Below are 70,020 nucleotides of genomic sequence, written 5' to 3'. Positions count from 1 at the left end.
TGGATGAATGGACTATAAGGTGGATAGAAAGCTGGCTAGATCGTCGGGCTCAATGGGTAGTGATCAACGGCTCCATGTCTAGTTGGCAGCTGGTATCAAGCAGAGTGCCCCAAGGGTCAGTCCTGGGGCCGGTTTTGTTCTATATCTTCATTAATGATCTGGAGGATGCCGTGGACTGCACTCTCAGCAAGTTTGCAGATGATACTAAACTGGGAGGAGTGGTAGATATGCTGGAGGGTAGGGACAGAATACAGAGGGACCTAGACAAATTAGAGGACTGGGCCAAAAGAAATCTGATGAGGTTCAACAAGGACAAGTGCAGAGTCCTGCACTTAGGACGGAAGAGTCCCATTCACTGCTACAGACTAGGGTCCAAATGGCTAGGAAGCAGTTCTGCAGAAAAGGACCTAGGGGTTACAGTGGACGAGAAGCTGGATATGAGTCAACAGTGTGCCCTTGTTGCCAAGAAGACTAACGGCATTTTGGGCTGTATAAGTAGGGGCATTGCCAGCAGATCGAGGGACGTGATCATTCCCCTCTATTCGGCATTGGTGAGGTCTCATCTCGAGTACTGTGTCCAGTTTTGGGCCCCACACTACAAGAAGGATGTGGAAAAATTGGAAAGAGTCCAGCGGAGGGCAACAAAAATGATTAGGGGGCTGGAGCACATGACTTATGAGGAGAGGCTGAGGGAACTGGGATTGTTTAGTCTGCAGAAGAGAAGAATGAGGGGGGATTTGCTCGCTGCTTTCAACTACCTGAAAGGGGGTTCCAAAGAGGATGGATCTAGACTGTTCTCAGTGTACCAGATGACAGAACAAGGAGTAATGGTCTCAAGTTGCAGTGGGGGAGGTCTAGGTTGGATATTAGGAAAAACTTTTTCACTAGGAGGGTGGTGAAGCACTGGAATGGGTTACCTAGGGAGGTGGTGGAATCTCCTTCCTTAGAGGTTTTTACGGTCAGGCCTTACAAAGACCAGGCTGGGATGATTTAGTTGGGGATTGGTCCTGCTTTGAGCAGGGGGTTGGACTAGATGACCTCCTGAGGTCCCTTCCAACCCTGATATTCTATGATTCTATGATTCTATGAAATGGAACCTCAATTATGGGGAGTGGCTGGAGAGGGGCCTTGACCTGGTCTTGGGGTTTTCCCACCCTCTGGCACACCTCACAAGTCCGGACACAGGTAGAAATGTCCTTGCCCATTCCCTCCCAGTGGAATGACTTTCCCAAACCGTCTTTGGTCCTATTTACCCCAGCATGGCCAGTAGGGTGATCGTGGGCTAAGCTCAAGAGCGTTTTCCTATACTTAGTTGGAACTACCAACTGTCTCTGAGGATGCCAGTCCCCCTTGTGCCCACCTGAAAGGATTACTTTGTATAAGAGTCCTCCTTCTACAACAACCCTGGACCTATCGGAAGAGCTGAGAGGCAGTGGGTCGCTCTGTGCCACCGTCCAAGCTCCCTTGAGGCTGTCATCTGCTTCCTGCTCTGCCTTGAACTGCTCCCTTGATGCTGGAGACATTAGTTCCTCGCTGGGTTGTGGACTTGGGCTTGGTCCCACTGGAAGCGATGCAGGTGATGTGGTTGTCTCTGTCGACTGTGAACCGCTCTCCGCTGGTGCACTAGGTTGTATTTCAGGCTCCGGTTTTGCTTCTTGCGCCGGTTTAGCTGCCGCTGCCGGTGCAGGCCCTGTGGCGCCCTTTGGTGCTGGCTCCCCTGACTCTGGTGGGGTTGCAGGCACAGGCTCTGGTGCTGACTGATCCACCAGTTCCGATCCTTGGGCTGGTTCTGGCTGGGTCCCAGGAACTGGATCTACAACCACTGCCATAGACTCTGGTCTGGGGTCTGGTTCCACCACCTCTGGCTGGGTCCCCGGGCCTGTGGTATCAGGGGACACAGAGCGGGTCCTTGTAAGAGGCTCAGGAATGGGGTTATGTGTGGAGGCCTGTTTAGCCTGGCTGCGGGAGACCATCCCCACCCTTTTCGTTAGCCTTGCGTGGTTGGCTAAGTCTTCTCCCAGCAGCATGGGAATGGGATAATCGTCAGACTGCAAAAGTCCATATTCCTGACCAGTTCTTGTACTGGACAGGCAACTTGACTGTAGGCAAGTTAAAAGAGTTGGCCTTGAAGGGTTGCACTGTCACGTGGGCCTCTGGGTTGATGAATTTGGGTCCACCAGGGACTGGTGGATAGCTGACACCTGTGCTCCAGTGTCTCTCCACGCTGTAATCTTCCTCCCGCCCACACTCACAGTTTCCCTTCCCTCTGGGGGTATTTGCGAGGCTCTCGGTGGGTGATGAGTTGCAGTCGGCTGGTGCTCTTGGGGCAGTTGGTCTTCACATGCCCCAGCTCATTACATTTAAAGCATCGCCCAGCTGACTGTGGGCTGGGGTGAGGTGGGTGGTTGGAGAGTAGGGTGGTGGGACGAGACGGCATCTGGGGTCTCCCTGGTTGTGTGGAAGGCTCCTCCTTGTAAGGTGTGGCCTTGGGCTGACCCCAATGGTGCGGTGTCGTCTCGGGTTGCCCCTTCTAGTATCCATACCAACTGCTACTAGCTTTCTTCTTCTCTGCCACTTCCATCCATTTGGCTCCTATTACAGTTCTGGGCTTCCCATCTAGGATGTACCTTTCTATTTCCTCAGGAACACCCTCTAAGAACTGCTCCATTTGCATTAGGAGAGACAGATCTTCCAGGGACTTAACATTTGCTCCTTATATCCAGGCATCCCAATTTTTTACAATGTGATAGGCGTGTCGGGAAAATGCCACATCTGGCTTCCACCTTAGGGCTCTGAACCGCCGACGGGCATGCTCGGGTGTTAGCCCCATCCTAATTCTGGTCTTTTGTTTAAAAAGTTCGTACTTGTTCATGTGTTCTTTAGGCATTTCAGCTGCCACCTCTGCTAAAGGTCCACTGAGTTGTGGCCCCAGCTCCACCATATATTGGTCTGGAGGGAGGTTGTATCCAAGGCAGGATCTTTCAAAATTTTCTAAGAAGGCTTCTGTATCATCGCCTACCTTGTATGTGGTGAATTTCTTGGAATGGGGAGCGGTACCTGGAGGAGGACTGTTAGGGCTACCTGGCTGACCCAGTGTAGTAGTAGGATTTTATGTTTGTATTTTGTATGATTTAAAATAAAAAATAATGAGATAATAATGTAGCATGTGTTAAATGTATTGGTGTATAATTTGATCATATCCTGCCAGCCACCATTTTTGAATAGCAAAAAGGAATGGCCTAATGGGCCATTTATTAAAGATGCGTCAGCTGGAATCTGTGTCTGGGCTGATTTCAAGGCAGTAACAGACGTTTTAGGGTCACTATTTTGTTGTAGGTTTAGCATTTTAAAATAAGTTTAAAAATGCCATGATTGTTTTCTTTTGCATTGCAACTTGATGTTCCTGTTCAAAATGTTCTGTGCAAATTAATTCTGTTTTGTGTGTGAATGAGGAATGTGTGTGTAAAGAGATAAGTGTGAAGGCCATCGCTGAGCCAGACGTACAAGGGAGGAACCAGAAACAGACGCAAGGGTGCCAGGAGGCTGCAACACAACCCTACTGAAATGTCAAAGGAGGGCAAATAAAAATAAAACAGGCACCAATCAATGGGAATAAAATAGCTGTGATAAAGAATGAGGACAATTTAAAAAAACAAGCACTTGTCATTCTCAAACAACAATTGATTACAGCATAACGGTGCAAAATTCATTGGTCCCAATGAAGGAAAATCACTGTATAAACAGGGGGCCTTGCCATGAAACTTTGGGTTCGTCCTGCCAAGACTTCCCTGGAGCATCAAGTGGTGACCGACGGAACCCGGCTCCTCCCTACCTGTGTGTGACGAAGTGGGACTGTTCTTAATGTGGTCTTTGAATACTGAGTGGGGAGTGTTGGCCGGGGAAGGTTGCAGGGGAGTTTTGCTAGGACTGTCTGCATGGGGGATGAGAGACTCTCCTTGAGGGACGATACCTGAGCATGTAACATGAGAACCCAGGAGGGGGTTGGAGGCCAGGTGACACCTCTGCCTGGGAAACTGGACAAAGGCTGGGGGAGGAGCAGGGGGGAGGCTGAGTGAGACAGCTGGAGGGAGTTTCAGTTTGGAGCTGGCTGGGGAAATGGAGGGGAGCCCAGATGGGGCTCTGGCCTCCCAACGGGGCTCTGGCCTCCCTGCCCCACCCCCCCAAGATGGACCTGACTGAGGGGGTCCTGTTGTCTGTACCTGCCAGAGCTGTCTTGGACTGTGTTCCTGTCATCTAAATAAACCTTCTGCTTTACTGGCTGGCAAAGAGTCCTGGTGAATCGCAGGAAGCCGGGGGTGCAGGGCCTTGTCTCTCCCCCACACTCTGTGACACTGTGATCAACCGAGCTGGCCACTAGATTGATCCGGACTCTGGCCTGGTAACTATAACATCGACTGGCAGGACAGTGTATGTGTGTGTGTGGTGTAATTGAATGTAGATGCTAATTGTTGTATCTTCAATAAATGCGGCGTATTGCCTTTTCCCCTGAAAGAGATCCTGTGTGCTTCTTATAAGCATAACATTTTTGGTGGAGAATAATACCAGCTTAGCCCTTTCCAACTCTAAGCGCTTCACCTCCATTTCCGCTTCCAAGCGCTTCGCCTCTCTCCTCTCCTCCCCCTCCAAGCGCTTCTCCTCCGCTTCCGCCTCCAAGCGCTTCATCTGTAGGAAGAAATTCCTGTCTTCCGCAGTTAGAACTCGGCCTGGGTTAAGGGCATCCCTCCATCCTGGCACCTGGATCTTGGGTTGGGGCTGACCCTTCCCTGTGGGGAAATCTCCGGTCCCCGATCCCCTCCCTGCATTTCTGTCATGGAGCTGGATGTCTGGGCATGATCTGGGTCTGATAGCTCCACCCTTAAGCTGGGGGCGGAGGCTTTAGATGTGAGCAGACTTATGCCCGCCCACCCCCAGCACTTCAATAGGTGTCATGACTAAGGCTAAGTTTTTGTCATGGCAGGGTCCCTTTGACACCCGGGCCCCCAGCTGCCACCCACGACTGGGCAGCTGTGGGGAGTCCATGACTTCCGTGATCTCCGTGACATAATCGTAGCCTGAGCCTCCGACCGAGCCGCTCACTCACTCAGCGCTCACGGGGCTGCAGCCTGTCCCTGGGCAGACAGTCCTGATGGCTGCCAGGCTCAGGTATTTCCACACCCCACCTGAGCTGCAGGTCAGTCTGTGCAACAGGCCGACCCGGCCAGGAGCCTCCTGCTGCCTCGTGGTTCCAGGTTCCCTAGGCTGCCAGCCTGCCCTCGATCCAGTTCCTGTCTCTGCTCCAGCCTTGTCCGTGCCCAGCCTCCGACCTTCAGCCTGCATCCGGACTCTGGCTTGTCTACGGGCTCTGCTCTCGGTTCTGACCCCGGCCTGCCCCTGGACCCTGGTTCCAGCTCTGCCCTCGGCCCGGTCCTGACCCTATGTCCAGCTCCGACCTCTGCTCCAACCACCAGGCCTGACTACCTGGGACCAGCACTCAACACCTCCTGTCACCACATGATCCCGCCTTGTCCTCCGCCCACTGCTGTACCCCTTGGCCCCACTCTGCCCTGTCTCCCCCACATAGACACACACTCCTAGCCTCCTGCCCTCTGCTCTTGGCCCTGTGCCCAGTACCTGCTCATGATCCACCCACCCTGCCCCCCTTCCTATCCTCCTCCATTCCTGAGCATCTCCCACACCTCCCTCTTCCCCTCCCCCTCTCTCTGCCTCCTGCTCCTAGTCCCCTCTTGCCCCAGGCAGCTGTTCCTCCTGTTCCTTGAGCTCCTGCCGCACGGCTCTTCCCCACCCCTCTGCATTAGAGTCTGGCAGATTCCTCCTTCCCTGCCATGCTGCCTGGGGGCAGCAGGGGTAGGGGCATGGAGGGCACAGAACAGCCTCCCCGGTCTCAGCTCCAGTGCCCAGGCCCCGAGCACCAACTGCAGAGAAAGCCCTGCTCAGCCCTTGCATCTCTGGGCTGGAGCATGCTCAGTCGCTCTGTGATCTCTCCTCCACATGATCCCCCATTGTCCCTCCTCCTCCAGCCCATTCACAGCGGGTCCCAGTGGGAGCTCGGGGGGGGGGCGGAGCATGCCCAGTGCGGATGGAACCTTCAGAGACTTTGGCTGCCCAACTCTAACATGGCTCTACTGAGCATGTGCAAACTGAGATTATTCAGAGGTTTAGGACTTGTCCAGATTTGAGCACGTTTTCACAAGAAATTTATCATGACAAGCCCCTTACAAATGTCAGGGTCCTGCCCCAAAGCATGGGGGCGCTAGAGCTTCTCAACAAAATTGATAATTTTTTTTTAACATAGCCAAAAACAATTTATTGTTCCTGAATTTCATTGTCAGAAATGGCTGAACTGTTTGAGCTGAAACTTTCCAGAAAAATTCAGCCCGAGGCAAACACCCAGCATAGGAAATTTCAGCCCAAATGATTTATGTTTGGCACCTGAAAATTGGGTTCTTATAATGGGAAATATCAGCCCACATTAACTGCAGACATCGTTACCTGTGCTGCGTATAATATATAATATATAAATGAGTGTCACCTGGTTCAACTACTACCTACCACTCATCCAGTGCTTCCACTTCAACATGCTTAATGAACAGCAGCTAATTAACGACTTCATTAGCTGAGACTTAACTAATGCTCGAAGATGCACCACAGGGCAGACTCCTGCCCTGGCCTGAGGCAGGTGAACAGATGAATCTTTTCCATCTCTAATCTCGATGGGCCTCAAGCTTTTTCTCATTTCTTTGGCTTAGATCCCAGTGTAGGATCAGTTTAATATCCATTGCCTTTTCCTTCTGGGGCAGTGACAGGGGCTGTGAGCAGTGTTACCTTAGGGGGTGGTGACATGTTGTCATTTTTGTGTTGGGAATATAATTGTCTAGTTATACATGCGTTATTACTGTCAGAGGTGGCATCCGGTGAGCTGTTGTGTGTGACCTGAGAGACGCCAGGGCCACGTGCTTACACAGAGCTCTCACAAATGACCTCCGATCTGGAAATCCTGGGTTTTATTAAGTCCCTCCTAGAACATATCCTGGTCCACTCTAGTCACTGGAGGACAAAGAACTTTACAGGTTCAACTAATCTCACGCTTGTTGGCCCAAAGGTGCTTCTAAGGCCCGTTCCCTCAGCATTTCGTGTCACCAACCCCAAAAGTTCAAAAATCACAAATCAGGCCTCCAAAAATCACGAGTCTGGCTTAAAAATCACGAGATTGTTCAATTTTAGGTTCTTTTAATTCACCTGCTGGTTTTTGACCCTGTGGGGCTCTCGTGTTCAAGCTTTTCACTGCAACCCTCAGAGCTAGAAACACATGAGTCAAACAAATGCAGAGATTCTCCGGTAATCACCAGCCTCCATGAGCTGAGGCTTTAAGGAAAAAAACTACCAACTATCAGGAGATTCTCTAGGAAGTCAGGAGAGTTGGCAACACTGCCGTGAGGGCCCCAATCCTGCAGACTCATGCTTGCTTCACACGTGAGGAGTTTTGAGGACTGCAGCGACAGTGCTGACGTGTAGAGTTATGGACGTGGCAAGGGTTTGCAGGATTGGGGGCTATTAGGAAAGAACCGTGTTTAAAAGGACATTGTCAACTTACAAATCATACCTGATGTCAGTGCCCTGCATTGAGCACCTCTGACTGACAGAGATGAGAGATACAAACGTTTCTTGGGTTTCTGTTTGCTCACTGAGAACGCGTTGTGCACAATCACTCTCGTTGTTCGCCCTGTGAAAGCATTTATCAAGCACTCTCCCTTGTCGCGGTTATTTTTATTACAGGCCAGCAGAGAACAGGCCCCACTGTGCCGGGCACTGCACAGAGTTATAGACAGGCCCTGCCCTGGAGCGCTTCCTGGTGAAATTAACCAGACTGACCCCCAGGAAGCAGGAGGGATGTAATTGATGAACAGAGTGATGGTTGCAAATGTCACGTTAGTGCTGGGAGTTTTTTGGGTGAGGAGTTGAAACAGTTCAGGCCAACTGCACCTGAATTCCTCTTCGTGGGCACCCACCCAAGGCTCCCGGCTTCTCAGTCATCACCTCTCCTGGGTGCAGACCTGCGTCTCTCTCTCCTTCCCTCCAGACCAGGGTTGTTCCAGGCTGCACAGTTCCCTGCCTACACTGTGAGTTCCCCAGCAAGCCAGACGGCCTGACCTGGCCAGTGTCTGCACTTTGCTCACTCCCTTCAGGGGCGATAAACAAAGGAACTGCCCAGAGTGATAAGCTACCACCCAGCTCTTTCTAAGGGCATGTCTACACTACGAGGGTAGTTCGATTTCACTTAAATCGAATATGTGGAATCGATATTGCAAAGTCGAACGTGTGTGTCCACACTAAGGACAGTAATTCGACTTTGTGAGTCCACACTAACGGGGCAAGCGTCGACATTGGAAGCGGTGCACTGTGGGCAGCTATCCCACAGTTCCCGCAGTCCTCGCTGCCCATTGGAATTCTGGGTTGAGCCGCCAATGCCTTCTGGGTAAAAAAATGTGTCGAGGGTGCTTTTGGGTAACTGTCGTCATCCGTCCGTCACTACCGCCCTCCCTCCCTCCCTGAAAGCGCCGGCGGGAAATCAGTTCGCGCACTTTTCTGGTCAGTGACAGTGCGGACGCCACAGCACTGCGAGCATGGATCCCGCTGCGACCATCGCTGCAGTTGTGGCCGTTGTCAACGCCTCGCAGCTTCTCATCCACCTTTCCCAGAGGCAGATACAGAGAAATCAGGCGAGGAGGCTACGGCACCGCGGTGAGGGCCTGAAGTATGAGAGTAGCACAGAGCTGTCAGAAACCACGAGACCCAGCGCCGAGGACATCACGGTGGCAATGGGTCATGTGGATATTGTGGAACGGCGATTCTGGGCCCGGGAAACAAGCACGGACTGGTGGGACCGCATAGTGCTGCAGGTCTGGGATGAATCCCAGTGGCTGCGAAACTTTTGCATGCGGAAGGGGACTTTCCTCGAACTTTGTGAGTTGCTGTCCCCTGCCCTGAAGCGCAATGACACCTGGATGCGAGCAGCCCTGACTGTCCAGAAGCGAGTAGCCATAGCCCTCTGGAAGCTTGCAATGCCGGACAGCTACCGGTCAGTCGCGAACCACTTTGGTGTGGGCAAATCTACCGTGGGGGTTGTTGTGATGCAAGTAGCCAACGCAATCGTTAAGGTACTGCTCTCAAAGGTAGTGACCCTGGGAAACGTGCAGGCCATCATAGATGGCTTCGCCGCGATGGGATTCCCAAACTGCGGTGGGGCTATAGATGGAACTCACATCCCTATCCTGGGACCGGACCACCGGCCAGCCAGTACATTAACAGACAGGGCTACTTTTCAATGGTGCTGCAAGCACTGGTGGACCATAGGGGACGTTTTACCAACATCAACGTCGGATGGCCGGGCAAGGTTCATGACGCTCGCGTGTTCAGGAACTCTGGTCTGTTTAGACGGCTGCAGGAAGGTATTTACTTCCCGGACCACAAAATAAGTCTTGGGGATGTGGAGATGCCTACAGTGATCCTCGGGGACCCAGCCTACCCGCTAATGCCCTGGCTCATGAAGCCCTATACTGGCGCCCTGGACACAGAAAAAGAACTGTTCAACTACCGGCTGAGCAAGTGCAGAATGGTGGTGGAGTGTGCTTTTGGCCGTCTCAAGGGGAGATGGAGAAGCTTACTGACTCGCTGTGATCTCAGCGAAACCAATATCCCCATTGTTATAGCAGCTTGCTGTGTGCTCCACAATCTCTGTGAGAGCAAGGGGGAGACCTTTATGGCGGGGTGGGAGGTTGAGGCAAATACCCTGGCTTCAGATTACGCCCAGCCAGACAGCCGGGCGATTAGAAGAGCCCAGCGGGATACGCTGTGCATCCGGGAGGCTTTGAAAGCTAGGTTCCTCAGTGAGCAGGGTAACCAGTGACTGTTAAGTTTGTGGACACAGAAGCTGAACCTGCCCCCGTTTCTTTACCCAGTTTATGTTGACTATCCTCTCCAGCTACATACCCCCTTCACCCCCTTCCCAAAAAATAAAATCAGTTCTATTTTCTTAATGAACACCGTTGTCTTTATTACTGTTTTCGCGGGAATGTTTTAAACCTGGGACGCAGACTGTGGTGGGGGGCGGGTGTAGTGTAGTGATGCAAATGATGCCTCTAAACTCCAGGAATGACAGGCTCCGCAGTGGTGGACTGGTTGTTTCAACGGAGCCTGCCAGCCGTCCTGGGCGGGACTGCGTGTATGTGTCGGCTGTGTGACTTTCTGGCAGGGGGAGGAGGGTTACAGATCCCCTGCTGTGTGGCTCTGTGATCCAGGATAAGGACCGCTGCATAAGATCTGTAACTGCCCTCCCCCGCCACAAAGTCACAGAGCAAACCCCCCCCCACAGAACATGAAAACCACCTCCCAGACTGACCAGGGTAACTAGTAACTGCACTGTGTATGTGCCCTGCTGCTGGACCTGCCCCCGCCTCTGTACCCTGCTAAAGGTGACTGTCCTGTCCAATTACCAACCACCTTCCCCCCCTTCAGACAGACTCTCCTCCAAAAGAAAATGATGGAAACAGTAATTAACAGAAACGTATATTTTATTAGTAACTACACATGAAACAGGGGGGTTGAAACTTGGACGGGGGCTTGTGTGAGGTGGGTAGGAAAGGACTTTTCAAAGTTTGGGGAATGAGAGCCTTCTAGTGCTAGAGCAGTCTGCAGGGGTGGAGTGAAACTTTTCACGGCCCCTGCCGCCCCTCCTTCTTTGGACTTTGGGTGAGGGGGGTATGGGACTTGGTGGCGGGTGAGGGCGGTTACAGATAGACTGCAGCGGGGCTCTCTCCTCCTGCCTCCGGTCCTGCAGAACATCCACAAGGCGCCGGAGCGTGTCCATTTGCTCCCTCATCAGTCCAAGCAGCGTTTGAGTCGCCTGCTGGTCTTCCTGACGCCACCTCTCCTCCGGCTCCATGTTTGCTCTGTGCATTTGGGACAAGTTCTCCCTCCACTGTGTCTGCTGGGCTGCCTGGGCTCGGGAGCAGCACATTAGTTCTGAGAACATGTCCTCCTGTGTCTTCTTCTTCCTCCGCCTAATCTGCGCTAGCCTCTGGGAGTGTGATGCCAGGCTGGGTTGGGAGACAGTCGCAGATGTGGCTGTGGGAATGGGAAAAAGGGAGTAAATTCCTCAGAAAGATAAATGTAGTTGTGAACAAAGAACATAGTCTTTCTCTGAGAACAAGACCATGCACTGCACCTATCACATGCGCACTCAGGACAAGGTCGAATTTTCGGCCCTCGCCTTCAGTGCCTGTGGTCTTGCAGTGGCGATCTGAGAAGCGGGGCAGGACACCGGAATTTGTGTAGCGGGCAAACATGGTAAGCCATAGACTTGTGGCTGCTTAAAACTTTAATAGTAGCACTGGCCTCCTTTCACATTGAAAGCAATGCCAGTTTCTGCTGCCAGCAATCAGGCAAGCATGAACTCTGCCCCTGTCCCACCCCCTCGCGGCTGTCCCAGGGAAAGATCCCTGTATGCTGCCCCTCTCCCGCCTCCACCGCGTGGCTGTAAAGCAGTCCCAATACTAACATTCCCCTACCTAATTCAAAGCAGGGCATCATGAGCGACATCACCCTGATGAGGATCTCGGACAGCGAGAAGGAACGGATGCTTAGGGAAAGCCTGAAAAAAACAGGGCCGTATGCCGCCATGCTCTGCAGGGCAATGATCCCTGAGTACTTGATTGTCTCCTGGCGCGGAAACGTTTCGTACCACGGAGGACCCAATAAGATCGCTCTCCCCAGGAACCTGATGAACAGGCTTGAACATTACCTCCAGGAGAGCTACGTTGAGATCTCCCATGAGGATTTCATCTCTATCCCCGGACATATAGACCGGATTTTGGTGTAGCTGCACTGGCAGGGACTAAAGAGTGGAGCATCTTGGGCAGCAGAATCATGAAAAACTGGACATTGTTAGATTTTTTTTAAATAGTTGGGACTAAATAGTTAAGCGCCTAAGGCAAAGAAATCATGAAAAACCCATTGTTAATATTATAAATATTCCAGTTCTGTTAAAAATAAATGTTTAGATGTTTAAATCACTTCATGAAAAACCCATTGTTAATATTATAAATATTCCAGTTCTGTTAAAAATAAATGTTTAGATGTTTAAAGCACTTACTGCTTGATCCTTCCCCTGATTCTGTGTCCGGGGTAACGGCTGGGGACGGTTGGTAGGGGATCTCGGTAAGGGTGGTGAAGAGCTCCTGGCTGTCGGGGAAATCAGCGGTGCAAGCGCTGTCGACTGCCTCGTCCTCCTCATCTCCTTCCTCATCTTCCCCGTCCGCTAACATGTCCGAGGAACTGGCCGCGGACAATATCCCATCCTCAGAGTCCACGGTCAGTGGTGGGGTAGTGGTGGCGGCCGCACCTAGGATGGAATGCAGTGGGCCTCGTAGAAACGGGATGTGTGGGGCTTGGATCCGGAGCGTCCGTTTGCCTCTTTGGTTTTTTGGTAGCCTTGTCTCAGCTCCTTGATTTTCACGCGGCACTGCGTTGCATCCCGGCTGTATCCTCTCTCTGCCATGGCTTTAGAGATCTTCTCATAGATCTTTGCATTCCGTCTTTTGGAGCGCAGCTCGGAAAGCACGGACTCATCGCCCCACACAGCGATGAGATCCAAGACTTCCCGATCCGTCCATGCTGGGGCCCTCTTTCTATTCTGGGATTGCACGGCCATCTCTGCTGGAGAGCTCTGCATCATTGCCAGTGCTGCTGAGCTCACCACGATGTCCAAACACGAAATGCGATTCAAACTGCCCAGACAGGAAAAGGAATTCAAATTTCCCCGGGGCTTTTCCAGTGTGGCTGGTCAGAGCATCCGAGCTCGGACTGCTGTCCAGAGCGTCAACAGAGTGGTGCACTGTGGGATAGCTCCCGGAGCTATTAGCGTCGATTTCCATCCACACCTAGCCTAATTCGATATGGCCATTTTGAATTTAGCGCTACTCCTCTCGTTGGGGAGGAGTACAGAAGTCGAATTTAAGAGAGCTCTATGTCGAACTAAATAGCTTCGTGGTGTGGACGGGTGCAGGGTTAATTCGATGTAACGGCGCTAAATTCGACATAAACGCCTAGTGTAGACCAGGCCTAAGCAAGCGCATGTATTCTTAAGGCGAAACAATAAAAGAACCCCCGGAGCTCCAACAAGGGCTCTGCTAGGAGTCAGCCCTTCAAACCCCACCAATGGGGTTTTCTGTGATCACAAGTTCATAGCAGCTTTTGCTCTGAACAAGAACACACGTATCTAGGTCAGCCTTTCCTTTACACCGCTGGGGACTCTGATCTTCAGAGACGGCAGGGAGGTAATCAGCCAGACACTGGGTCTCTCCTCAGGGCGTAGCTTCAAAAGAATGGGTCCAGAGGTGAAATTTGCATCTCCCCCCCCCCCCCAGGTATTTCCTAGGAAAACCACTTAACTTCGTTTGTCCCAAAAGTTCCTTCTTGTCTGGCACATTGCTTCAAAAAGTCCTTCGACGCTCAGAACACTGGTCACATCTCCCCTAGAGAAGTCAGAGGCAACCCCCCAAGAATACATAAATGTGGCCTCCAAAACTATTTAAACTAAATTCAAGATCTCGGAACGATCTTGGCGGAAATTGATGTGTCTGTCCTGGGGGGGATTCACTAGATGGGGAGACAAGGGGAGGGAGTGGGGCAGTGGGAGGCAGTTGGGGGCAGGGAGCATGCCGGGCAGGGGAAGTGAGACTGGGAAGGAGGGGTTGGAGCCAGCCAGTCAGTACAGGGGTGAGAATAGTGAGAGTCAAAGCGGCCTGGTGCCAGGATCTCTGTTTCTGTGGCTGTCCCTCGCTGGAATTTTTCTTCCCCAGAGTTGGCCACATGTTTCAGGGGAAGAGGGCACTGCCTGGGTCCTAGTCCCCCCAACTAGGAGTGTGTAGGGGGGTGTCACCATTGCACAGCTGTGGGGCTGGCAGGTGTGTGAGGTGGCCCCCGCTGAGGGTCCTTGTTGCGGCTGCCCCTGCTCCCCTGTTGTTTGATTGGGTCTTTCACACAACATCAGGGGAGAGAAAAACCCTACGTAGAACATGGGACTGCAACACCCACACAAACCAGCAGGAGGATGTGGGGACCAGGCTACCTCGGGGCCCGAGCCATGGAGCAGAAGCTCACCGTGCCGGGGGGGCTGCACGGAGACGCAGCCCCAAACAGCTCACAAGCAGGAGCAGAAACTGCTCATGTGGGACTGACTAGGGGGCCTGTCGCTGCCAGACGGTTTGTCCTGGTTCAGCCGCAACGCTGCAGATAGGTTTCTTGGGGCCCTCAGCCAGAGCAAGTGGGGGCCCCTCCCCACCCCTTCTGCCTGCAGCCCCAGCCACAGCCCCACCCCTTTCCACCCCTTCCCCAGGCGTGCCACCCCTGTTCCACCCAGGGTCCCCCCATTCGGCCCCCCCAGTGCAGCCCCACAACCCTTTTTGCTCTGGAGAAGCTCTGTCCCAGCGGGGAGTGAGAGCTCCTCCAGTCCCAGGGCCCCAGCAGGGGTCCAGATGCTGGGGCTTTCCCCCCCCCCCTGCTTCTGCGGGGGACCAGGGTCAGGTGCAGGGGCTTCCTTTGCCGCCCCCCGGCTTCTGCTGGGGATGGATGGCAGGCGCTGGGGCTACCCCTGCCCGGGAACATCTGCTGGGGATGGGGTCGGGAGTCGCTGTGGGGGCTTCCCCCATCCCGCAGCTGCTGCCGGGGATGGGTCAGGGGCTGCTGGGGGTGGGGGTTCTGGGGGCCTTCCAGTTGGCCCTGGGCACGGGCCCCATCAGCCCACTGGCTAATGCGCTACTGGGTGCACGCCCCTCATGCACCAGTCTGCAGCAGGTCTTCTACTGGGGTGGGTTCTAAGGTGTAGCCACACCTGCACAAAGTCCCTAATGCACACAGGCCCTAGGCTTCACACTGCCGGTGTTCCCTTCCCGGGGGGCTGGGGAGCAGGTTGAGTCGTCGGGTAGATTCTGCCCTAGAAGGAGACAAAATGTTGTTTCTGGAGCTTTGCAATTCACGAGGTGTCTCCCGGGGGCATTTCCTACCTCGGACTAGGGGGAGCTTTTCCAAAGCCCCATGGCAGTCGGGCATCCATCGAATGTCAACGGGAGGCTGGAGCCTCCCCTGGAAACTCTCCATTTTGCCTGGGGCTTGTCCAAGGATGGCACTGTCTGCGGCGGCGTCTGCGCTAGAAAAACGGTGCCGCTGTAGCTATCCTGGCGAGCCCTCCTAACACTGCAGCCGCTGGCTCGGGGCTTGTTAGCAGGCTGCTCCAGGCAAGAGCTAAGGAATCAGAGGCTGCTGGCCACAACACAAAGAGCTGTTCCCACGGGTGGATAAGGAGCAACACCCACTAGTCACAAAGCAGGGCCCAGAGGGAACGCAGGGCCGGCTTTAGGCCAATTCCCCCGAATCGGGCCCCGCGCCTAAGAGGGCCCCGCGCCCAGTGGCAGGGACGCCCAGAGTGGGGGGCAAGTGCCAGAGAATCCCTTCCCTGGCTAGAGGCACCTTTTTAATTTTTACTCACCCGGCGGCGCTCCAGGTCTTTGGCGGCTGGTCCTTCACTCGCTCCGGGTCTTTGGCGGCGGGTCCTTCAGTGCTGCTGAAGACCCGGAGCGAGTGAAGAACCCGCCGCCAGAGACTAGGAGTGCAGCCCGGTGAGTACAAGCCCCACGTGTTTTTTTGGTGTGTGTTTTTTTTTCAGTCATCCCTGCCGGGGCCCCGTCGAAACTGTTCGAATCGGGCCCCGCACTTCCTAAAGCCGGCCCTGGAGGGAAGGAGAAGGCCAGAGGCCAGAGCAGACTCATTCACAGCAGCCCCCTTTGGCTGACACGCGTTCCAGCCCCACCAGGGAACGACGCAGACAGGGGGGAGGTTTTCCAGAGCCCAGCCCCATGGGTGGCTGTTCATTCCAGACGTGCCACGGAGTCAGGAACCGGGGGCTTCCTGCCAGCACCCCCGTGAGACCTGCCCTCTTGCGTTTGTTCCCAGAGGCAAGGAAAGAACGCCTGTCCCGTTCAGCTTTAACACCCTGAGCTCTTTAGATGGGGAACGGATTTCTCCAGCCTGCATTGCCAGATTCACCGTTTTCACACTTACCCTGGGGCACCAGATTAGCTGAGCAAATGATGTAGAAAGCGAGCCTCGCCCAGTGATCAGTGCAGGAAGCCGCGTGTCAGGACTCCTGGGTTCTAGTCCCAGAGGTGCAGCTTTGGTTGCTACAAGAGTCACTCCAGGAAATCTTGTGGCTGGATTTTACCTATTAAAGGGCTGGATCATTTGATTACCTCTAGTCACATTTCAGGTGTGATGACAGCGAGCAAACATCATGCTTCGGGGAACAGGCAGGTTATCTGTAGGGCTGGGGCAGGCAGGAAGCCTCACTTTACCCTGCTATAAAATCATTATAATAATACCTACTTCCCAAGGCAATAATGAGGTTATAGCCCAGGCTACAGTTAAAATTGAGGTCGACTGACTTACCTATGTCACTCAGGGGTGTGAAAAATCCACCCTCCCCGAACGCTGTCGCTATGCTGATCTACAGCTAGGTCAGTGGAGGAATGCGTCCATCAATCCAGCTATTATCACTTGGGGAGGTGGAGTTCCTACAAAAACGGAAACCCCCTTCCTTCACTGTAGGCTGCCTCTAGCTCTACACAATGGGGTTATACCACAGTACACCCCATAGGGTAGACCTGCCCTTAGTTCACTGTTTATAAAGTGCTTTAAATTAACAGCTCTGCATTCTGCAGGCCAAGAGAAGTTTCTCTCTGATTTCTCTTTAGTTTTGTTCCCTAGAAGCTATATTTGTTAGCCCACTGTTTTGTTTTCGCTTCCTTCTAGGTTCACTGATTCAAAAGCCTTCCTCATATGACAGACGGAAACTTTGAGCTGGCTGATGCAATGGCTTGCCGAGCTTCTTTGGTAACCACGGGGGAGTTTCTGCAAAAGTCACAAGACCTGGTGATAATGGGAATTGTTTGCTCAATGCCTCCCGGGCTCAGCCAGCTGCCCTGCAGAGCCTCCAAGAAGTCTACCTGGCAGAGCACAGGTAAACGAATGGAACAAACTCTGCTCATCTGTGGCTATTTTGAGCTTCACTCTAGCAGTGGGCAAGAGAACCCAGATTCCGAGTCACAGCCATTTGAGCTAAAGGAGAATCTCTTTTCGTGGTATAGGGCCTATGACACGCAGCTGAGCAGTTCTGATTCCACACAACGGAAGGCAGTGGTGCATACATGCACTGTTGGGCGCTTTGTCATATGTTGCACCTCTGAAGGACTTTCCACCTGACAGGCTCAAAGAGCTTTACAAATATTAACTAATTAAGCCTGAATGCAGCATGTACGATTGCCTGCCTTACGGGCAGGTGGCGTATGTGTGTGTTCAGCACAAACAGCTCCTGGCCCTCGGACTCCGAGTATGGGCTCTGGAGACCAGAGTGACTGAACCGGAGGAGCTCAGGGAGACAGCCAGGGACACAGACCAGGCTTTCCGGGACACAGCAGAGCAGGCCCAGCCCCAGTCTGGCAGCTTCTGTGCTGTTGGGGAGGGTGAAAGTCTCGGGGACGGAGAACAGAGGGAAACTGAGTCCTGTAGTTGGGAGCCTCCTTCCAGATGATGTCCTGGTATCCTCTTGCACTGAGAACACCCCTCCAGGGGAGGGGACCCTGTTGTTAGGAAGAGACAGGAGACAGTCATGGGGGTTGGTTATTAGAGAGTTGGGTTGTGATGACCGGGAGAACCACATGGTGAATTGCCTGCTGGGTGCGAATGTTGTGGATCTCTAGACAGATTTCTGTGCAGTGCTGGGGAGGAGCTGGTGGTCGTGGTACATGTTGGTATCAGTGATGTAGGGAATGGTAGGAGGGAGTTCCTGGAGGCCAAATTTAGGCTGCTAGGTCAGAGATTCGAGTCCAGACCCTCCTGGGAGCATTCTCTGAAATGCTTCCAGTTCCACGCACAGGGCCAGTAAGACGGGCAGAACTGCAGGGCCCCAACGCGTGGATGAGACGATGGTGCTGGGAGGCGGGTTTAGGTTTGTTAGGACCCGGAGAACCGTGTGGGGAAGGAGGAGCCTGTTCAGGAAGGACGGGCTCCACCGAAGCCAAAACAGAACCAGATTGCTGGCGTGGAAAATTCAACCGTTCATCGACGAGGGGGACAGCTGAGAGATGCGCAGGAGCACGCGGTTCGGAGACATGCCTTAGGGGAGGATTTATTGAAGGGGATTCTCTATATCCTAGGAGAGAGGAGGGGATCGAGGTTGATAAAGTGCAGGTAGGAACTGCAGAGAAACAGTCAAATGAAAAAGAGTCCCATTCAATTACTTCCCATGAAGGCAGACAACTAACTAGCGACAAATGTTATACGGGCTTGTACACGGACGCTAGAAGTCTAAATATTAAGCTGGGTGAACCTGAGCACCTGGTATTAAATGAGGCTATTGATATAGGCGGCATCACAGAAACTTGGTGGAACAATGATAACCAGGACACTGTAATACCAGGGTACAAAATATCCCGGACTGACAGAGTAGCTGCGCTGGTGGGCGAGCGGCACTGTATGTGAAGGAAAGCATAGAGTCAAATATAGTGAAAATCAGAATCAGACGGTACCAGAGCATCTCTGTGGATAGAAATTCCATGTGCGAATAAGCAGAGAGCAGTAGGAATGTATTACCGACCACCTGACCAGGAAGGTGACTGTGACGGGCTCAGGGAGATAGAGAGGCTACAAAAACAGAAAACCCAGTAATACTGGGAGATTTCATCTATCCACATTCTGACTGGGGACATGTCACCACAGGACGGGGTGCAGAGATACATTTCTAGAACCCATTAATGACTGCTTCTTGGAGCAGCTAGTCCCAGAACCCACCCGGGGAGATTCTTAATTTACCCCTAAGCGGTGCATAACATAGCAACCATAATGTAATTAAATGTAACGCCTTTGTAAGGGGGAAAGTACCAAAGAAACCCATCACAGGAGCATTAACTTCAAAAACGGAACCGGCACAAAAATGAGGAGGCCAGTGAAACGGATATTAAAAGAACAGTCACAAGAGTGAAATGCCTGCAAGCTGCATGGAAATTATTTAAAAACACCATAATAGGGGCTCAAACTAAATGTATCCCCCAAATAAAACAAAACAATAAGAGGACCAAAAAATGTCACCATGGCTGAACAATAGAGGCAAAAAGGCATCGTTTAAAAATCGGACGTCCAATCCTACCGAGGAAAATAAAAAGGAGCATAAACTGTGGCAAATCAAGTGTAAAAGTATAATTAAGCAGGCAAAATAAAAAAAAAGGAAAGCGCAACTAGCAAAAGACACAAAAATTAACAGCAAAAATGTTTTTAAGTACATGCGCAGCAGGAAGCTGCCAAACAGCCAGTGGGGCGACTGGACGATCGAGATGCTAACGGAGCACTGAAGGAAGACAAGGAAGGCCATTGTGGAGAAGCTAAAGGAATTCTTTGCATTGGTCTTCACTGCAGAGGAAGAGGGAGATTCTCACACCTGAGCTGTTCTTTTTTAGGTGACAAAGCTGAGGAACTGTCCCAGATGGAGGAGTTGATAGAGGAGGTTTTGGAACAAATTGATAAATTAAAGGGCGATAAATCACCAGGACCAGGTGGGATTCACCCAAGAGTTCTGAAGAAATTCAAAAATATGAAACTATTACTGGGGCATGTAACCTGTTGCTTAAATCAGCCTCTGGACCAGGTGACTGTAATGTGACACCAATTTCAAAAAAAGGCTCCAGGGGCTGGTGAGCCTGACTTCAGTACCAGGCAAACTGGAGGAAAGTACAGAATTATCAGACACATAGATAAACACGATAGGTTGGGGAAGAGTCAATGTGGCTTTCGTAAAGGGTAATCACGCCTCACCAATCTATTAGAATTCTTTGAGGGGGTCAACAACCATGTGGACAAGGGTGATCCAGAGGATATAGTGTACTAGGACTTCCAGAAAGCCTTTGACACGGTCCCTCACCAAAGGCTCTTAAGCAAACTAAGCAGTCATGGGATAAGAGGGAAGGTTCTCTCATGGATCAGTAGCAGGTTAGAAGATAGGATACCAAGGGTAGGAATAAATGGTCAGTTTTCACAATGGAGAGAGGTAAATAGTGGTGTCCTCCAAGGATCTGTACTGGGCCCAGCGCTGTTCAACATATTCATAAATGATCTATGAAAAGGGGTAAACAATCAGGTGGCAAAGTTTACAGATGATACAAAATTACTCAGGACAGTTAAGTCCAGAGCAGACCACGAAAAGCTACAAAAGGATCTCACAAAACTGGGTGCCTGGGGAACAAAATGGCAGCTGAAAATCAATGTTGATAAATGCAAAGTAATGCACATTGGAAAACATGATCCCAAGCGAAGTTCCCTGTAAGCCCCATGTGACGTTATTGACATAAACTGGGACCATTAGATCATTGTTGCAACCAAGGTCCTGTAGTGGCACCCAAATCTTGTATAAAGGGGGTCAAATGGGGTGTCTAAGACAAGGTTATGGTTTACTGGTTATGATTAGGCTGTCTATATGTGTGTATCAGTTTTGTAGTTGAAGTTATGAATATTGGCTCTATACTGTCTGTATGACAAACTTATGCTATGCTTCTGGGTGACATCCCAGACAAGCTGGGATTAGCTCTGCCTAGCCTGCTTGATGGCCCATTAAGGACCATCAGCTATACAATGGACTCATTGAGAGAAGGCAAATATGCCTTCAGACTCAGCAAAGTATGCAGGGACTGGCCCATGTGACTCCAGGCTCCATTTTGCTGTAATTTTCCACAGTGAGAACAAAGAGGTGTTCTTACACCTGGAAAAGACTATATAAGGCTGATGCCTCATCTCCATTTTGTCTTCAATCCTGCTTCATACCTCTGGAGGAACTTTGCTACAAGCTGAAGCTTTGAACAAAGGACTGAGGACCCATCCCAGCGGGGGATGTATTCCAGAGACTTGATTTGAACCTGCAGTTTATTCTATCGCTGCTGCAAGCCTGAACCAAGAACTTTGCCATTACTGTATGTAATTGATTCCATTTAACCAATTCTAACTCTCATCTCTATCTTTTTCCTTTTATGAATAAACCTTTAGATTTTAGATTCTAAAGGATTGGCAACAGCGTGATTTGTGGGTAAGATCTGATTTGTATATTGACCTGGGACTGGGGCTTGGTCCTTTGGGATCAGGAGAACCTTTTTCTTTTACTGGGGTATTGGTTTTCATAATCATTTGTCCCCATAACGAGTGGCACTGGTGGTAATACTGGGAAACTGGAGTGTCTTAGGAGATTGCTTGTGAGACTTGCGGTTAGCCAGTGGGGTGAGACCGAAGTCCTCCTAGTCTGGCTGGTTTGGTTTGCCTTAGAGGTGGAAAAAACCCCAGCCTTGGGCTGCAACTGCCCTGTTTGAGCAATTTGTCCTGAGTTGGCACTCTCAGTTGGGTTCCGCCAGAACCGCATTGTCACAGTGGCGTAGTCGGCAGGATCCACTGTGACAATTCGAGGGAACACTGATCCCAAATATATGTACAAAAAGATGGAGACTAAATTAGCTGTTACCAGCCAAGACGGAAATCTTGGCGTTATTGTGGCAGAGGTGGGTTAAGGTCTCCTGGGGTCCCGGGCCAGAGCAAGGGGGGGCTGGTGCCAGAACGGTCACCCCGCCCCACCCCTTCCGCCTGCGGTCCTCCCCCGCAGTCCTGCCCGTTTTTCCCTTGTGGGCCCATTGGATAATCCACCACTGCATCGTGGGTAGTTCTCTGAAAACATCCGCTCAACGGGCAGCAGCAATCAAAAAAGCTCACAGAATGTTAGGAACCATTAGGAAAGTGATAGATAATAAGGCAGAAAATATCATAACAACACTATATAAATCCCTGGTACGTCCACATCGTGAATACAGCGTGCAATTCTGGTCACCCCATTTCCAAACACGTATATTAGAATTGGAAAAACTACACAGAAGGGCAACATAAAAGATTTGGGGTTTGGAACAATTTCCATATGAGGAGAGATTAAAAAGCCTGGGACTGTTCCTCTTAGAAAAGAGATGACTAAGAAGGGATAGGATAGAGGTCTATAAACCCTGAATAGTGTGGAGAAAATCAATCAGGACGTGTTATTTACTCCTTCACATAACACACAAATCACAACAAAATGAATAGCCAGAAGGTTTAAAACAAACATAAGAAAGTACTTCACACAACACACAGTCAATCTGTGGAACTCATTGCCAGGGGATGTTGTGAAGGCCAAAAGTATAACTGGGTTTAAAAAAGAATTAGATAAGTTCATTGAGGACAGGTCTGCCAATGACTATTAGCTAAGCTGGTCAGGGATGCAGCCCCATGCACTGGGTGTCCCTAAGCCTCTGACTGTCAGAAGCTGGGACTGGATGGCAGGGGATGGATCATGTGATAATTGCCCTGTTCTGTTCACTCCCTCTGAAGCAGGTGGCCCATGCCACTGTCAGAAGACAGGATACTAAGTTAGATGGATCATTGGTCTGACCTGGCATGCCATTCTTACGTTCCATTTTGCAGATGGGGAAACTGAGGCACAGAGTGGTTAACGGCCTTATTTACAGTCACACAGCGAATCAGTGGCAGAGCCAAGCCCAGAGCTCAGGAGCCCTGACTCACAGTCCTGTGCTTTAATTTCAAGACCGTCCTCCATCTCAGTTGTGTCAGCTGATCAGCCCTGCGAAGAGGTGGGCAGCTCAATATTCTGGCAACGCATTCTCAGCCCACATTGTTTTCTTGGGACAGTCGACTTTACAAACAGCGTCATCCCTATCCCGTCACATGCTATCCAGTCGGATGTCCTGCAGGGGCCAATACCAGATGGTCAGGGCCGGATTAACTCTCCTGTGGGCCTGGGGCTATTAGATTTTGCGGGGCCCCTGTATACAAGTCTTTTTCCTAATTTAAAACAAAATGATCACAATTATGGCATCGAGGCTATTAATGCTATACTAAACTTGCCTTTTAATGAACATAAAGCCGTTCTGTGGTTACATTTCAGTCTTCAAACATGTAGAATATAGTTAAGTTAATTCAAAATAGCCTACTTCTTTCCTTAGAACAGCTGTTAGATTAGTTTCTTTCTGGGAGGGAGTTCGGGCGCAGGAGCGGATTCTGACCTGGGGCAGGGGGTTGGGGTGCAGGAGGGGATGCAGGGTCTGGGAGGGAGATTGGGCGCAGGAGGGGATTCTGACCTGGGGTAGGGGGTTGCGGTGCAGGAGGGGGTGAGAAGTGTAGGCTCCGGCCGGGAGGCACTTACTACAGGTGGTTCCCGACCGGCGGCGCAGCAGGGCTCAGGCAGGCTGCCTGCATGCCGTGGCCCCACGACGCTCCCAGAAGCAGCTGGCTGCTGGCACCTCTCTGCGCGCCCCTGAGGGGAGGGGGATAGCGTATCTCCGTGCTCTGCCCACGCCCGCAAGCACCGCCCCCCCCCCCCGCAGCTTCCATTGGCTGGTTCCCAGCGCGGAACCGCCTCCCCCTCAGTGGCCGCAGAGACTTGCCAGCAGCCGGCTGCTTCAGGGAGTGGCGTGAGGCCATAGCATGCAGGCAGCCTGCCTGAGCCCTGCTGCGCCGCTGGACTTTTAGCGGCCTGGAGATCACGATCGACTGGCAGAGGCTCCAGGATCGACCAGTCGATCACGATCAATGAGTTGGTGACCACTGAATTGTCTATAATTATGGATTTATTTTTGCGGGGCCCCCCCCTTAGCCCGAGGCCCTGTGCTGCAGCCCCTAAAGCCCCTGCGTTAATCCAGCCCTGCAGATGGTTAAAAGGAGGATAACCCCCCCACACACCCATGAGTGCCTGAAAATACATCCCACCAAACCTGTACATGAGGGGAGAGACATTCCTGTCTGACTGTACAGGTGATCGGGTTATGGCCCAAAGCACAAAGGGTGAACACCCCATCGTTATCAGCGCTTGCACAGCTGCAGTTCCAAGTGGCCTCCTTTTTAAAGTTCGGCCCTGCTGTTTGCCAACACAACCTCCTGTGGCGATGAGTTCCACAAGCTGCCCTCAGACTGCCCAACCGAGTGTTAGCCCTCCCATCTACACTGCCAGATATGCCCCGGCTCGCACGGAGCTGGGGCCTGGGTTGAGCCAGGTGCCCAGATGTGGTTGATTTGGAGGGTGTAGACAGGGCTGAAGTTAGAGGTGAAGGAGGCAGCTCTCAGGAAAAGGCGTGTGTTTCTGTGCATGAGAGAGAGAGACAGAGACATCCTGTGTGTACTGCAGAAACAACCATGTCTGAACACAGCTGCAGCCAAAGGATGTTCCGCATGGTTTATTCCTGCCTGTGTGGACATGCTATCGCCAGGTGAGAGCCTCGGTTTTTAGTCTACGGGCCAGGCAGTTATAGCATGGGCTTTAGTAAGGGAAATAACATGAAAAACAAACATGCACTGGGAGCATCTGTGTTAACATCAGGATGTCTGTGCAGAGTAAACAGGATCTGGGTGGGGGAGGGTCCTGGGTGAGTGGGGGGGAGGGGAGTTAGACAATGAGAGCGGGTTGGGGCTGCCACCCTATAGAGCATGGAACCTCCAAACGTCCCCGTGAGGAACCCACAGAAAACCGTGTTCTTTTCTTCTGCACCTGCTGGGCAGGGCGTGGACCAGGGGGAGGGGCAGGGCTTCAAGTGACCTTCGGCTAGTGCAGAAAAGTCTTCCCAGCCTAGGGAGATTTGCCCCAGGTCCCAAAAGGGCTAGAGGGGTCCAGAGGTCAGAGCAGCAGCAGGAACCCCCAGCCCTACCGAGCTGGCAGCGTTCCCTAAAAACGGACCGACACGACCGCTGTGCTGTGAATGGTGAACTCCACGGAAACCTCTCCGTGCCTCTGGACTCAGGCCACTCGGCTCCGCCGGACTAAGGCTAATTAAGCCAAACAATCCCCAGCACATGCAGGTTCCTGGCTGCTGCAGGGAAATGTGAAAAAGTGAAGCCTGCATTTGCACACCTGGGTGTCTCAGAGGCAGCCAAATCACTTTTGACGCTGGTGCATCTACCCGAGGGGTGTGCACTGGGGCAAAACCCCCAGTATGGAGAAGCCATCGGACGCCTAACAATGGATTTAAATGCCTGATTTTAATAATACAAATAACACCTCACTGTTATGTGGCCCTTTCCATCTGTAGGCACCCGTGGTTGAAAACTGTCCTTAATATTTTTTAAATGAAATTAAATTTTAGGAAGTATTTATTTAGGGCCTGATCCTGCAAACACCGGCGTGTAGAGCTCACTCCCATCAGCTGGCTCATGAAACGCAGTACAGTTACTCACTGTGGTAAACATGGCCCAGGCCCTCAGCAGTAGTTAGGTGCATAAGGGAATTAGGAGCCTAAATACCTTTGAGGATCTGGGCCCAGATGCCTGGTAGTGTTTCCAGGATTGGGCCCTTAGATTGTAACTCTCTTGGAAAAGAGACATCTGGCTTGATTCTTGCCTGCCTTGCACCTTGTGTAATTTACACCAGAGTCAGTGGGTGTCGCGTGCTGGTGACAGCAGGGAATCCTGCTTCGGTGTTTAGCACTCGCTTCGCATGGACGTACAGAATCAGAGCCCTTGTCTCTTTGGTTGTGCCCTTCCTCTCTGTTGTTGTCCGTGCATACCTATGGCATTGGATGAATAATAAGCTCATCATAGTGCAAAACAATTACTCATTTAATTAGAACCGTTGCGCCATATTTTTTTCATTGCACAAACACACGCCCATCGTGAGCCCCCTGCTCAGATGTGGTACCGTGATCGGGCCTAAAATTAGCCATGTGTTTGCAGGATGAAACATTAGTCACATGAGTAACTTGACTCATGGACTAGTCCCGTTGATTGCAATTAGGTTAACTTGAGAGACAGGAGCAGTTAGAGTTTGACATTTATAGCCTGGTTTGCAAAGCATTATTGTGGGGGGCGCGTAACCGCCATCTTTCATTCAGGAGCAATGTAAAGGGGACGTAAGAACAGCAGGAGCAACAGAAAGGCTTGAGTAGGTCAGCCTAGATGATCACAGTGGCCTCTTCTGACCTTGGAATCTGTGCATCTAAGATGAACATGTGGGCCAAGGGGTTTCAAATGCAGAGGCTGTGGCTCTCAGTGGTGGGACTGTTTTAGTCTGAGTGTGAGGGGAGGGGCACAGACAGGCCAGGAAGCCAGGCAGACATTAACAGAAGCGCTGGTAACATGGGCCTGAGAGGAAGCTTTTGGGGCACAGTGCTGGCTGGAAAAACTGGCTTGGAACAGCAAGCAAAGGAGCTGTGTGTCTTCTGCTGCTGGCTGAGCCCTGTGTTCAGGGAAACTGGACTTCATGTATAATCTTTGTAAGTAAACAAGATTGCATCAAAGAACATACCTGGCTCTAGCATCAATTTCTCCTCCTAATGGAAACAACTCACAGGGCCCCGTTTGGGTCACAAGGGTAAGAGTGGTATCCACAATGCCCCTTGAATTCCCTGAGAAGTGGGACTTGCTTCCAGAGCCACGTTATTTTTACTCCTTCACCTTTTGCCTCAACTCTACGGAGTCTAGTAAGTCTGGTAAGAGACTCCTTCGTGTATGGATTAATTGCAAGGCAGCTGCTTATCTTACTGGCTGGCCTTGGGCACTTCCCCTGCCCAAGTTCGTTTCCGCATTTGTACACTCAGTTGTTCTCTAGACAAATCTTACCGGAACCAGCCAATTTTTGGCAACAAGCCCACAAACTCCAGGGCCTCGGGAGCGCCTGATGCATCCAATGTAGCAAAGATTCCACTGGCTGAATAGGGACCAGGGCAGCTGCTCCCACCACTGGGCCTCCACTACTTCCAGTGAAACAGCCCCACCGCAACCTCGCTCTGTTTACTCTAGGACCTGTCAGATGCCCGCGCAGTGACCCCAGGACCTGTCTGGGGCATGGCTTTCTGGGGAGCACCCCTGCTCTATTTTGATGGAACAATTTGGGGTGTAGAGCAAAAAAAAAATACCAGCAAGATGCGGGTTTTACTTTCCCCTGTCAATCGGCGCAGCGAGGTAGGCCGGGCTCCTGGGGAGCAGGTAACATGGACCTCGCCGAGCACCGGGGAGGCTCAGGAAAGCACTCGGAGCTAGGGTGACCAGACAGCAAGTGTGAAAAATCGGGATGGGGGTGGGAGGGTAATAGGTGCCTATATAAGAAAAAGACCCAAAAATCGGGACTGTCCCTATAAAATCGGGACATCTGGTCACCCTACTCGGAGCTCCTGAGCGGGGTGTAGTGCCGGGCAGTGCTGCTAATAACACCGGGCTCTTTCCGCCGCCAAGCGCTTTCCCAAGCGGCTCAGTGTCGCTGCCCCACTTTAACAGATGGGGAAACTGAGGCCCGGAGCGGGCCAGTGAGACCCAAGGCAGCGCTCGCCCTGCCAGCAATCACAGCCTCCCGCTCGCCTCCCGCCAGCGCCACCCCCGGCCGCAGCCCCGGCGATCCCTGCGGCTCGGCGCGGCCCCGGGGCGGGGCGAGCCTGGCCGGGCCCCGCCCGCCGCCCTCCCCATTGGCCCCGGCCGCCGGCCGAGCCCTGCCCCGGGCGCTTGGCCCCTGTCTCTCCATGGCTGCGGCGGGGCGGGGGGCTCGGCTGAGCGAGGCGGGCGCCGGGCCGTAAAACCCCCGCGCCGGGCGCTCCAGGGTCCCAGGCCCCGGCCGCGCCGCTTGATGCAGCTGCGGGCAGCCGCTGCGCGCCCAGCCCCGGGAGCCCCGCCATGGCGGAGCCGCCGCCGCCGCTCTCCGGCCCGGCCCGGCTCAGCTACGCCCTGGGGCACTTTCTGAACGACCTGTGCGCCTCCATGTGGTTCACCTACCTGCTGGTCTATTTCCACGCCGTGCTGGGCTACAGCACCACCCACGCGGGGACCCTGCTGCTCGTGGGCCAGGTGGCCGACGGGGTCTGCACGCCGCTGGTGGGCTACGAGTCCGACCGCTCGGCCGGCTGCGGCCGCTACGGCCGGAGGAAAACCTGGCACCTCGTGGGTAAGGCTCTGGGGGGCTGGGAGAGGCGGGCACGGGTCTGGGAGCCCCCTTCCGAGGCAGCCCTTGCGGCCGGGGCTGGAGAAGAGCTGCCCCCCCCCCGATCTCAAAGCGCTTTGGGGAGCCCCCGCTTTGCAGGTGTGTGGGGGGGGGGCCCCTAGGCGAGCCTGCGGCTGAGCAGAGGCGAGAAGGAAGGAGAAGCCGGCGAGGCGTTTGAACGCCACTGTCCCTGCACTGCTCCCTCCGCCCCCAGTATTACAGCAGCTGCCCGGCTGTCTCCGTTCCCTGGCCGCTGCTCTGCTGCCCAGCCCTGCGCCCGGCTTCCCCTCGGAGCATCGCGCCAATCCCAGGGGCCGGCCGGCCTCCCTGCTGTGCTACCCTGGTTCGAGTGGCTCTAGTGCGCACGGGCCCTGCTGGTGTGATGTGTCCTGCTCTGAACCGGGACGTAGCTCCCGCCTCGGGCACTGAGTCCTCAGGCTCACATGGAGCTCTGCGGCTGTGGGTTCAATCCCCTGTGACAGCCAGGGCGACAGTCCGCTCTGCTCACAGGCTACGGCTATGTTACAAAGGTAAGTCGACCTGTGTTAGGTTGACTTGCCGCCACCGGTGGCTGATGTCCACGCTACCCTCCCGTCCGTGGTACCCAGGAGCGCTTCCACTAACCGAAGAGGGGCAGTGTGGGGGGCTGAGAGCCAGGGCTTGCAGCTCCCCACTGGGAGCCCAGCTGCCACCCAGGGTTTCTCGTCTCTGTGCTCCCAGCTGGGGGGGCAGCTGCCCAGGGCTTTTCACCTGTGGCAGGGAGATCCACGCCCGAAGTCCAGTTGGCTGCTGTGCCCCAGCAGGCAGTGGGGAGCTGGGAACTCGGGGGGGCAGCAGGGCTCCTGGTGGGGAGGGGGTAGCCCAGGTGGCAGTCCAAGCTGGGAGCCTGGGTGGCAGCCCGGTTTGGAGCGGAGACCAGGTAGCAACCCAGCTTGAGATCCAGGAGCCAGATTTCTTGTCAATTTCAGGGCTCCAGTGGAACAGTGAAATTGACAAGCATGACAGCCAACCGCCTTCGCCCTACACCTTTCCCCGAGCTGGTTTTATTAGGTCAGCATAGCAGGGGAGTTACATCAGCAGGAGGAGAATTTCACTGTGTGCACCTCTGCTGTTTTGTCGACAAACTGTGCAGTGTAGGCAAGGTTGAACCTTCTGCTGTATGGGGCACAGGTGTCTTCTCCACCTGGGGTATGTCCACACTTAAAACACTACAGCCATAGCTCTTAGTATAGACACCACCTAAGCCAAGGGGATGGGTTCTCCCGTCAGCAATCCACCTGCCCTGGAGGCGGCACTATCTATACCCGGGTTAAGTCTGCATAGCTGTAGTTCCCTGAGAGCCCTGGCCATACCAATGCAAGTTCCTAGTGTAGAGCAGGCCTTGGAGGGGATGTGATTAAATGCATAGTCCATTATAGAATAGAATCCTAGAATATTGGGATTGGACTAGATGACCTCTTGAGGTCTCTTCCAACCCCCTGCTCAAAGCAGGACCAACACCAACTAAATCATCCCAGCTAGGGCTTTGTCAAGCTGGGCCTTAAAAACTTCTAAGGATGGAGCTGCCACCACCTCCCTAGGTAACCCATTCCAGTGCTTCACCACCCTCCTAGTGATATAGTGTTTCCTAATATCCAACCTAGACCTCCCCCACTGCAACTTGAGACCATTGCTCCTTGTTCTGTCATCTGCCACCACTGAGAACAGCCGAGCTCCATCCTCTTTGGAACCCCCCTTCAGGTAGTTGAAGGCTGCTATCAAATCCCCCCTCACTCTTCTCTTCTGCAGACTAAATAAGCCCAGTTCCCTCAGCCTCTCCTCATAAGTCATGTGCCCCAGCTCTTTAATCATTTTTGTTGCCCTCCACTGGACTTTCTCCAATTTGTCCACATCCCTTCTGTAGTGGGGGCACCAAAACTGGACACAGTACTCCAGGAGTGGCCTCACTAGTGCTGAATAGAGAGGAATAATCACTTCCCTTAATCTGCTGGCAATGCTCCTACTAATACAGCGCAATATGCTGTTGGCTTCTTTGCAAGAAGGGCACACTGCTGACTCATATCCAGCTTCTCGTCCACTGTAATCCCCAGTTTCTGAAGAACTGCTGCTTAGCCAGTCAGTCCCCAGCCTGTAGCGGTGCATGGGATTCTTCCTTCCTAAGTGCAGGACTCTGCACTTGTCCTTGTTGAACCGCATCAGATTTCTTTTGGCCCAATCCTCCAATTTGTCTAGGTCACTCTGGACCCTATCCCTACCCTCCAGCGTATCTACCTCTCCCCCCAGCTTGGTGTCATCTGCGAACTTGCTGAGGGTGCAATTAATCCCATCATCCAGATCATTAATAAAGATGTTGAACAAAACCAGCCCCAGGACCGACCCCGGGGCACTCCGCTTGATACCAGCTGCCAACTAGACATGGAGCCATTGATCACTACCCGTTGAGCCCGACAATCTAGCCAGCTTTCTATCCACCTTATAGTCTGTTCATCCAATCCATATTTCTTTAACTTACTGGGAAGAATACTGTGGGAGACCGTATCAAAAGCTTTTCTAAAGTCAAGGTATATCACATCTACCACTTTCCCCATATCCACAGAGCCAGTTATCTAATCATAGAAGGCAATCAGGTTGGTCAGGCATGACTTGCCCTTGGTGAATCCATGTTGACTGTTCCTGATCACTTTCCTCTCCTCCAAGTGCTTCAAAATGGATTCCTTGAGGATCTGCTCCATGATTTTGCCTGGGACTGAAGTGAGGCTGACCAGTATGTAGTTCCCCGGGTTCTCCTTCTTCCCTTTTTTAAATATGGGAACTCTATTTGCCTTTTTCCAATGGTCCAGGACCTCCCCGATCATCACAAATTTTCAAAGATAATGGCCAATGGCTCTGCAATCACATCACCCAACTCCCTCAGTACCCTTGGATGCATTAGAAAAGCTGGGCATGCACAAGTCCATGGGTCCAGATCTAAATAGTCCTTAACCTGTTCTTTCACCACTGAGGGCTGCTCACCTCCTCCCCATACTGTGTTGCCCAGTGCAGCAGTCTGGGAGCTGACCTTGTCTGTGAAGACCGAGGCAAAAAAAAGCATTGAGTACTTCAGCTTTTTCCACATCATCTGTCACTAGGTTGCCTCCCCCATTCAGTAAGGGGCCCACACTTTCCCTGACCACCTTCTTGTTGCTAACATACCTGTAGAAACCCTTCTTGTTACCCTTCACATCCCTTGCTAGCTGCAACTCCAATTGTGCCTTGGCCTTCCTGATTACACCCCTGCATGCTCGAGCAATATTTTTATACTCCTCCCTAGTCATCTGTCCAAATTTCCACTTCTTGTAAGCTTCCTTTCTGAGTTTAAGCTCACCGACGATTTCACTGTTAAGCCAAGCTGTTCACCTGCCATATTTGCTAGTCTTTCTGCAGACCCCCTGCTGTTGCTCCTCCTGGAGGAGCTGCAGTGGAGACTTCTCAAATTGGCATAGGCTCCTGGGACGGTTGAAAAACAACGAGGCGTCCTTGCGGCACCTTAGAGACTAACACATTTATTTGGGCATAAGCTTTCGTGGGCTAGAACCCACTTCATCAGCTGCATGGAGTGGAAGATACAGAGGCAGGTATAAATACACACCACATGAAAAGATGGGAGTGGCCTTACCCAGTGGGGGGGGTCAGTGCTAACGGCCCAGTTCAGTTAAGGTGGAAGTGGGCTATTCTCAACAGTTTAACAAGAAGGGGGTGAATACCCAGGGAAGAAAAATCACTTTTGTAGTGCTAATGAGGTCAACGTAATCAAGGTGGCTCATTTCAAACCGTTGACAAGAAGGGGAAAATTAGTTTTTGTGGTGACCCATCGGCTACAAAGGGGAGGTTCCGTTAATGTGAAGAAATGGGCACCTAGTACTTCTGAGAGAACCCCCCCCCCCCCCCCCGCACTTCCCTCTGATAACAGTGTAGTAATGGTTCTAAACCAGCCCCTCTCCTGCTGTGCGGGCAGAATGCAGAACCCCGGAGCTGCTGGGGAGAAGCGCTGACTTAACCCTTGGGACACCTCTTCCTTCTCAATTCCTAGCTTCATCTCTGCAGGGTGGCCTGGGACAGACAGGTAGATGCTTATGAACTGAAAGGTAGTCGGGCCGAGAGACTTGGCTTGGAGGGGACTGTCCCGACGTTCCTCTTGGGGTGCTTGTCAGCCTCAAAGTTGAGCATCTCACGGGCCCTTTGCAGCCGCCCAGTGAAGCGAAGGCCTCTCCCCGTCTGACCAGCGGGGACACTTTTTAGACGCACGGGGGTGGGGGGAGAGATTCACTCCAGGGCTCGAGAGTCCGTGGCAAAGCCAGAAATCGATCCCAGGAGCCAGACTCCTCGTGTGCTGTTAGAAGAAGGTTACAAAGAGCCGGGTGAGGTGCAGGAATTCAGACACCGCGGTTGCACCTTCTAGTTCCTAAGTTGCCTGCTCTGCTCTGTTGTGTACGCCCGGCTGGCCCGCGTTGGCCCGTGAGGGCCGGGGGTGTGATCTGGGTCCCTGCTCAGTGGGTGTAGAGGACACCTGGCCCTTTGCTGGGGGGGCTGTCGAGTGGAAGCTGCTCTCTCCTTGTCTCCTCTCTTGTACTTCCATCGCGGTCGTATCTGAGCTCCTCACACCCACAGCACTGCTGTGAAACCAGGCCCTGCTCCCCCACACCCTCCCCATTGTACAGATGGGGCCCGGAGAGGCTGTGTCTACACTGCATGCTAAGGCTGGGCTCTGACTCCGGTTTAAGCCCAAGCTCCCACTTCCATCCACGCAAATCATTCTGACTCTGGTCAGCAAACACCCAGGATCTGCTGGGGGGGGGGGTCAGAGTTCGAGTCCTACTGAGAATCAGGTCATTGTGCAGTGTGGACGCAGCTCAAGCCGCAGACCTGAGCCAGCAGGTCTGTGCAGTGTGGGTGTGTTCGCACGGCTGTCAGACCTGGGTCCTGCAATGGTAAACCCAGGGTTACAATGTAGTGTGGATGCTTACACCATGGCTTGGAGACAGCGAGTCCACAAGCCTGGGACCCACGCGCCCTGGTTTACAATATAGTGTAAACGCACCCCTAGTGACTTGCCCATGGTTACCCAGTGAGCCTGTGGCAGAGAAAAGAATCAAACCCCAATTTCCAGAGTCCAAGGCTAGTGCACTCCCTGGTGGGCCACCTTTCCCCAGCTCACACCACAGTCACCAGCTAGCAGGAGAGACTGGGAAACAGGGCAGTGTGTAGGCTGAGCCAGGAGTCCCACAGTGGCCACTTTCTCTCCATAACCTGCTGTGACGAAGTGGGACAGTTCTTGATGTTTCCTCTGAATATTGTAGGGGTGCCTCAGTTTCCCCTAGGCATTTCTTAAGTCTCTAGGTGGTGGGATAAAGGCCAGTGTGCATAAATGGCCGACACTCTGTCTCCTGGCAACTAATGGCCGGGGCCCTTCCCCCCTGCAAGGGGATAGCTAAAGGTGTTGGAGAACAAAGGAATCAGGTGACCTCCTGGCCTGGGAAAGGAAAAAGCCCAGAGGAGGAGGGGCTGGAGGGTGAGTCAGTTTGGAGCTGGCTGGGGACGGGGAGTGAGTGCAGACGTGGGTGTCTGGCTCACTACCCCGCAAAATGGACCCGGCTGAGGGGTCCTGTTCTCTGTACCTACAAGCTCTGTTTTAGACCGTGTTCCTGTCAGCTAACCAGTAAAACAGAGGTTTAATAGATAAGAGTCACATCTGACTGCGAAGTTGGAGTGCAGGACCCTCTGGCTTCCCCAGGACCCCGCCTGGGCGGACTTGCTGTGGGAAGCGCATGGAGGGGCAGAGGATGCTGAATGCTGCAAGGTCAGACCCAGAAAGGTGAAGCCGTGTGAGCTTCTTGCCCTGAAAACAGTCTGCTCACAGAGAGGAGACTTCCCCAGAGTCCTGTCTGGCTTCGTAGGGAGCAGTTCCAGAGCATCGCCTGGGGACTCCGTGACCCCAGCCTGTCTCTGCCTTTGGCCCTAGCACCTTGAATGGTGCACGCCAGTTCCATGGCTGGCTCCCTAGGGCACATCCTGCCCTCCATTCATGCCCAGCTCTCTCGCTGATCTGTGTGCCCCGAGGGTGCATAGCCAGGGGCTGGTCCCTTTGAGTGGGGGCCTTTGTTTCCTACCCTGCTGGAAAGGGAGTTCTCCCCCCCCCCCCCCCCCACCCAAGCATTTGCAGCTCTCCTGAGATGCTGTCACAGCTCCAGGTTCCAGACATCTGGAAGTGTCCCTCAAGGAGCGTCTGGGCCTGTTGGGTCGTAGAGCTCCCTGCCTGTGTTCGGAAAGGCCAGAGCTGGAGCAGCTGGGCACGAATGATGCCCATGCAGGACTTCCTGGGCAGGGGCTATTCCTGTCTGGGGGAGCCTGTACCTGCTCTGGACTGGACGCACTGTTGTGTTTACCGGCAGCTCTCGGGGCAGCTGTGTCAGGCTCAGCTGTGGTTGGAAGGAGCGAATGTCTGCTGCCAGCTCACCCTGAGACACGGTCTTCCTCTGCGGTCGGGATTCATAATGGGCAATGTGGGCCAGGGGTAGTGCCCCAGACTGAGACTTGGGAGAGCAGGTTTTGCCCCTGGCTCTGCCACTGACCTGCTGGGTGACCTTGGGCAAGTCCTTTCCCTTCTAGCTGCCTCAGTTTCCCCTCCCACCCATTGTCCGTCTGGTCTGTTTAGAGTGTGAGCTCTCTGGGGCAAGGACTGTCTTCCTCTGTGCTTGTGCAGCACCCCACCCAAGGGGGCTGTGATCTGTGCTGGTGTCGCTGTCACACCCCCACGATCCATCCTCTGATAATCTGGCTCTAGAGCCGGGCAGTGTGGAAACTGGCCTCCCACCCCCACCCCCACTCCCGAGTACCTGAGGCTCTGCAGCCCGATCCAGAGGCCAGTGTGAGGACTCCTGTGGACTCGGTGGGTTTTGGATCAGCCCCTGGAAGAGGTGGGGGGAGGTAACTGCGCAACCAAACCTCCCTGGCTGCTATTAATGGAGAATTTGACCACTGCTAAGCACTTGCTGCTCATCCCTGCGCCCCGCCCTATGTAGCATCTGGCTACTGACATGGAGCAGAACTGGGGGCTTGAGCCCTGTCATCTCAACTGCCCCCAAACATGGTTTAGGTTTGGGCCCATCTCTAAATTAAACCCTTGTGAATTGCAGACACCCCTCAGCCCCGAACTGTCTGATGAAACCTTCTGAGAGCCCTTTTATCTCCAGATGACAGGAACCTCTTTCATCTTGTGTGTTGTGCAAGGCCGTTATTACGTGAACCTGTCATGAGGACACGTTGGGGAACAGACCTTCCTGGGGCTGCAGGAGTCCAGGAGCTGCCGATGGCCCAGATGAAAAGCGCAGTGGGCCTGAATCCTTTCATGCCATCGCAGCTCTGCCCCGGCACTGGGGGCTGCATTGAGACACAACCCCCATTGATGTCCCCACCCGAGGGCAGTGATGTCCCCAATCGTGGTCTTTGAGTTCAGGCTTTTGATCCTGGAATAAGGGGATGCTTTCAAGCTTGGGCAGAACTAATCTGTTGTGAAAGGCATATCAAAGTCCACTCAAAGCTTGTGGGTCCTGTCCTGAGGCCAACTTCCTACCAATTCCACAAAGACTGATCGCTGTGTGCTCCGGGATGGACAGCCGAGGCATGTAGCGTGGAGCTGATCACAGATGAGTAAATATATGGGGGGCAGAGGTCTGGCTTAGGCTAGGAAATCTGCCCACTGGCAACGACGGTTGCAGGGAAATGTGTGTCCAGACCATGTTAGGAGGCCACGCCTAGCGCCAGCTGCACTGAACCTGTTGTTGGCAGCAGGTAACTTGTCTAAAGCGGACCAGGCCTGCAAGGAGCGAGGGAAGAACAAGTCTAGCGCTGCACTAACTATGGGGTCATGATATTGGTTGCAGAATATGAGTGATTTCCCCCCCCTCCCCCATCGCAAGTGGGTTCCTCTTCCAGTTAATGAGTCAGTTCTGGGGGGGAACTGTGCCATCCGGGGTGATGGGGGAATAGGTGATGCCATGGAGGGGAGAGGATCTCGTGGTTAAAGAGTTGAACTGGGACTCGTGAGATTTGGGTGGATTCCCCAGCTCTGCCCCCCCCTTCCTGAGTCATTTCATCCTCACTGAGCCTCGGTTCCCCATTTTACGGGGGGAGAGTGTTCCCTTAGAAATCATAGAATATCAGGGTTGGAAGGGACCTCAGGAAGTCATCTAGTCCAACCCCCTGCTCAACGCAGGACCAATCCCCAACTAAATCATCCCAGCCAGGGCTTTGTCAAGCTGGGCCTTAAAAACCTCTAAGGACGGAGATTCCACCACCTCCCTAGGGAACCCTTTGTCTTGGGGCTCGTGTATGTGAGAGCTGGGCTGGTTTAATTTAAGGGGAAATTAACCCCCCAGCCCCAGTGTGGATGCCCTGGCTCCAGTGTAAGAGGCTAAAGGAAAATATCTCCGAGTTGAACAGGTTTATGTTAAAGTGAAACGAGCTCCCCTTGCGCTGACGAGCATTCACACGGGGGTGGGGGTGGGCATGCGCTGCACTGACTTAGCATGTGCCAACACTACAGTGTTTCAGCGGCACAGCTGGGCGCTGCAGCTCGGCCACTGTAGTGTAGACGTGCTACAGCGGCAGAAGGGAGTTTCGATGCAGTAGTCGATCCACCCCCTCGAGGCGGCAGCTGGGCCGACACCAGGTCTTAGTTCAGTTTAACGATACCTCGGGTGGGATTTTCACACCCCTGAGTGTCTTAGTTGGGTTGACCCAAGCTTCAGCTACAGGGTCTAAGGCAGTGGTTCCCAAACTTTAACAACCTGTGAACCCCTTTCACCAAAATGTCAAGTCTCGTGAACCCCCTCCTAAAAAAGAATATTTCCAGGGATTTTCTCCTTTACCGGAGTATAAATTATAAAAGCAGTGATCTTGGAAATATAAAATTTGTTTTTGACATGCTTATTACACACTATTATTAATTATTATTTATCATTACAGTACTTCTATTACATTATGAAACTCGCAACACTCTTCCAAGATCTCGCTTTTGTAGTTTGTATCACTTTGAATAAGCCTGTTATAAGACAAGGCTCCTATGTTTCATCAAGGAGTATCAGATGTGAAACAGCATCAAGGGATCTAAGAAGCCAACTCAAAGAGTTCCTCTTATACAAGCATTCGGGTCTTGAGCAGTTCAAGCAAACAACGCACGTTACAACAAAGCTTAAACTTGTTCTTCATAGTAATTTTAAAAATAATACTAGCTGCCTATTTAATTTTAAAAACAGCAAAAAATATCCACCTCCTTTTCCATTTCTTATAAGGAGTCTTGACATTTAAATCTCCTCAGTGTGATAGATATGCTTGCTTTGATCTGCTTAGCTCTTGGAAGTCCAGGGGCTCCGGGCTGCTCGTCCTGTGCTGCCCGGGGTCCCAAGGGACAGCTCTGTCCGCCATTAGGGAATTTTTTCCCGAGAACCCCCTGTAACATTTAGCGAACCCCAGTTTGGGAACCACTGGTCTAAGGGTTTGTCTACACGTGGCATTAATCAGGAATGGCTAATCTGCTTTCCATTCCTATCCTGCCTTAATCTGGATTAGTTTTCATGTGTAGACAAGCCCTGAATGGGTTCAGATTCACACTGGTAGCCTGAACTGGTGCCACTTTCCTGTTTAGACAAGGCCTGAGATTGTTGGGCCTGCAGGGCAGGGACTCGCGCCAAGGGTCTGCAGCGCCTGGCGTGACAGGGCCCTTATCTGCCCCTTATCTGGGGCAGACCCATGCTGATGGCGGAAGAGATTGCGCCAGCTGCGGTGCCCGCGAGCGACCGGGAGCCCTGACGTACAGCGGGGGCCCTTCGGCGTCCCGCGTCCCGGGCTGGTTTCCGTGGCAGGGAAGGAGTGTCTCTGCGCGCTCCGGGATGCGTGTTAGGCAGCAGGCCATGCGTGAAGGGCTTCGGCCCAGTGCTAGGGACTTGAAGCTGGAGGGCACTTTTGGCTCTGATGCGTATGCTGACGGAGAGGGGGAACAGGAGCTGTGGGGAGCGTCTCTGGTTTCGCTCTGACTCCACCTGGAATTGGTTTCTGGCCCTGCTGGGCTTTTTAGGAAACTGAAACCACCGCGGGGTGTGGAGAAAGCAGCTGGGCAGAACGGTGACTCTGGGCTGGGACGCGGGGGGGGGTCGGCGTGCAGACTCGCGACGAGGTTCCTAGGCCTGCTGAGCCATCGGTGCCTCTGATGCGCTGATCTTGGGCCCCCGGCAAATGCTATAGGGCGCGGCTTGTGCTGCCTTCTGGCTTCCCTGTTCTCAGCATGGTCGTTTTCCTCTGGCCGAGGGATGGAGGCTCTCGGCCGCTCCAGCAGTGGAAGGAAATGGCTCATTAGCCATGCTGTGCTGTCTCTCCTGGCCAGCCCTTTCTCGCCCTTTGCCGTCTCCTGGGGATGGTGTATGTGCCCTTGTCCCTCCCACCACTGGCTGCTCACCGGTAGCAAAGCCTGCTCTGGGGGGGTGGGTTGGGGCATGCGGAGAGGGGGGGCGTGGGCGAGTCACAGGGGGATGAGCAGGACTGGGTTGGGAGACCAGCCCTCAACTACCACCAGATGCTGAGGGGTCAGACCCCAAACCTTGTGGGCTTCTCTGGCCAGTGAAGGCCGCAGGCCTCCCTGCGGGGATGAGGGGCGTTCTCCAAAATCCCCTCTAGTGCAGTGCCTGTGAAGGACGGGCTGGAGCCAGCGCCCTGTGGGGCGGGGGAGTAACCAGCCCGTGGGTCTGTTCAGCGACGAACGTTCAGCTGTCGCGTTGTGCTAGGAATGGCAAAGCCCCGAGCAATCCGGGGCTCAGGAGTGCAGACAGCAGCTGTCCGGGCTAACCATCAGTCTCGCCTCACTAGACCCAGGTGGGGCCGCGTCGGTGCCCCCTCGTGTGACCCATGCCGCTGGGGTAACGGCGCTTGCTTGGATTGGAGCCAGGCGGCGGGTGGAGCTGCGTTGGGTTGTAGACCGGCTCTCCCGGACCCTTTTCCCCTGCCCCTGGCGGCTGGCTCTGCCAACTCCTAGGATTGGAGAATCCCCCCGAGCCCTCGCTGGCCCGGGCAGCGTTGCGAGGACCAGACGCTGCTCTAGGGCTGCCCAGCTCTATGGGGCGGAGTCCAGCGCTCTCCAGCCATGGGGCTGGCTCCTCAGTCCTCACGGCAAGTCTCTGGCCGAGATCTGCGTTGTTCCGGCATCGGCGGCTCACTGTGCCTGCGCCCTAAGGAGCACGGTCCCGTGTTTGGATCAGGGCCTGGCATCGTAGCTTCTGGGTCCTACACAGACTGTCTGACTCTGGGGCTGGGCGTGGCTCTGCCCCCCCCCCCCCCCCCCCCGGGATGAAGGGCATAACAATGAACCTTGCTGGGGCTGGACAGCATCCCGGTGCAGAACTGGCCGGCAGTGCTGACACTGCGCCGAGCTTCCAGCTGCTGAGGTTCAGTAATTGGACTAGGCGCTTGGCTCTGGCCTGCGAGTAGCTGCTGTGGTAGCAGGAGGCTGGGCGGGCACCCCCGAGGCAGCCTGGCCGGAGACAGGAGCCCCACCAGAGTAAGCTTGGGAGTCCCCGAGGAGAGGGACTTGCTGGCTGCCCGGGCAGAGGGCTGCTGGCTCCGAGTACCCACGGAGCAGGAGTGGGAAGACGAGAGGAGTTGGCTTTACAGGCCAGTGCATTGCAGACACGCTGCCCATGGTGTAGATCCCTGCTGTGCGCCGTGGGTGCCCAAGAAACTTGGGACTGGTGCCCCCCCCCCCCCCAGGTCCTGGCCTCGTGTCCAGCCGGGCCCAGCGCTAACTCCTGTCTCTTGCCTCCCCAGGGACTGTCTGCGTCCTGCTGTCCTTCCCCTTCATATTCAATCCCTGCCTGGGCTGCACGGAGGCCACGCCCCAGTGGGCCGCGCTCATCTACTTCATCCCCTTCATAGTCATCTTCCAGTTCGGCTGGGCGGCCACCCAGATCTCCCACCTGTCGCTCATCCCCGAGCTGGTGACTACCGACCACGAGAAAGTGGAGCTCACAGCGCTCAGGTAACCAGCCACGGGTGCTGGCAGGCCTCGAACCGGGGGCTTGGTGACAACAGCACAGGCTGCTTCTCCTGCAGCTAAAGGAGCAGCACCATCAGCTGTGAGCCAGTAGTGGGCTGTTCTCCCCACTTAGTGTGGGTGATTTTCCGACCGCCCCCTCTGTTACCAGCACCGCTCGAATAGCGTAGGGGGGAGCATGTCTGAACTCAGCAGCCAGAGCAGATGGGGCGCATACATACTCCGCCCCGAGGTAGCAGTGCGGCGAAGCCTGGGTGGAGGTGTGGGTCCTGGAGCCTCCCTTGGAGAGCTGCGTGTGGGGACCCGAGATCTCCGCAGACAGCTGTGCCGTGTGACTGGCCCGGCTGGGGGTGCCACTCACTGGCATGCTGCACTGCGCGCCTGCCTGGCTGCATAGGGACCAGGGTGGTCGCTACCTCTCTGTAGGCACCCCACCCCCGGCACGCGCACCCCTCCTCTCCTGAGCCTGGATCCTGCTGCTCACTGGGACTGTGAGACCCCCCCAGGGACTCGTCTCCTGAGCGAGGCCAAGGGCTGCGTCCGGCCTCTGAACAGCGCTGGGGTGCACCGGGGGCCAAGCTCCTGCCCCCTGCCAGGCCCAAGGAGCCTACGTGCCACTTGTAGCCGTGTCCATGGTCTCCGCTTGGTGTAGAGAAGCCCCCAAGCGCCTGCACAAACCCGTATCCAGAGGGTGTCCACAGCGACAGGCACGTTGTAAACAACCCCCCCACACACACACAGCTGGCAGCTGCAGGAGAGGACGGCGGGACGGATGGTTCCGTTTCAAACACCGAGGCACCTGTCAACCTCCCCCCCCCCGGCCTGGCTAGAGGGGCTGGGGAGGAGCGTGGGCGTGGCTGGGTCTGGGGTCCTGGTTGTGATTCTTGCTGGAGGGGCGGGGGGCTGTACTTGGCAAGAAGAGTCAGTCGCTCACATCACGCACCAGCAAGTGGCTGTGCAGGTGAACGGGGCTGGGGCTGCCCCCCCAGCAAACCCCGGAGGGGGGGAAATGGCCCCATGGCTTCACAGGTGGAGTGTTACGGGCCCCTCCAGCCTGCGCGGTGCTGAGTCAGCATGTGGGGAAGCGTCTCTTATCAGCAGGCGAGCGGCAAACAGGCCCGGTTATCTGCCATCAGCGGGCGGAAGTCCCCTCCGCACTGGGTCTGCACCCAGCAGATAACTCTCCACAGGAAGGATGTGGAGCCGCGCTGGGGCTGCGGGAGGCTTCACTGCCTCTCTGAGAAGCTGCCGTCTGTCAAACCGTCTGTCCCGTGCAGCCACGCAGCTCCCTGCTGCAGGACAGCCCCCAGGGTTGCCTGCTAAACCACGCACTGGGGCAGGGCTGGGCGGTCCCGTGGGGCCGAGGAGAGACTGGGCTTGGCTGTCTTGGATCTAAAGGGGGGTTGGGACCGCGGCTGCTGGACAGGGACCCTGTGGGGGGTCTAGCTCCTGGCATGCCCTGCCCAGCGTCACCACTGGGGTCTGCGTCCCAGGAGCGCCTCTGGCTGTCTGGGGATTCTGTTCTCCCTGCAGCGTAATCCCAACTGCACCGGCCAGTCTGGCTCCCTCCAGCAGGGGGCAGCACTGCTTGTCTGTGCAAACTCCCCCCCGCAGGAGTGTTCACACTCCGTTCTCCTTCCCCCCAAGGGCGGGTTTGTCCTGCGGACGTGCCTGACACTGGCTGTGGGGGGGACGTGACCGGCTCAGGCTCCAGATCTTGTTCTGCACCACCGTGCAGTGTTTTCGCCCTCCCTCTCGCGCATGTGGGCACCCGGGCTGGGAGCGCCCCGTGACTCGCTGCCTCCTCTCCCCTAGGTACGCCTTCACCGTCGCGGCCAACATCACCGTGTACGGCGTGGCCTGGCTGCTCCTGCACTTCCAGCTCGGACACTCGGGGCCGACGGAGCAGCTGGGCAAGCCTGACATCCATATCTTCCGGGTGAGTGCGGCGGGGCCAAGTCCCGGGCAGCACAGCTGTGATGGGGGAGAGGCTGTGAGGCAGCGCAGGGCTTATGGGGCAGTTGTGGGTCTCTCGGCAGAGACTGGGATCAAACCGGCCTTCCCCTCTCCAAGTGCCCCCGACCACCCACACCCCCCGGCTTCCTGAGGATTTGCTGAGTCTCCTTCCTGTCTCATCAGAACCTGTCCCTGATCGTGGTGGCGGTGGGCGCTGTGTTCTCGCTCCTGTTCCACCTGGGCACCAAGGAGCGGCGCCACCCCCAGGCCAGGCTGCTCGAGTCTGAGGAGCACACGCCACTGCTGCAGAAGGGGCACAAAATCCCCCCACGCCCACTGCTGCTGTGGAAACACTGGCTGCGGGAGCCTGCCTTCTACCAGGTACGGGGTGTGCCCGGTGAGGGGGACAGGTGTGTGGGGAGCGGGGGGCCTCGCAAGAGATGGGCATAGCTGCGTGGCAGGCCTGGCAGCTGGATCTCTGTATCCACAGGACAGGTACGGCGCAGGCAGGCACCTGATACCCCCAGCTGTGCACCCTCGGACCCTTGCCTTGGCCGTGCCCTGCTGGGAGGGGAGGCCAGTCTCCAGGCTTGGCCTCCCAGTCATGCCAGCGGTGCTGGCGGCTTTTGCCGTGGCCCCCCCCGGACACAGGAGCCCCCAAATAGCTACTGAGCACCGGCCCCTGCATTGTCCCCGCGGCTCAGCACCTGGTGCTGGGTCAGGAGCGTCCTGGCCAGGGTGTGATGGGCTGCCCGCCCCTCCGGGACCTGCCGGGGAGAGCGCGGGAGTCTGCCCCTGCCGCTCTCTGGGGCTTTGCACAGCTGTGTGGCACCCAGGGTGTGTTGCTGGGCCTGGACTGTCGCCCTCTGGGGCTGGGGAGAAGCAGAGCTTTGGGTGGCTCAACAGCACCCCCTCAGGCCAAGGCGGGAGTAGCACTGCCTCCCTAGTGGGTGCCAAGGGGAAGGGGTGCTGGGGGTTCAAGCAGCAGCACAGGTGACCTGAGGGGAGAGAGATGCCCCACTCAGGACGCTCAGACCTGGCCACATGTCACTGCGCCCAGCCGGCCCCATGCCCAGCCGGCCAGGCCTGTGGGCACCCCAGCGAGGCAGGTAATGACTCTAGATTCAAAGGGGCTCGTTATTGGGGGAGGGACACTTGTGCGGTAGGAGAGACTCACCCTTTGGTACAGGAACCTCTGTCTTCTGCCCCACAGCTTTCTACAGGGGCCTGCAGGACTGGTCTGTGCTGGCTCTGTGGCTCTGCGTCCTGTGGCTGCGATGTCCCATGTCTCCCCCAGGCGGGCAGAGGACCAGGGCCATGAGCCTCAGGGTCTCCGTTCCTTCCAGCACAAACCACTCAGAGCTGGGCTGGAGGGCAGGGGCGTGGCTGGCGTAATGGCTGGCGTGTCTCCCTCTAGGTGGCGATGCTGTACATGGCCACGCGGCTGATTGTCAACCTGTCCCAGACCTACATCGCCATGTACCTGACCAACTCGCTGATGCTGCCCAAGGTGAGTGAGCAGCAGGGGGCGCCAGTGGGCAGCTCCTGCCCAGCACTGGGCGTCACTTCACACCAGGCACCGGCTCGACCAGGACAATCCTGCGATGCCCATGGGGGGTCCCTGTGTCGCTGGAGGGGGTGGGTTATAAGTGGGGAACCCCCTGGGTGGCTGGTGGAAGGCAGAATAGGGCAGGGGGTCCCAGCAGTGTGTGTGGGGGGGGGGGGGGCACAGACCCTTGGGACGTCTGTGAGCCAAGCACGCCGCTCTGTCTCTCTCCTCCCCAGAAATTCATCGCCACCATCCCCCTGGTGATGTACATCAGTGGCTTCCTCTCCTCCTTCCTCATGAAGCCCGTCAACAGGTGGATCGGCCGAAACGTGAGTAGCTTGCGGGGGGATGGGGGGCAGCATCCCGCTGTAACCGCGCACGTCTGGGCCTGCGGGGAGATGCCCGTCGGCAGGAGTGACCCGGGCACCTAGGAGGTGCCCTGAACAAACGGCTCATGCTGGGTGGGTGTGATGTGCCCTCTACCCTGGTGGCACCCCTGCCCTCTACGTGCTTTGCTGCCATAGCCTCCAGCACGTGAGTCCCTCCCAGCCACGTCTGTGTGCTGCAGCCGGCCATGCCTTGGCTCTCCCCAGCCTGGGAGAACCACACGCTGCCGGCCCCAGCTTCCCCACAGCAGGGCGTGTCTGGTGCTGCCCCGCCCGCCCCGGACAACACAAGCTTATCTAGAGCCTGTCGCTTTATGACTAGAAACGCTAGTCCATAACTTCCCCCCAAGTGGAGTTTCCCAGCCACGTCTGCTCAAACACGCTCTATTAGCTAAAGCAACACCCCCCATTTGTTACCAACAGCGAGATTTTTCAGTGAGTACGAAAAGCCAGAAATGGTTACAAGGAAAACAAAGCCGAAGCGCAGCTGGTGCCTCGCTTACCAAACCAGGCTAAACGCCAGGCAAAGTCTTTCTCCCCATGTGCTCTCAACAGCCTTCCTGGCCAAACTCCTCGGGCCAGGAGCCCGTCTTCTGTTCACTGGCTGCTTCCTTTGTTCCTTCTGGTGCAGCGAATCGATGGGGAGGGAGGCTGTGGGGGGCTTGTCCCTCCTTTGATAGCCTCAGGCCCCCCCCTTGGAAAACGTTTCCAGCTGAGATTCAGGAGACAGAGTCCACAGGAAAGGCTGGTAGCACTTGGCCTTCCTTGGTCTCCCATTCCTGCGTGGTGACTCTGCTTTGTTTGCATTTAAGAGGGGATTATGGGGTGCAGTCTGTCACGGGGGAGTGGGCTCAGCTCCTTGGAAGGGGCTGCTCGGTGCACAGTCGGCATCCAAATCCAACCAGCTGTTGCCCTGTGCAGAGAAGGGGTCAGAGTCCCAGAGGAGAGGGGCCTGATCCTGAACCTGCAGCTCCCACGGATCCCAGATTGAGTTGCACGCTCGGCTCTCCAGAAAATCAGCCCCCGATGGTGTAAATTCCCCCCGCCCTCTCCAATGTCCTGTCTAAGCTGCTTGCCCTCCCCTTGTCTGGCCACCTCTCCTGCTCCCCACACAGCTCCGTGCACGGACCCCAGCCCTGTTCCAGGCCCGCCACAACCACCCACAGGCAAGGAATTAATCTGCTAATAAGAGATGGAGTTTTAGCTTAAATATCAACTCTCCCTCCCTGGCTGTCCTCTTCGCATCAGCATTGCCCTTTGCCTCCCTGTCGAACTGGGGGGCGGGGGGTGCTGCTGCACTACGAACAGTGTCGTGTGACTGTGACCTGCTGGGGTGCCCGCTGCTCGGTTCTGGTCGCCCCACTTCGGAAAGGCGTTCAGAGACGGGCAGGGAGGAAGTCCGGGAATACTCTTCTTTACCCTTCTGGATGCAAGAACAAGGGAAACCAGGGCGCGTTCAGAACCAGTGGTGTCCTGTGCAGGAATCTTGTGGCACTAACAATTATGGCAGAACTGTCCTGGCTTTTGACCTTGAAAATACGATCCCCTTAGCCAAGTACCCAAACGGCCTCTGAACCTGGCCACGCAGCTCTGCCAAAACCCCTTGATCTGGCCCACAGCCCCCTGCTCCTCCACTCCTGGCCTCCCACCCTGCCCCCAACAGCGCTGCTGACCCCTAGCATAGAGCTGGGGGGTGATCATAGAGCCATGGGGTTAGGAGGGACTGCAAGAGTCATCTAGTCCAGGGGTTCTCAAGGTGTAACCATGGGGGTACACGGGTTTTCCAGGGCGTACATCAACTCAGCCAGAGATTTGCCTAGTTTTCCACCAGGCTACATAAAAAGCACCAGCCAAGTCAGTACAAACTAACATTTCACACAGACAAAATGAGAAAAGAGGCAGTTTTCCAGTAGCAGTGTGGCTGAGACTCTCGTATTTTTATGGCTGATTTTGTGAGCAAGTCATGTTGAAGTGAGGTGAGACTTGGGGGTACGTGAGACATCAGCCTCCTGCAAGGGGGGCAGTCGTCTGGAAAGGTCGAGAGCCCCTGACCTAGTCTAACCCCTGCCAAGAGGCAGGATTTGCTGTGTCTGCACCATCCAAGGCAGGTGGCTCCAGCCTCCTTTCGAAAACCTCCAGTGAAGGGGCTTCCACAACCTCCCGAGGCAGGTCTGGTCCATTGTCCTACTGTTCTTACTGAGATTTAATCTAAATCTGCTCCGCGGTCGTTGGAACCCACTGCCTCTTGTCCTGCCCTGTGTGGCAAGAAAGAAGAACGTTTCTCCAGCTTTCTTATGGCAGCCTGTCAAGTATTTGAAGACCGCTACCATGTCCCCCCTCAATCTCCTCTTTTCCAAACTAACCCACCCTCTTCCTTCAGCCTTTGCTCGTATGGCTGCATTCCAGCCCTTTGATCATCCTTGTCGCTCGCCTTTGGATCCTTTCCAGTTTCTCTGCATCCTTCCTATACGTGAGCCTATGTACTGCAGCTCTGTGGAGTCCTGGGTTTAATGAGTGTTTCTCCCCTCCCCCCTTCTCTCCCTGCCCTTCGCCTCCGAGCAGCTGACCTACTTCATGGGGTTACTCATTATCTTGGCCTTCGCCTCCTGGGTGGCCCTGGACAGCCGGCTGGGAGCGGAGGTTTATGGAGCAGCTGTGCTGCTCGGGGCTGGCTCGGCCACCATCTTGGTCACATCCCTCTCCATGACGGCTGACCTCATTGGGAGCAACACGGTAGGTTCCTGCGGGGGGCGAGTGATAGGACGGGCGCAGCCGCTGCCCAGCTAGTGCCCCTGGGGGTAGAGCAGTGGTACGACCTCCCCTTTGCCGGGCCCGGCAGGGGTCACTGAACAGGGCTGCCTTCCTTCAGCACAGCGTGGTCCAGCACGGGCGTCCCAGGCTCTCTGGGTTTGTGGGGCCGTCGCTCTTCCTGGGTTTCTGAAGGGGCTTTAGAGAGCCTGGGGGCGCTGGCCCTGGTACCAGACGGGAATTAACTTCTGCTGCAGGAGCGAGTTTGCCCACAAGAGGGCACGAGGCTCCCTGATTCTGTACCTGGCTGATCCGAGCTGCGCCCGCCCTGAGCTGGGTGAGCGAGGACTAGGGGGTCCCAGCGTACGTCTGCAGGGAGCCCGAGCCGGGGTGGCTGCGGGAGATGCCAGAGGAGGCAGAGACGTGGGTGGGTCGAGCCCTGGGGTGTGGAATGAGGCTGATGCTGTTCGTTTCCCTGCAGCACAGCGGAGCTTTCGTCTACGGGGCCATGAGCTTCACGGACAAAGTGGCCAACGGGGTGGCGGTGATGGCGATCCAGAACCTGCACCCCTGCCCGTAAGTGTCGTGGCTGGCCTGGGACGCGGGCCTGGGGCTGCTGGAGAAGACCCCTGCGGCAGGCACCGCTGTTCCCCTCTGGCAGCAAACCAGTCACCCAGTCCGGAGCATCTACCAGCCCTTCCCCTCGCCCCATGGGAGACCCCAAGACCTTCCAGCTCCCAGCACAGTCCCCTGCTGCTCGAGCTGAAGAGTTGCTCCCCTAGCTGCCGCCTGTCGTAGGCCAACTACTGTGGCGGTGCCTTACCACTGCATTGTGCCATCCCCAGAGCCAGCACATGCCCCCTCCCAGCCCCACTGGGGGCAGCTGCTATCCTGCCTTCCCCCTGCAGTGACTGTCCCCTCTCCGGTGCGTGCGTGGGGCTGGGGGAGCCGGGGGCCCGGCTGGAGCCTCACTTGTCCCTTTGCCTTCAGGACCCAGCTCTGCTGCGCCGGCTGCGTGGAGTTCTACCACTGGGTGATGGTGGTCGTCACCGGGGGCGTCGCTGTGGCCGCCACCGTGTGTCTGTGCTGCATTATGATCTGGCCAATCCGGGTCCGATTCCGTGAGTCCTGTGTCCCGGAGGAGGGGCTGGCAGCAGAGCGGGGGCTGGTTTGTGAGGGGGGGGACGTCTGTCTTCAGATCCTGCTGGCTGTGGGGGGCCGTTCTCCGCTACCCCAGTCCCAGCAGGGGGGGCTGTATCAAGGCTGGCTGTGGGGAAGCTCACAGCTACTCCAGTTCCAGCCACTTCCACCAGGAGGCGCTGTAGGGGAGCCAGATAACAGCACGAGAGGCATTGAAACGAGCTAGAAAACCCGCTCTCCTCTGACATGGTGACTTACACAGAACCACTGGGGGTGAAATGAAGAGGGCTCAAGCTGAGGCACTGCTGAGCTGGGGGGCCAGGCCTGTTAGCAGATGCTCTCCCTCCCGCCGCACCTCCCTCACCCTGCCGACTCAGTGGCAGCTCTGCTGAGGGAAGCATCTGCAATGGCTCTAATGTGACTATGGGGCGCTGGATTTTGGGGGCCACTGCGGCTCCTTAGCTGAACACTGGGGGCGCTGCCCAGCCTCTGCTCCTGCTGCTTTCTGAGGTCTGGTCCCCACCCCCCGAGCAGGGTAGTTATACCGACCTAACCCCCATGTAGACAGCGCTGTCCATGGGAGAGCTGCTACCACCCCTCGGGGGGTGGGGGGGGCAGGGGGAGAGCTCTCTCCTGGCGGCTTGGAGCATCTTCGTTAACGTTTCAGCGTAGACGTGCCCTCGCTCCTGTGAAGCTGGTGCCTCTTGGCCAAGACCTGGTGGGAGGCAGCGGGGCTAGTGGTCAGAGCACAGGGCTGGGCACCAGGTGGCTGTGGTCTGTGCTGGACGGTGTGTAGCTGGCCTTGCCTGGGTGCTCTCCAGCCGGGCTGGCAGATGTGGGCTGAGACCTTTCAAAGCTGCCCAAGGGATTTGTGCACCCGCTGCCCTGAGGGTGAGCAGGGAATGAGGGTACGATTCTTGTAACCGCGTAAAATGCCGCAGGCCCAGAGTGCTTCATGCTTCTCGGCAGAGAGGGTGGCTGGGGCAGGCCGTCTGCTCCGGCTCTGGAGAAAACGTGGCCTCCTGTTAGTCATCCCCCCGCCCCCGGTGGAAGCCCCTGGGCCCCCTGCATCCCGTGGCCCCAGTCTAAGCTTGGGGCCACGGGATGCAGACTGGGGTCCTGTCAGTCAGCTGCTTAGTGCTTTTCTGGCCCATGTCCCATGCCTGGAGGGGGCACCTCAGCCTGGGGACCTGTTAACCCAAAGGCCAACCTGCTGCTGTTTCTCTCTGCTGCAGATGACGTCTCGGTGCTGCCGCTGGCTGGGGCAGGGCCGGGCGAGGCTGGGAGCACGGGGGAAAGGAGTCGAAGCAGCACCGTCAACTGAGCCGGGCGCTCGCACTCGGAACCGGGACTGCGCCATTTGCACTTTATACCTGGGATGCTCCAAAGGAAGGGAACTGATGCTGGGACCCGGGGCAGGGCCAGTGCTGAGGTCGTGCAGCAGGTCGGCCTGTTCCTTTGCATCTCCCTCCCGCCACTTTGCACGGACTTTCCTTCCCCCGTCACTGTGTAACGTCGCCCCCTGCTGGCAGCGGGGGGAATCCCATGTCTTTGCACATGTCTAATCCTAGGACTTGCCGCGCGGCGGCACGAATCGGATCTGCCCCATGCACTGTGGGAAGGGGGCACTCAAGAACCTGTATGTTTTAACACGTGTTGTGCAATCTGTCTGTGAAATAACACTTTTTTAAATGAGCGCCATCCTGAGTAAAGAGACAACGTTTGAAGGACAGCAGCGCTGTGTGCAGGGGGTTCCGATCTGTGTCACCACTGGCAACTCTCCTGCAAACTGCGTTTCCAGCTGGGGGTGGGGACCTGCCCCTCCTTCACCCCTTAGAAATTCTGCTGATTGGCCTCTGCACAGGGGATCTGGCTGCAGCATCACAGCATAGCCAGCGCTTGTGAGATTTAAAGTCCCAGCTCCTGGAGTCAGGTGACTAATGGGAATTTTGGCTTTGATTTTGTTTTAAGCAAGTTTCCAGCTCTTGTGGCTGCAGAGAAGTGTGAACCCCTTAAGGCGCCGCCCCAGAAGGGGAACCCATACAGTGCTACTTGAGCTAAAAATCACAACTCTTTAATCTCAGGATTTGGAGGTGGCTGCTTGTGGTTTTTGTTTTTAACACTTGGGCCTACAGCGCCAGCCTGTCCCTAGCCTCCTCTCCCCCACCCCCTTCCCAGAGATGGGGAGGGGATTGGGGATCTGCTAATGTGCCTTCCCCTGAACTGCTTCTGCCCTACGTACAGCTTCACCCAAGCGGCCGACCCCTTCTCTGGCGGGTGGCCCTCCCAGCTGTGTAGCTGCTGTCTGACTTGGCCCCCCTGCGGCTGGGAGGCAGGTTCCCCTGGGCTGGGATCTCACAATGCCTGGGGTGCTTGTGGTAGCACGTCCCCTGTCCTGGGTTAATGCCGGGCTGGCCAAAGCGCGGGGTGCAGGAGGGCAGAGGAGCATTACGTGGTGGGACAGTCCCACTGCTCTAGACCCCTGCCCCCCTCCCCAGGGCCTTTGGCTGCCAGTAGGTGGGAAGAACCAGCCCTGCTGCTCCCCACCTCGCTCCAAAGGCAGGTGGCTGGAGTACCTCTGAGGAGGAACTGGGCTGTGGCTGGCAGGGCCTGGCCCTCCTGGGGGCGTGGGGGAGGGGGAGATGGTACCCTGTCAGGGGTGGGGCGAGATGGTACTTGCCGGGGGGGCAGGGCCTGGTCCCCACTGGGGTAAGCAGCTTAGCACTGAGTTCCCAGGGAGTTGGGGCTGCCCAGAGCCCATTGTTTAGCTCAAGTCTGTGTGCGCCAGCCTGCCAGTGTGGGGCCGTGTCCTGCTCGTCCATCCCAGCCCCCAAGGCTCGTCCCCGGCTCGCTGCTCTCCAGGCTGCCCAGGGGCTCGGCGCGTCATTTTGTGGCGTCTCCCCCTCCTCTTTCAGCAGATAAACCAGCATCTGGTTTCCCAGCAGCCCCCGCGCTGAGCGGGCCCAGCATGGCTCTGAAATAGCACGAGGAACTGAGCACGGCTGAGTAAACAGAGGCAGGAGAAAAACCTCAGCCGAGCGTCTGCCTTGAACTCCCAGCCCACAGCCCTAATTGCACGGCCGGGCTCTGCTTCCTGGGAGCAGGAGGGGGACGGGCCCTTGCCCTGCTGGCTCCTTGCAGGGCTGCTCCCAGGCCCGCTCCCCAGCCTGCAGCAAGGCTGGGGGCCTGCACACCTGTCGTCTGGGCTGAAAGCCCCCGTCCTAGGCCACCTCCGTCTGCATCACTCAGCAGCCGGGGGGCCAAGGCCTGAATGTCTCCTCTCTGTGCCCATTGCTAGCTGGGCTGAGCGTGTGAGCTCAGACAGTTTGGGCTGGGGTTTGGCCAGGGGCTGGTGGGCACCCCGGCTGCCCCAGAGATCAGCACTACCCTCCAGGGCTCTGGCGTAGGGGTGCCAGGCGTTTGGTTTTTGACCGGAACACCTGGTGAGAAAGGGGCCAGGCGGCTCCGGTCAGCACCGCTGACCCGGCTGTTAAGTCTGGTTGGCAGCACAGCGGCGCTAAGGCAGGCTCCCTGTCTGGCTCCCTGGGGCTCCCAGGAAGCAGCCGGCATGTTCCTCTGGCTCCTAGACACACGGGGGCCCAGCACGCTGCCCCGGCCTGAGTGCCAGCTCTGCAGCTCCCATTGGTCAGGAACCACCCCTGAACCCCCTCCGGCATTCTGAACCCCTTGGCCCCAACCTCTTTACCCCCCCTGAGTAAACACCCTGAACCCCTTTAACCAGCCTGCTTCAACCTGAACCCCTTGTTTCTGGCCCCACCCCAGAGCCCGCATCCCCAGCCCAGAACCCATACTCCAAACCCCTCGGACCCAGCCTGGAGCCCCCTCCTGTACCCCAAATCCCTCATCCCTGCCCCTACCCCAGAGCCCTCACCCGCTCCCGCACCCCAACTCCCAGCCCGGTGGAAATAACCAAGTGAATGAGGGTGGGAGCGCGTGATGGAGGATGGAGTGAGTGGGGGCGTGGCCCCCAGGAGAGACTGAGCCCCGCTTGCTGAGCTGAACAGGTGGGCGCTCCCTGCTGGCACCTCGCCCACTGCCCATTCCCCCTGCCCGCTGAGGCCCAGAACTCGGGGGGTAAAGAGGCTCTCTGGATGCTTGGGGGGTTGAAGCAGGCTGGTTAAAGGCGATTGGGGCGCAGTTTAAGCCAAACCAAGCAAAGTCTGAGCTTCCAGATGGGTTTGCGCCATTTTTAACCACCTTGCTTCAAATGTGTTTATGTTCCACTAGCACGACTTGCAGACAAGGCCTTGGTCTCCCCCAGGCCTCCCTCCCTCACGGGGGGCTGTAAGGTGTGTCCCCCCCGACCCTGGGCTGCCAAGGGCCCTGGTCAGAGTCTACAACCTGTGCTTGGACCCCTCCCTGGGGCTCTGCACGGGCGGGGGGGAGGAACAGCAGGATCCGCCTGAGAGCCGTGAGCCCTGCAGCCTCCCAAGGACCCCCGGGGCCACGGGCTGATCTGATCTGGTCTTGCCCAGAACGCGGCAGGCAGGAACTGCATCATTAGCTCCATTTGTAACCGTAGATTGTGAACTCTTCGGGCAGGGGCTATCTCCTTGTGGGATGTTTGTACAGCGCCTGGTACAACCGGGTCTGGGCTTCCAGGCAGTAACACACAATAAACTAGGACAGAGGCAGCAAGGGAATTGCCTAGACAAATCTGGGGCAGCGTTGGAAACAGAACCCAGGCATCCTGGCTCGTGAGCATGAAACTCTTTCCTCCCTGACATCTTGGCCCAAACAGGGTCGTTCACACAGTCCTAGGCGTTTCCAACAAGGGCTGGATTTGAATTGGCAACGGGGGGAGAGGTTTCCTCGGGAGTAACAATTGCCTCAGCCAGTCTGCCAGGCCGCAGATCCCTGTCCCTATAACATCACCAGTGTTGGTGCATCCAGGGCCGGTGCTACCAGTAAGGCAAACTAGGCGGTTGCCTAGGGCGCCAAGATTTGGAGGCGCCAAAAAGCAGTGCCCCCAGTTTTTTTTACAGCGTTCCTGGGCTGGGCTGCCGGCGGCGCGCTGACACGTGCGGCTCAGACTCCCTCTCCCAGTGCAGCGGCTGCTCCATGCAATTATTGTCATTGCCGGCGGGGGCGGCGTGCTCGGGGAGGGGGCGTAGCAGAGGTGAGCTGGGGTGGGGAGCCCTGCAGCAGCTCCCCCCTCCCCCCGCCCTGAGGCATCCCACCCCCCGCGGCAGCTCCCCACCCCCCCGGCCCGGGGAGCCGTGCGGCAGCTCCCCACCCCAGCTCATCTCTGCTACGTCCCCTCCCCGAGCATGCCGCCTCCGCCAGATAATAACCAATGGCTCTGCAATTACATCCACCAACTCCTTTAGCACCCTCGGACTTGTGCTCGTCCAGCTTTTCTAAATAGTCCCGAACCACTTCTTTCTCCACAGAGGGCTGGTCACCTCCTCCCCATGCTGTGCTGCCCAGTGCAGTAGTCTGGGAGCTGACCTTGTTTGTGAAGACAGAGGCAAAAAAAGCATTGAGTACATTAGCTTTTTCCACATCCTCTGTCACTAGGTTGCCTCCCTCATTCAGTAAGGGGCCCACACTTTCCTTGACTTTCTTCTTGTTGCTAACATACCTGAAGAAACCCTTCTTGTTACTCTTAACATCTCTTGCTAGCTGCAACTCCAAATGTGATTTGGCCTTCCTGATTTTACTCCTGCACGCCTGAGCAATATTTTTATACTCCTCCCTGGTCATTTGTCCAATCTTCCACTTCTTTCTTTTTTGCGTGTAAGGTCAGCAAGGATTTCACTGTTAAGCCAAGCTGGTCGCCTGCCATTTTTACTATTCTTTCTACACATCGGGATGTTTTTTTCCTGCAACCTCAACAAGGATTCTTTAAAATGCAGCCGGCTCTCCTGGACTCCTTTCCCCTTCATGTTATTCTCCCAGGGGATCCTGCCCATCAGTTCCCTGAGGGAGTCAAAGTCCGCTTTTCTGAAGTCCAGGGTCTGTATTCTGCTGCTCTCCTTTCTTCCTTGTGTCAGGATTCTGAACTCGACCATCTCATGGTCACTGCCTCCCAGGTTCCCATCCACTTTTGTTCCCCTACTATTTCTTCCCGGTTTGTGAGCAGCAGGTCTAGAAGAGCTCTGGCCCTAGTTGCTTCCTCCAGCACTTGCACCAGGAAATTGTCCCCTACACTTTCCAAAAACTTCCTGGATTGTCTGTGCACCGCTGTATTGCTCTCCCAGCAGATATCAGGGTGACTGAAGTCTCCCATGAGAACCAGGGCCTGCGATCTAGTAACTTCTGCTAGTTGCCGGAAGAAAGCCTCGTCCACCTCATCCCCCTGGTCTGGTGGTCTATAGCAGACTCCCACCACGACATCACCCTTGTTGCTCTTGCCTCTAAACTTAACCCAAAGACACTCAGGTTTTTCTGCAGTTTCATACCGGAGCTATGAGCAGTCATACTGCTCTCTTCTTACATACAATGCAACTCCCCCACCTTTTCTGCCCTGCCTGTCCTTCCTGAACAGTTTATATCCATCCATGTCAGTGCTCCAGTCATGTGAGTTATTCCACCAAGTCTCTGTTATTCCAATCGCATCATAGTTCCCTGACTGTGCCAGGACTTCCAATTCTTCCTGCTTGTTTCCCAGGCTTCTTGCATTTGTGTATAGGCACTTAAGATAACGTGTGTGTGGGGGGGGGGGTCAAAGGCCACGCGTAGTCCCACTTTCCAAACCTGTCACAAGCATTCACCATTCAGCGACTGTGGGGCTGGGCCACGTGCTGCCAGCAGAGTCGCTCCTTTGCAGCGGTGGGGGGGTACCCAGGGCTGGTGCCTTTAGGGTGACCAGATAGTGTAAAAAATCAGGACGGGGGTGGGGGGTGATAGGTGCCTATATAAGAAAAAGCCCCCAAAATCGGGACTGTCCCTATAAAATCAGGACAACTGGTTACCCTAGGTGCCTTTAGCAATGGATGCTGCAGCTCAGTGTCTCTAACCTGCCTGGCTATGCCCAGTCTCCAGCCGGGACCATTGGCTCATCTCATCTCCATGCCAGCATAGCCCAGGCCAGGTACCCTGCAGCGAGACCCATCACCAGCGTTCGGCTGAAGCAGCTTCCAGAAGGGCAGCCAGCCTGGCTCCAGAGACAGGGAATCTACCACGTCCCTCGGGACTTTGCTCCAGCAGTTCATGACTGTGAAAAGTTTGTGCCTAATTTCTAATTTGACTGTGTCCAGCTCCAGCTCCCAGCTGTTGGTTCTTGCTGTAAAGAGCCCTTTCGGCTGGTGTTTTCTCCCGGTGAGGTGTTAGACACTCTACTCAACTCCCCTCTTGAGCTGCTTTTTGACAAGCTGAACAGCCTGAGCTCCATACGTCGCTCGGTGTTGGGCTTTCTCTCCAGCCCTTGGATCAGTTCTGTGGCTCTTACCCGCACCCAGCCCCGTTTTTCACCATCCTCTTTAAAATGTGGACCCAGAGCTGGACGCGGTGTCCAGGATTGGTCTCACCTAGGCTGGACACAGAGGTAAAATCACCTCCCTGCTCTGGCTCACCACGGCCCCGTTTATCCAGCCAAGGATTGTGTCAGCCCTTTTTGCCCCAGTGTTGCACTGGGAGCTTGGGGTGAGGTGCTTGTCCACTCTGACCCCTAACTCCTTTCCAGAGTCCCTGCTTTCCAGAGCCGGCCCCAGCCTGCAGCTGTGCCCAGCATTCCTGGCTCCTAGCTGGATGTCCTTGCCATATTAAAACACATGTTGTTTGCTCTGTATGACAGCCCTGTTCTCATCCTTCATCACCACTCCAGTCCTTGAGCCAGCTGCAAATGTTAGAAGCAGCAGCCGAATTCGATGGTGCACTTTGCAAACAATAACTGATCTATTTCCCCCTCCCACACACTCTTCTGTGTGCAGTCAGCATGCATGCGGGATCATTAGCCCCATATAACGTGGGAAACTGAGGCACTTGGCGTTGCTGTGACTTGCCCAAAGTGGCACAGCGAGTCACTGGCTGCCAGCCTTGTGCTCAGAGCAGATCACACATGAATCCCCATTTCACCCAGAGCTCTCGCTCTCCCTGACGCATTTACAGTGCAGACAGGCTGGGAAGAGGTTAATAGTGCTCCAGGGCCCAAGTGTTTGGGAAGCTCTGTTTATTGCAGCCTGGCCTTCACCCAGTAAACTGGGCTACACAATTACCGCTCATAAAAGCATTAATCACCGACTCAGGTGAGAGCTGTAAACTGCACAGCTGGCTGGCTCAGGCTCCCAGGCTGTGCTCAGCATTACACAGCTGCGCAGGGAAGCTGCCCAGCGTCCTTGTACCCGCTCTGCTTAGGGACGCTCTGAGCCTGCCGCAGCAAGAGCTGTGTAGGGCAATAACTGGCAAACACCTGCTTCCCTTCTCAGGCCTGCCCCACCCTGTGCACTCACACTCAGAGAATCATAGACTATCAGGTTGGAAGAGACCTCAGGAGGTCATATAGTCCCACCCCCTGCTCAAAGCAGGACCAACCCCAACTAAATCATCCCAGCCAGGGCTTTGTCAAGCTGGGCCTTAAAAACCTCCAAGGATGGAGATTCCACCACCTCCCTAGGTAACCCATTCCAGTGCTTCACCACCCTCCTAATATCCAACCTAAACCTCCCCCACTGCAACTTGAGACCATTACTCCTTGTCCTGTCATCTGCCACCACTGAGAACAGCCGAGCTCCATCCTCTTTGGAACCCCCCTTCAGGTAGTTGAAAGCAGCTATCAAATCCCCCCTCACTCTTCTCTTCTGCAGACTAAACAAGCCCAGTTCCGTCAGCCGCTCCTCGTAAGTCATGTGCTCCAGTCCCCTAATCATTTTTGTTGCCCTCCACTGGACTCTCTCCAATTTGTCCACATCCCTTCTGTAGTGGAGGTCCCAAAACTGGACGCAATACTCCAGATGTGGTCTCACCAGTGCCGAATAGAGGGGAATGATCACGTCCCTCGATCTGCTGGCAATGCTCCTACTAATGCAGCCCAATATGCCGTTAGCCTTCTTGGCAACAAGGGCACACTGCTGACTCATATCCAGCTTCTCATCCACTGTAATCCCCAGGTCCTTTCCTGCAGAACTGCTGCTTAGCCAGTCGGTCCCTAGTCTGTAGCAGTGCATGGGATTCTTCCGTCCTAAGTGCAGGTCTCTGCACTTGTCCTTGTTGAACCTCATCAGGTTTCTTTTGGCCCAATCCTCCAAGTTGTCTAGGTCCCCCTGGACCCTATCCCGACCCTCCAGCGTATCTACCACTCCTCCCAGCTCAGTGTCACTCCTCTTCAGACACACGCACCCGCTAAAGACTGGCATGAACCCGCAGAGCCCCACCTGCTCTGCATTCACATTGCCACGCACACGTGTATGTCTAGCGACATTCGCACACTCGTATGCACCTACGCACACCACAGCGTGCAGCTCAGAGCGCACACCAACCTGTGGACACGCTCGCACACGCACTGACATGCTGATGAGACGTGCGACTGCTCTGCTGTGTGATGAGCTTGAGTCGTCAGCAGCGTTTGAACCCAGGCCCAAGTGGACGGCGTGACTCCTTCAGCTGGCGGCAGTAGCGGACTGTTATCCTCTAGCTGGGGGGGATATAACACACCCTTGCACTGCACACACCAGGGACAGACCCAGGGTCACGCACTGGTGTCTATTTGAATTTGTATGTTTTGCAGCTTAACACCTCAGCCAGCCACATACGGGCGTGAGCTCACAGGACTCTGGTATTTCACTTCTTGGATGATGGAACCACTGGGAGGAACCTGGCTGGTGGGGTATTTAGGGGCACCTCCCCCACCCTTGAAACCTTAGGAAAATCCATTGGAAAGAAAATCACGAACACAACCACAGACACATTCAGGACCCTCCAGCAGCCGTGGAAAGCAGTGCTAGAACCCAGGATGAGCAGCAGGAGTCCAGGGCTCTGCTGGGGGATCTCGGGTGAGTTTGCCTCTGTTTCCCCATCTATATAACGTGGATAATGACACTCACCCGCCTCTGTGATGGGCTTGACGATCTACGGCTTGGAAGCGCTGCGTAGGTGGCAAGCAATTCTTATAACACGCACTGACACGATCCCACACAGACAGCAGGCAGAGGTTCGGGCCGCGGCGCTGGGTTCGAACGCTGCTGCTAACTCATGGAGGCGATCACCATGGATAGGGCATGTGCGTATATCTTCAGTGTGGCGATGCGTATGCGAGTGTGTCTGTCTGTGCGCGTGGTCGCTGAGCTGCACGCTCTGTGTGTGCACTTGTCTGGATCTAGGGGTGAATGTCCCCCCTGCGGGTACACGTGCGCGTGTGGCTGTGAATTTGTGCACCGAGCTGCACCAGGGAGCCACGCCTCCCCCAGTTGATCAGAGCTGCCTGGCTTCCTGCCTGGTGCTGTGACCTCTCTTTACAGGTAAGCGCTGTAGCGTTCCCGCAGCCCGGGCGTCATGCACTGGGAATGCCCAGCCAGGCCAGATGCTAAAGGGGCACAGAATGGGGCCCCAACGCTAAAGTTTCTAAGGCAAAAGAAGTCCAGCTGAGCCTGTGACAGAAAATTGGTGATAAAAGTCAGCAAAAGTTACAGCCAGAGACTGGCTCCGTCCAAAACAAAGGTCTGTTAGCAGCCAGCGGCTGTGTCAGATCCCGACTACCAAGCAAGAGAATGGAGTTGGCCATGAATGAACCAAAATTAGTGCTGAAAATTAAGCCTAGTTGGTGGACAAAGTAACGAGGGGATGGGCTGTTCCGCCAGCACCTCCTTCTGTGGTCTGTATAAAAGCCTTTGTGGGGGGCAGCTGCCCAGGAATCGGGGAGCCCGGGCAGGCCAGATGGCAGACCTGGTCTCCATCCAAAGCTTTGAGGCATCAGCCCGTTGCTGTGGAACGCTTTGAGTCCATGGAATCCACGTCTCCATGAGGAACGCGGCAGCGGGACGGTTTTGGAGTGTGGGGGGGGGGCCGGGGATCTCCAGCAGAAAGGCTGCAGCAAGAGGCAGACATGGCTGGGCTTTCCTCTCCCTGTTTGCATGTGTTTGACTTGCTCTGTCTCCGAGGCAACGGGATCCGAGGGTCACAACAGCAGGAACCACCACACGGACAGTTATTGCCATTGTTAACAGACTGTCAAACGGGGCTCCCTGCAAACGCTCTCCAGCTACAGGGAAAGGGAAGAAGGGAGGACGTTCAAATGAAACAACGTCCACTTCCCAGGCGTGGACTGTGTTCGTTGCTTTTCTGAACAGGTTGATGGATGATGGGGCTGTTGCCATGGGACTGAGCAGGCGGAGAGCTCTGTTCTTGGGCCACGTTTCACCATCCATTGTTTTGCAGCGGCAGGGCCTTGTGAAGACCTTGGACTGTCTGGGCCCATTTATTCCAGCAGCTCATCCCGTGCAGGGGCCGGGCAGGAGGGACAGGCGCTCAGAGGGCCGTGTGTGTGGCCGCACCGCACAGACATGCTGGAGTGCCAGGGCTGGGCCCGAGGGGACGCACAGGCAATGGGCCCCCGGCAGTGATGATGCGCCAGTTGTTCTGGCCCTCGGCCTGGCCGGGCTGACAGAACTGGGGGGGAGGAGGTTGTGCCAGTAGCAATAAGGAAGCGGGGCAGAGCTGGAGTAAACCAATTTGCTGGACTGTGGCCTGGTGAATCATTCCCAGCCTGCCCTTGAGGCATTAGGAAATCCAGGCTCTGCCTCTCCCACAGCCTTCGGCCTGGCTGTGGGGGGCCAGGCTGCTTTCGGCGACATGCGAACCGTGGGGCAGGGTGCTCCGTACGGGCTGTAGCTCTGCAGGGCCCGGTCCCAGAGGGGTGAGCTCAGCCAGTGAGCTGGAGAAGGTCAGGAAAGGATCTTACCGCCCCACAACGTGGGCAGGGATCCACCCCTGGCCAGGGGCTCTGGAACCATCAACTACCTGGACGCTGCCAGACGCAAAGTGTCCAGTGAATACAATGGCAACAGGTTTTACTCCACAGCACCCCTGCTGGGACTGTGGGAGCTGAGGGGTCCCCCACAGCCAGCGCTCCACCCCAGCATCCCTGCTGGGACTGGCTTCCCCACAGCCAGCACTCCTGCCCCATACCTCACAGCACCCCAGCTGGGAGAGGAGAGGCTGGGACTGGGGGTGACCCTCCTGCTGGGAGCAGCTAGGGCTGCAGTACCCGAGTTTCCCCACAGCCAGCCCCATTCCCGGGAGAGGCGTCCAGGTGCCAGCGACTGGCTGATGGGGGCACTGCTGGCAGGAGGCCCGGGGGCTTGTTGGACACAGCGTCTCCTGGCAATGGCTGGCGTCTACTCGCCGCCCTCTGGAAAGTGCGGAGCAAGCAGCTGTTATGTCCCTGTGGCTGGGGAAGGAGGGAGGGTGCCCCAGGCAGTGGGGAGCAGCCTGCGCTGGCGGGCACTGGGTGAGGGGGAAGGGGACCTCGGGGGGCCAGGCAGGGGGGCAACAACTAGGCAGGGAAAGTAGAACGGGAGGGGCCCTGAACTCAGGGTGAGGGGCTCTGTGGGTGAGGGACCCCGGTTCCGCTCCACACACCCCGCCCTTCCCTTCAAGGACAGGAGGTTTCACAGCTCCCCAGCCGCTCACGTGGGCATCACAACACTAGCACCGGGGTAACCGCCCCCCCGGGGCTGGGTCTGACGCCCCCGCACACCCCTTCAGGGACATGGTAACGATGGGTAACCGTGGGTGCTGCTGCCATGGTTACAGCATATGGAGGAGTCAAGGGGAAGGGAGGACAACACAAGTAACCTGGCACCTCCCAGATGGGGATCTCAAAGCACTTCCCAGACATCCACTAAGCCTCACACCCTGGGGAGGGAGCAAAGTATCATCCCCATAGGAGAAACTGAGGCACAGAGCAGGGCAGTGACTCGGCTGAGGTCACCCAGCGAGGCACTAGCCGCACCCCCCCATCCGCCCAATTCCTGCCCCCTCCTGCCCTGCTCCTTCCCATTCCCAAGACCCCTCTGCCACTGCTACTGCCCCCTGCTGGCTGGAATCTGAGTGGCTCAGCTGTGTGTCATAGGCCCAACTCTGCTAGCAGCGATTCTCCTTTCAATCCCTGCTTTTGTACACAGGGACTCTGGGTTCTGGCCCCAGCATGGCTGTGGGGTCCTGGGTGTGCAGTGGCTGTGCCGAGGGCTGTCAGGAATGTCTGGCAGCGCCTGGGATGGCAGGGGCGTGTGACTAGCAGCCTGGCTGGGGCGTGTGCCAGGCGTGTCTGTGCAGGGCTGTGGGCGAGGGGAGGCAGGGATATAAAGATGAGCTCAGAGCCGGCGGCGGTGCAGAGGAACCCTTGCCATGCTTGGATTTCCTTGAAGGAGGAAAACACCTGCTGGCCGGTCGCCGGGGAAACTGTCACGAGGGAGAGTCCGGAGTCGCTGCGGCTAGGAACGAGCAGGCCTTGGTGCATCCACATCAGCGCAGGCTCCCTGGGGCACGTCTCCCGGGCCGGCTCAGTCCCAGCAGGCGCCGGAGTCTGAGCTTTGAACTCGCCCTCTGCCTGTCCTGCTGCCAGCTGATAAAGCAGCGACTGGGAGCACGCAGCGGAGTTGCAGCCGGACAGACAGGAGCGCGGCCGGGGGACCAGGGAAGCGTGTCAGATGGAGCCCCAGCTCAGCGGAGCGGACAATGCCCTGGGCGAGGCGGGGGAGCCGTAAGTGGATTTCTCCTTCCAGGCATTGAGGAGCGGGCTCTCCCCGGGGCCCTAGGGCTAGGGTGATATTTGGGGTATTTTCTTCTGTAGGCGCCTATTACCCCCCACCCCCGTCCCGATTTTTCACACTTGCTGTCTGGTCACCCTACCTAGGGCTGGCCCCAGCCCTTCTGTCAGCCTGCCCCTGTGGGACACCCCCCAGCCCTGAGGAGCACCTTCAGGAGGGGCGTTGCAGTGTCTCTGTGTGCCCAGACACCCACATGCCGGCACTGCTGGCGTACGGGCACACAGCAGCCGGGCTTCATTTGTAAGGAAAGACGTGCCAGGGCTCAGCCCTGCCCAGCCCAGAAGTGCCAGGCTCTGAACTGCCAGGCCCAGAGGTGCCTCACACCCTTGGGCTCTGACCTGCCAACCAGAGGTGCCGGGCTCAGCCCTGGCACGAATTAAGCACTGCACGGCAGGGGCGCTGGGACAGCGTTTGCAGTGAGGGAGCTGAATGCCACTGAACAAACCTGTGTCTGATGAAAAGCAGACGTTCGGATGCTGTCACCTGTAGTTCCAGCGCCCCTGAACGCGCATGTGTGGAGAGACATCTTGGTCCAGTCTGTCCTCTCCAGGCTAAACTAATCCAGACTCCTGCCCTGGGGGTGTGTCCAGGGGTGTGTTGGGTGTGATTCCTCTGTGTTCATGTCCTGGGTTCAATTCCTGTCTTGGCTACAGACTCCCTAGGTAACCTTGGGCAAATCTCTGACATGCTCCATGCCTGAGTTTCCTCCTGTGGGGGTGCTCGCAAGGCCAGTCCCCTGCCTGGGAAGGCTGTGCCGTGCCATCTGCTAATGGCTGGAAAGCTCTTTGGAGCCCCTGGGGCGGCAGGGCAGGGGTGTGTGGCCTGGAGAATTTGTCTTGCTCTCAGGGCCTGCAGCGTGTTCCTGGGGCCGGTGTCAGCTTCCACGGCTGTGGCTGCCTGGCTCTGCAGCAGGTGGGGGTGTCGGGAGAAAGAGGGGTGCATGGTTCGGGGGGGCAGGGTACAAGTGGGGCTGTGGTTTGTGGGCGCGGCGGTGGGAGGGGGTGTCTGAGAAGTGGAATGTGGAGTGTCCTGGGGGGGGTGGGGAGTGTGCACTGGGTGTGTCCCTGGGCTATGCACGTCCCCCACATGTGCCTGGGCACTGCCCCCCTCTGTGTGCTGGGGCCGTGCGATGCAGAGGCATTTCGGGCCCAGGCTGCTAAGCTGTAACACACACAGCACGGCTCTCTCCTCCCCAGACATTCAGCAGTGTCTGCCTGCCCCACCCGCCTCGCCACTGGCATCACCCCATTGTGCTGGGGGTATCTAGCCAGCTGCTGCACAGAGCCAGGAGGGGAGGGCACCAGACACGGCCAGTCAGTCCCTTCTGGCAGCATCAAAGGGCCTGGCCTGGCACATGGAGATCAGCGAGCCGGTCGGAGTAGGGACCCTGGTGGCCTGGAGACGTCGCCTGTGCCTGGATCACGCCTGCTCGGTCCTGGGCGTCGCTGTGGGTGAGGCCTGGGACCTGGGCCTGTTCTCAGCCCTGCCACATGCTCCCGGGATGACCCTGGGCAAGTGATGCCCCCACCCCGTGCCTCAGTTTCCCCATCTGTAAAGGAGGGAGAACGATATCTCCACCCCTGGGCACACTGTATGGCTGCAGCCATTGACTCGTATCAGGGACCCGCTGCTGGAAGGGATGGTGTGTGTGCAAAGGAAAATCACTGCACTTACACAGCCTTGTCCCCTGTGTGATTTGCAACGGGGCAGGAGTATCATCTCCCTGTATCCTAGTTGGGGAGACTGAGGCATGGAAGAGGGCGTGACTTGCCCAAGGTCACCCACTGAGTCTGCAACAGAGTCCTGGCCCCACTCCCTTGCTCTAGGCACTAGACTGTAGAGTTTGGGGTCACACAAGGAAAAGTGCTATGTGTAAGGACTCCCTTGCTGGGCCTTCCCGCTTTCGACCGCGTCCCCCCGGCCAAGGAAGCAGCCGCCAGGTAACCCTCGGAAAGGCCAGGCGGATTCAGGATTCAGGCCTTGGGCAGCGGCCAGCGTCCCCCAGGACAAGCAAAGCTCCCCATCCCCAGGAAAGGAACTGGCCAACACTGCCATGGCAGAGGGCAGATAATTCGTCAGCATCTGGGTCTGTGCGTCCTCTTGGTGCTCAGCAAAACTCCCAGCGGAAGCTTGGCAACTAAACGACCCTGGGATCAGACCCGCTTTTCCTCCCTCCGCTGGGGGGGGAGGGTTTCTCATCTGCTCCCCCCAGTCCACAGGTGCGGTTACCCAGGCAGGGTATCCAGGCCCCCAGAACACGCTGATGGGCCCTGTGCTGAGCACACTCCCAGCAGGAAACTGCTTTTTCTGGAGCCTTGCCAGATAATCGCCTGCCCCTGCTGGGAAAATCCTTATCTCGGAGGGGCCGGAGAGTTAGGGAGCAAGGTGCAAACCACCATAAAAGCTCAAGGCTGAGCTGGGGAAAGAGAAACAACCTTGCGGCAAACGTGGGTGACCCCATGAAGGCCGGCTTGTTTTTCTTTTCCCTCGAACACTGGGAGAAGTCGAACGTTTTGTCAGGCGTGAGACTGGCAGGTGGATTCTGAATCACGGCTCAGCCCCAGCCCTGCGCTGTCCTTTCACCTCCCGGCCCCGCTGTCCTGGCCCGTTCTTACCCTACCTACGTCCATAGACATGATCCCCGCCCCACACAGCAGGGGAGATGGGCCCCCCTCCCCGCCCCACACAAGCTGAAGAACTAGCTGCTATGCGTAGCAGGGCCCAGCCACTCGAAAGCAGCATCAGGCAGCCACAAAGCACAAGAAGGGGGCTCTGTCAGGGTGTCGTAGGCTCAAAGACACTGTGGTCCAGTGGAGAGTGCTGGGCTAGAGAACCCCTGGCCGGTCTGGGTGCTCCCTGGGCTCTAGTCTCGGCTCTGCCACTGGCCTGCAGGGTGCCTTTAAGCAAGCCATTTGGCCTCTTTGTGCCTCAGTTTCCCCGCTTGTACAATGGGGATAATGATCCTGACCCCCTTTGTGAAGCGCGTACAGATCGACTGGGGTCAGTAATATTCATCCATCCTGAATTCACAGCTGTGGGCTGCGTCAGTGAATTGTTCAGTGGAAGCCAGCCAAACCCCTGCGCCAAAGACTATCCACCAAACCCCAGTTAAGAAGAGATTCTCTTAAGGCTCTTTGCCATCCCTGAGCTCATGTGCCTGAGTGGTGCAGCCGTGGATCCGGCCTGCGCTCTTCTGGGGACAGCAGCCTCGCCTGCCCAAGTCTCCCACAGGGTCTCCCTGCCCGCCCCCACCCATGCATGGCAAAGCCCCCCCAGCAAAACACATAGAGCGGCCAATATCCCTTCTGAGCGCCTTCCAGCACTGCCAGTAACGCCCTCCTGCCAGGGGCACGCTGGGGCTTCCGCTTTGCTGCTTAACGCTGTCTGCCTGCTGGTGACCTCACCCTCCCGTGGCCTGTCTGAGTGTAGATTGCAAGCCCCCTGGGGCTGGGACCTCAAAGCTACTTAGCCACCTAATTCCCACTGATTCCAATAGGAATTAGGCATCTCAATACCTCTGAGGACCTGGGCTTGTCTGCTTTGTTACGTCTGTACAGCAACCAGCGCAGTGGGGCCTGGTCCTTGGCTGGGGCCAACAATAAATAACAATGGCACAGGCTGGCCAGCATGGGCCCAAACGGCTATTTCTAGCCCTTCCTGATCCCATTCGAGCTCTGCTGGAAGCCAGGAGATGAGCACGAGGCCCGGAGCAGGTACAGGTTGTTCTCCTCTCTTCTCAGCAAGTTAAGATTTAAAAACCCAAAGCCCAGATCCGCCGTGCGTCCCACTCATGCCACCAGAAATAGAAACTCCCCAGGGAAGGCAGGAGTCCAAAGAGACCGCTGATGTCAGGAAAGGGACGTGACGCACAGAGAATGGGCCTGAATTCAGCTCCTACCCAGCAGATGCTACAAAAGCAAAAGGCATTCTGAGTGCAAATGAGCTGTCGTTTCTGACTTGACGTGTGTAAAATACAAGGGGTATATTTAGCTGCTTGCCAGACATTGTTCCTGCTGTGACATCTAGCTGTGGTGACTATAGAAACAGCTCTGACTAAGCTCTATATGGCCACAGCTTTGCTACCATATATAGGGCTCTCCCCACACTGAAATGTGGCCGTCTCTGGGGTGGAACAGAGCAGTGCAGCTGGAATTCCAGCCACGGCTGCTTCCCCTGCATGAAGGATTTAACGTCACTGCCCTGGTGCCTTCGCCACCAGCACCATGCTACAGTCTGTTGGACAGTGGCACTGATTTCCACAAATCAGGATACCCCCCTTCCTGTGGGTGCTGGGCTGTATACCTCGGGCACTGAAAGCGCTAATCATCCTTGGCACAGTTGGCCATCCTCAGCTCTGTCCAGTGCATGAGGTGCACACAAGTAACTGGCATAGACCAGTATCTTTTCCCAGCCCCTTCTGCCTGCCACCGGGGTAGATGCAGCTTCTACTTGTGCATGAGAAATTGGAAAAGACTCCTAACCCTCCCCCCCCCCCCACACCCCCCCCCCCCCACCCACACACCACCACCCTCTCGTGTCCCCCAACCACCCCTAGCCGACTGGAGAGCTCGGTGTATGTGTCTCCTTCTTTCACTCCATTGGCTCTTCTGCCTGTGCCGGGTGTCCCAGTAACCAGCACCGCCAAATGGCTCACTCCCAGAGTCTGGCCGATGGAGGCAGAATCTTCAGCGCCCTGCTCAGATGAAGTGCTGTCCTCAGATAAGCATCTCTGAGGCTGCCTTCTCCCAGGGAGCCCATACAGTGGGTGGCATCTAATCAGTTACACCAGTGTGAATCCAGAGTCACTTCACTTGACTTCAGTGGAGTGACTCCGAATTTATGCCTGTGTCAATGAGAGCCGAATCTGGCCTGCTGGTTTGGTTCGGGGGTGTGGACACAGTAATACCAGAATAAAGGTTTCTGTTACTGGTGTAGCTGATTTCCCTTCTCTTGTATTGGTGTAACTGGGCCCACATTAGGGTGTTGTATCACTTGAACTATACCAGTACAGCCCCAGAGAGCCGCGTTCGTGTGTAAACAAGGCTAAGGCCGGTTATGATGAGGCTGTCTCCCAACCTAGTGGGCCAGAGTCGGCGTCAGGCTGGCTGGACGGCTGGTGTGATCCACGGGAACTGTCCAGCTCCCCGTAGGGTTGCCAACCCTCCAGGATGTCCGGGAGTCTCCAGGAATGAAAGATGAATCTTTAATTACAGATGATGTCATGTGATGACACCTCCAGGAATACGTCCAACAAAACCGGCAACCCTAGCTCCCCGGGAGAGCAACACCCGCTCTTCTGGAGACACCTCGGGAAATGCCGCCCCCTCGGCCCCGGAGCCCCTCCCACAAGCGCTATGGGGCCTGGAGTTGGGAAACAGCGAGGCCTTTCTTTGCTGTGTCGGGGCCAGTCCAAACTTTCCCATCACAACCGCGGTTCGACCGGTGCTTGGGGGTTCGACTCAGGGCTTCTCTGCGTGACGGGAGTTCCCTTTCCCCGGGAAAGCGCCATGTTCACGGGCAAACCCCCAAATGCCTCCATGGTGCCTCGGTCGCTATTATCCTCTACGGGCTGGGCTCCCCAACTGGACTTCATCTCCCAGGATGCACTGGAGCCAGGGACTCCCAGGATGCCCTGCCTCCCTGCCCCAGAGAAAATGACATTTATTTTCAGGTTTCAGAGTAGCAGCTGTGTTAGTCTGTATCCGCAAAAAGAACAGGAGTACTTGTGGGACCTTAGAGACTAACAAATTTATTTGAGCATAAGCTTTCGTGGGCTACAACCCACTTCTTCGGATGCATAGAATGGAACATACATAGGGCTACCATACATCCGGATTTCCCCGGACATGTCCAGCTTTTCGCTCTTTAAATAGCCGTCCGGGGGGGATTTCTAAAAATCTAAAAATGTCCGGGATTTCCCCCGGTCAGCTATTTATCGACCGAAAAGCGCCTGACAGGGCGGCCGAGCGCCGCTCGCATTGGGGCCTCGGCAGCCAAAGCCCCTTCCCGGCTCCCCCATCCCCTGCAGCCTTAGCACGCCACCCGGCAGCGCTGGGGCGCGGGGCTGTGCGTCTGTGAGGGAACGCGGCGGTGGGGCTGGCAGCGGCGGCCAGAGCCCCTCCCCTGCTTCCCCCCTCCTCCACAGCCTCAGCACGCCGCTCGGCAGCGCTCGGGCGGGGCGGGGCGCTCCTTGGGGCGCGGAGCCAGACACCTGCTCTAAGCCAAGCGGCACGGTAAGGGGGCCGGGGAGTTGGAGAAGGGGGGCAGACAGGGGACAGGGAGCGGGGGGGGTTGGATAGGTCGGGAGTTCGGGGGGGGAGGTCCGGGGGCGGGAGGGGGGGGGGAGTGACTAGGGGGCGGGGCTACCCCCCAATAGAGTGTCCTCTTTTTTGAAAGTTCAGATATGGTAACCCTAACATACAGTAAGAAGATATTTATACATACAGAGAACATGAAAAGGTGGAAGTACCCATACCAACTGTAAGAGGCTAATTAATTAAGGGAAGCTATTATCAGCCGGGGAGAAAAACTTTTGAAGTGATAATCAAGATGGCCCATTTCGGACAGTTGACACGAAGGTGTGAGGATACTTTAACATGGGGAAATAGATTCAATTAGTGTAATGACCGAGCCATTCCCAGTCTCTGTTCAAACCTAAGTTAATGGTATCTAGTTTGCATATTAATTCAAGTTCAGCAGTTTCTCGTTGGAGTCTGTTTTTGAAGCTTTTCTGTTGCAAAATTGCCACCTTAACATCTGCCACTGAGTGATTAGAGAGGTTGAAGTGTTCTGCAACTGGTTTTTGAATGTTATGATTCCTGATGTCAGATTTGTGTCCATTTATTCTTTTGCGTAGAGACTGTCCGGTTTGGCCAATGTACATGGCAGAGGGGCATTGCTGGCACATGATGGCATAGATCACATTGGTAGATGTGCAGGTGAATGAGCCCCTGATGGTGTGGCTGATGTGGTTAGGTCCTATGATGGTGTCACTTGAATAGATAAGTGGACAGAGTTGGCAGCGGGGTTTGTTGCAAGAATAGGTTCCTGGGTTAGTGTTTTTGTTGTATGGTGTGTGGCAACATTTTCGGAGGGAAATCCCCCCGTTTCCCAGCAGCGCGGCTGTGCCCGGCCCCGTTACACCCCAGGGGCGCTCCCTGCGGAGCACAGCCGTCACGTTCTCTCAGGGTCACTGCAGCACCGGAGAGGAGACGCGTATGCTCCGCTTGTGGCTCTTGCTTGTGATTTTTCCCTTGGTGGAGGGATAAAGCCACTGCAGACAGAGGCTGCACGTTTTGCTGGGAAAACACAGTACTCCCATAGAATCAATAATGCTTCACTGTCCTTTGCCATCTGTAAGGCTCTCGAACTGCTCTTTGGAGACGGGAATGAGTTAAGTATCAGGGAGGGAATCCCGATCAGGAAGAAAACCGAGGGGCAGAAAAGGGACGTGGAATTAGGTAATGCAGTGAGGCAGTGAAAAAGAACCCAGGAGTCCTGCCTCCCAAGCCCCTCTCCCCCGTGTCCAGAGCTGTCAATCCAGCATGACTGAGCTGTCCCTGCGACCGAAGGACGCTGGTCAATCGGAGCAGGTTCAGAGAAGAGGCACTGGAATGATGAAAGGATTCGAATATCTTCCACTGTTGTAGGCAGCGTTGGCGTAGCCGTGTCAGTCCCAGGATATTGGAGGTAATAGCTTTTATTGGACCAGTATATGGCTTATTACCACAACCCACCCTCCTTTTTGTCCTATGGCTACAGGGGTGTTTACGGGCCACTTCACCTTGAGCGGGCCCTTGAAATATGTGTTAACTCCTTATGCTAAACAGTCTGTAGTTAGCTGGGCCAGTACATTTCCCAGCCCTGAAGAAGAGCTCTGGGTAACACTGAAAGCTTGTCTCTCTCACCAACAAAAGATATTACCTCACCCACCTTGTCTCTCTACAGGACTGGAAAACCCGCTCTATAGTGACAGACTCAAGGAGCACAAGAAAGAGAAAGTTAAGGGGTGACTTGCTTACAGTCTGGGGAACAAATATTTAATAATGGAGGCTTCAGTCTAGCGGGGAAAGGGCTATCACAGTCCAATGGCTGGAAGTTGAAGCTAGAGAAATTCAGACCGGAAAGAAGACACATTTTTGACGATGAGGTTAATTAACCACTGGCACAGTTGACCGAAGGTTGTGGTGGATTCTCCATCCCTGACCATTTTTAAATCCAGCTCGGATGTTTTTCTAAGCGATGTGTCTAGGAAATACGTTGAGGAAGTTCTCTGGCCCGTGTCACGGGGGAGGTCAGGCTAGAGGATCACAGTGGTGCCTTTTGGCCTTGGAATCTCTGGATCT

At 55.8% G+C, this 70,020-nt stretch overlaps 1 protein-coding gene across 1 annotated transcript; it reads left to right on the top strand.

Annotated features, from left to right (window-relative positions):
* Positions 1–27,659: 27,659 nt before the first annotated feature.
* Positions 27,660–49,670, top strand: MFSD12 (major facilitator superfamily domain containing 12). Its single transcript, XM_024218392.3, has 10 exons — positions 27,660–28,057; positions 39,944–40,154; positions 41,985–42,108; positions 42,309–42,506; positions 43,543–43,635; positions 43,911–44,003; positions 46,623–46,793; positions 47,290–47,384; positions 47,799–47,929; positions 49,184–49,670. The coding sequence occupies exons 1-10, from the start codon at positions 27,790–27,792 to the stop codon at positions 49,270–49,272; spliced, it is 1,473 nt and encodes a 490-aa protein (XP_024074160.2). The 5' UTR covers positions 27,660–27,789; the 3' UTR covers positions 49,273–49,670.
* Positions 49,671–70,020: the final 20,350 nt, after the last annotated feature.

Source organism: Terrapene carolina, unplaced genomic scaffold (assembly GCF_002925995.2).
Source record: "Terrapene carolina triunguis isolate 2854851 unplaced genomic scaffold, T_m_triunguis-2.0 Scaffold194, whole genome shotgun sequence".
In the NCBI taxonomy this organism is placed as follows: Eukaryota; Metazoa; Chordata; order Testudines; family Emydidae; genus Terrapene; species Terrapene triunguis.
This window is presented reverse-complemented; position numbering and strand designations above follow the sequence as displayed.

Excerpts from the sequence above, each read along its gene's own strand:
- MFSD12 (XM_024218392.3), top strand. The coding sequence starts at position 27,790 with ATGGCGGAGCCGCCGCCGCCGCTCTCCGGCCCGGCCCGGCTCAGCTAC. Across the intron at positions 42,507-43,542 it reads GGGAGCCTGCCTTCTACCAG|GTGGCGATGCTGTACATGGC; the intron begins GTACGGGGTGTG and ends GTCTCCCTCTAG. Across the intron at positions 47,385-47,798 it reads CAGAACCTGCACCCCTGCCC|GACCCAGCTCTGCTGCGCCG; the intron begins GTAAGTGTCGTG and ends CTTTGCCTTCAG.